Raw genomic sequence first — 72,089 nt, 5'->3', positions numbered from 1 at the left:
TTAGATGACATCTTCATTAGGACATTTTGGGAGAATGCTTTTGGCTGTATTTGGCCAGCGGAGGAGACCAACAATTATACATCTACAAAACCATCTGAGGCAGGAACCCCTCAGTGCACCGGCAAGGAGAGGCTGGACAGTATTGATCCATCTGTGTATGATGTCTACAACTTCAGATACACATACAAAACTCACACCGCAGTTTTTGCATTGGCTCATGCTTTGCATCAGATGAGCTCCTGTGTGCCAGGTCAAGGACCATTCAAAAACGGATCTTGTGCCGATATTTACAATCATCAACCTTGGCAGGTACAACCTAGAACACATGTACAGTAGCATGGGTTGTTCCCTCTGGTGAGATATGTTAGAATATTAAGGTGCAGTGAGTGTTCGCAGCACTTCAATAAATAAATATAACACATATGTCTAATAAAAGAAAAAAAAACAGTGTTCTGTGGTACTTCCCAGCACTCTCACTTCCAAAACTGTTTTTATCTAGATTGAAGTTTTGGAAGTGGGAGTGCTGGGAATTACCATAGTCCCTAAATAGGGGAACTATGGGAACGGGCTACTAGAAGGTGTGTGGACCCAGAAGCATTAACGGTGCCTCCCTGCATTTTTTTTCATGTCTTGTATTTCTGTTTTTGCACTTCCTTACCTTGTCTGTGTGATCACTCCCCAAGTCTCTCCCTTCCATTCCCTTCCCCTTCACCTCAGATTTTACGTATATATTCATTTATCCTGTTTCGCCTGTATTGCGTTGTTACTGCCACAATTTTGTCAAATCAAACTGATATTTCATTTATTAGACATACGTGTCATATTTCTTTATTGGAGTGCTGGGAACACTCACTGTACCTTACATTGATCTTGGGGGAGAATGGGGGTCTCTCCACTGTTCCCTTTGCACCCACCACACGCATCATAACTTTAGATTCAAAAAAGTCTGTGCTGCCTATACCGCAAACTTTCTATGTTGGAATATTGTGAAATTGTGCACCCACCATTGAATCCTATAGAATACCTATGATTTTATGGGATATACTGGGATATGTTGTGTTATCTGGTAGAAAATAAGACATTTAAACCTTGTTTAAAATTAGTTGTTAAATGTCTTGTGAAATTATTCTTTTCAATTGGTTTTTCATGGTTGGGAAAATAAATGATCCTCCTTTTTAAAACATACATGATGCTGAGTACAGTCACTGTTATTACTAGATGTATTCAGAATCATTATAGAATGTTGTAAGTACAGTATATTTAGAAAATATGACGAGGGGTCACCTTTTCCCTGAGGACATAAACGCCCTGCAACAGAAAAATCTGTAAAAAAAAAAAACACGTATGCATTGTCATGCCAGATACACTGACTGTACCTGCTTTAATCAAAAAGATCTTTCTGTCTTATGTTGCTCTTTCAAACTAAAAGATATTTCTGGTCATTAAGGCCCATATTTACTATGTGAAGTCTTCTGGCAGGATACACCATTTACCTATAGACATTAATGGCTATAACATTTCTTCTTGCACTGGAAGGGATCTTATGGCCAGAGACGCCTTGGTACTGTAAGGATGGGAACCGGGGGCGGGAGGAATTTTTCTTGGACATGTTCAATAATATACATTTATTCACATTTCAAAATCGTACAAATCTATTTATGTGATTATTTTTGTAAATAATAATTATTACCGTCTGATTGTTTTATAATATATCAATTTTTTTTTATATTATTACTATAATACTATAACATTTTTCAACATGATCTATGAAGAAAGGTACAGGAACTGCGTTCCTCCGCGTTCCCTTTAAAATAACAGCCCTTTGTCCTACCTAGTTTTGTATTCTATTGCAGAATGGTTACTTTAAATAGTGTGATTTTCCAAATGTGAACTGCAGTTTTAATTCCTTGCAGAAATCCAGTTAAATCCAGTTAAATCAATATTTTTGCCCCAGCAATGTGACTAAATAATCTGTCATTCTTAGTTCCAAGTGCCAACCAGTTATAAATTCAATGTTAATAGCTATATACAGTATATATATATATAACAAAAAGAGGAAAGCACAAGCCCCATAGCGCAGATCAATATTAAACAGGCTTTAATAGATTGAATAAAATTGACCACTCACAAAGGTAACTAGAACATAAGCCACAAGAATAAAGACAGGGAGCCACGAGCAGCGTCGGCGACGGAAGATCCGACAGGGGACAGGACTCCACGTCTAGGCGATGACGCACTTCCGTTTCCAGTCAGGGTGTGATAAATATATACACACATGAAAAATTGTTTGTGTACATACTGTAGCTCAGTTTGCAAAACAGAAGTACAATCTCTCAGAAAATTGATTCCTGCTTTGATGATGTTTTGCCTTTCAGCTGCTCCATTACGTCAAAAAAGTAAACTTCAACAACACTGCTGGGGAGACGATAATTTTTGATGAGAATGGAGATGTTCCCTTGTCTGTGGACATCTTGAACTGGCAGCTCTTCCCTAATGGAAGCAGTCAATACGTCCACATTGGCAGCTATGATGCCCGCTCTCCGAAAGACCAAGAACTGCAGATTGACCAAAGCAGAATCTTATGGAATGGAGGACAGAGTCACGTAAGTATTATTATTCAGTGCTCAGTATAAGGTCTTAAATGTGTTTGAAGAAACTTATAGCTGATTCTTGATTTAAGTACAGGTCTGTATTTATACTGCAAATTTATAAATAAAATCATTGTCATTTATAATAAGTTGTACTATATATGTGCACTTACACAAGCTTAAAAAATTACCTGCACGAAACGTACTGTTATCTCCGTCACTTCTCCACGTGTGTCCAAAGTAGTGTTGAGCAGCAGGGAACCTGTTTCTGACATCAATTAAAAGGAGTTATCAATAAGGGTTATGACTAAAAACTAAAGCTGAGATTCATGCGATCTGGTAGAGTTATCAGAACTAGATCCTGCGTTAAATGCCATTCATGTTAATGGCAGTTTATGTGGGACGGAGCTCAGGGAATTCCAGCTATAGAAATATATAAGGATATATAATCCGAGGCCCAGAAGCATGAAGCTCCGTTATTCTATTTAACGTAATGTTAATAAAAATTAACATTGCTTTAAACCTAACTCCTATGCACTAAAGAGAGTAACGTTACGATAACCTAGAGTTACCCACTGACATTACTTATCGATACATTTATATGGACGTTAGGGTAACTTATATGCAATAAGATGCTAGTCACCTCTTAGTCTAAACTCACAGCTCTGATAAACCGTGTTAAAGTTATCGCAGGGAAATAACTTTATGATAAATTGGTCTCACCTAAACATGCCATTAATCACACCAAGACCATGATTATCCTAATGTTATTTCAGTCAATAGGCTATAATGACAAAGGGGTGTAAAAACTGGCACCCTAATATACTAGTTTGGTACGGTACTTGGCCCTTTCCATTGAAAAAGTTGTGTGTCAAATCGAGATATATGATGAATTATGTATGTATAATGACATTACAACCATACTGTAATTTTTGGGATAATTACAAAGAGATGGAAATACTCACTGTAAAAAAAAATTATACACACAGTTAAAGCAGTGTGGCTGAAAAATAAAGTGACCGAACAATATGTTAAATGACAAGGAACAGAATTTCTCTTCCTCTTTTTACGTTTAGGAAATGCACATGTGTTCTGTGTCTGGAACGCATGTGCGTTAATTGGAACGGATGTTCGATTTTTCCCAGTGCGCCTGGGCATCGTATTGGTTATCACGTTTCTGTGCTAATAACAAATAGGATTTATCGGTACAATACTGCTTTGGGTGACAGACGTGATTTTTGCATATAATTAGTTTGGGAGATACCCATTAAACTAAGGAAAAATAATGTCTGTTACCTGGTTTGGCAAAAACGCATTATTTTAACAGGGCTTCATGCATCAGGGCCAGGGACAATGCATGAGAACTGAGACTGAGATCTAAGACTGGAACAGTCTCTAATGTCTAGGTTTAGGACTGAATAGGTCTGCAAAAGTCATTCACTCAAAAACTAAAAAGAATATAAACGTTGCTATTGGTGTTTGGTCTGTTTTTGTTTTCCTATATACCCCATTGGTTATTGGATACAATGGGCTATAGAAATCCTGTATTGTACTGGTAACTCCTGAAGTGGAGTAAAAGGTTGGAGATGGACATTTGGTGAATAGGGTTTTTTTTTAGATTTGAGTAAATAAAAGAGACAGCAGGGATATGATTTTGGAACTGCACTATACACAATACACTATACAATAATGGCTACAGTATGTACTGTACTCTGAACTACAATACCACAACCACAAAATTCTAAACTAATTCACTGCAATCACTACTTGTTCACCATACTCACATTTCATTGTCCTAGAAAACAGACCTTGTGCTTATGTGCACGCTATTTTATTATAGACGAAATAGACACACCCAATTGACCATGCCTTACATGAAGTGTGTGTGTGTAGCCATGCGAGCAAAGCACGACATCCCATGGTTGATCTACTACATTGTATTGTGCACTCAAAGTGATATAATTATTCTCAACTCACTTTTCTTTCAGGCTCCTTTATCAATCTGCAGTGCCCCATGCCCAAAAGGCCACAGAAGAGCCACACGTCAAGAACAAAAGATCTGCTGTTTTGATTGCATACCATGCTCCGAAGGGGAGATCCTCAACCCTGCAGGTGTGTAATACTTACAATTACAGTACACATACTGTACTTCCAACATGTGTTACTAATTTAGTTACTGAAAAAGATTAGCAAATCATTATTATCCTAAAATCTATGGTTAGTCTATCTTATACCTGAAGGTTGGATATAAATTGTCAGCATCCACTGATCATTCAAATCACTATACATATCACCTTCGGAATATGATGCAGGGGTCCATAGTTCTGCTCCTAATTATAAATTCTCAAAAAATCAATATACTGTAGACATAATATAAATTATTGTTTGCTCTGTATGAAGAGATTGGAAAACAATGATTTCGGAAAACACATTGAAGTCCTACCTTGTGGGAATATGGACAACTCTTTCTTGACACCGATAGTATCAGCCTCATCTTCAAGACTGGAACAGTGTATGTGTTGTCCATTCTCTATATGTACTGTACAAACTCGGCAATCATTTTTATCTAATAATTATTTTCATTTTTTTTCAGATAACAGTGAATGCCTCAAGTGTCCAGAAGATAAATGGCCTGATACCTTAAAAGAGGTGTGTGTGCCAAAACTCATCCAGTTCCTCTCCTATGAAGAGTTTTTAGGAGCCTCTTTGGCTGGTATTTCAATAATTTTGTGTTTGCTCACAGTTTCTGTGCTCTGCTTGTTCATAATAAAGCGCAAGACTCCCATAGTAAAGGCCAATAACAGGGAGCTAAGCTACCTCCTCCTCATCTCCCTCATTCTCTGCTTCCTCTGCTCCTTGATATTCATTGGCCGCCCGACCATGACAACCTGCATACTTCGCCAGGTGGTGTTTGGAGTCATATTCTCTGTTTGCCTTTCCGTGATACTGGCCAAAACTATCACTGTCATCATGGTGTTCAGTGCTACCAATCCGGACAGCAGGATAAGAAAGCTGGTGGGATTCAGGATTCCCAGATATATTGTTCCTTTCTGCACAATGGTCCAGATAATCTTGTGCACTGTCTGGCTAATCATTTCTCCCCCCTTTGCAGAACTCAATATGACAACAGAAATTGGAACCATAGTTATTGAATGCAATGAGGGATCCAAAGTGTTATTTTCATGCGTCTTGGGCTATATGGGTCTCTTGGCCTTGATTAGCCTCTTAGTGGCATTTCTGGCCAGGAAGCTCCCTGACACCTTTAATGAAGCCAAGTTTATCACTTTCAGCATGCTGGTTTTTGCCAGTGTTTGGGTGACATTTATCCCAGCTTATCTCAGCACCAAAGGCAAACACATGGTGGCTGTGGAGGTGTTTGCCATCTTATCTTCAAGCTCTGGGCTCCTTGTTTGTATATTTTTCCCAAAATGCTACATTATTATAATACAGCCTCAGATGAACAGTAAAAAGTATATAACAGGGAGAAGCAGCAATAAGAGAGGATTGTGAGTAGGACCTTGTACATATCACTCGCTGATCATCGCAACCTGTATATCTGGCTTAGATCAGAAAAACATGAATAGGAATACTATACCTCAGGTTGTAACACTCCAGTATGACCATTCATGAGTGTGCAAATATACAGTACATGAGAATAAAAGAATTTTAAAGGGAGTCAACATTCTTTAAGTTATGGTGGGTGAAAAAATGCAACAAAAAACATCCACAGTTAGCATATAGCTAATAAAGAATATCACTTGTGAGCACATTCACTTGTCTTAGACAGGTCTGCACCCCTGCCTTTCAACCATTATCACCTAGCATACAGTGCTCCCACTGCAGCAAGGGATTCTAGGAAATGACATTAAAATGAGCGCACAATGTGTCAACTTTTGTCTGGAAAATCCATTCACATGGAGCCCATTTAAGCAAAGATGCACCCTCTGTGGATTCCGCAATCCGCTGATTTATTTTAAGAATCAAATCCAGCGTCAGTGGATTGTATCAAATGGCAGTTATGGATTAATCAATGTGGACTGAAACTGTAACAATCCAGCGGCGGATTTTGCACACTGGAACGGATTGTGAATGACAAATTTGTAAAATTCTGTGAAACGGATTTGGACTGATAAAACAATCTCTCTTACACAGTACTTCTGTATTGTGTGTCCTAGCTAAATCTATATCTTGATATAAAATCCAAAACGAACAGACGATACTGTTCTGTGGCTCATAACTCAGAATGATAAGACTCTTTGACACCAAGACTAAAGGACTTAATGCGGACATGGGTTTTCTCACACCCTATCAAAATTGCTTGTAATTATCCTGCTTGCCTCATTCTTATTCACACTTTCTCTCTCCCCCCCTGTATCCCTACCCCTCCCCACCTTTCTTTGACACCGTTCCCTGGCTTCAAACACATTTAACACCCTACCTTATCTACAATAAATATCTGCTGTTTTTTATTTCCTCTCTCTACGCTGTTTTAGCCATTGAATCCTTTGTATATCAGTATTGCTTGACCTGAAGAAGAGAGGATAACTCTCGAAAGCTTGTCCTATGACATAAATTGTTAGTCCAATAAAAAAGGTATCACCTAATACTGAAGAACTCATTTATTCTGCACTATCGCAACTGGACTAACACGGCTATTTTCTGCTTTATATATATATATATATATATATATATATATATATATATATATATATATATATATATATATATATATATATATATATATATGCAAATACAACTGTCTGCTCATCTGCATGTCTTAGGCAGGTCTGCAACCCCGCCTTTCCCCATTATCACCCAGCATACAGCACTTCCACTGCAGCAAGGGATTCTGGGAAATGACATGCAAATAAGCACACAGTGTCACTTTTTGCCTCAAAAACCATTTTTAACATGGTTCCCTATAGGCTAAATGTTAAAAATGGTTTTTGAGGCAAAAAGTGACACTGTGTGCTTATTTGCATGTCATTTCCCAGAATCCCTTGCTGCAGTGGAAGTGCTGTATGCTGGGTGATAATGGGGAAAGGCGGGGTTGCAGACCTGCCTAAGACATGCAGATGAGCAGACAGTTGTATTTGCATATTTGCTTCCCTGTGGAGGGTTTTTGTCACTTTTTTTACTCACCATAACTTAACTATATATATATATATATATATATATATATATATATATATATATATATATATATAGCCACAGAACAGTATCATCTGTTCGTTTTGGATTTTATATCAAGATATAGGTTTAGCTAGGACACACAATAATTTTTTATATATATATATATATATATATATATATATATATATATATATACATACAGCTGAACCCCCATTATAACGCGGTTCTCGGGTTCCACCCGATACGACTGTTATAACCAGGATCGCAATTTTAAAAAAAATGCCCGCCGTGATCAGGGATTACGCATCCGCCAGAGGGAGAGAGCTGGGATAACTTTCCCAGCGCTCCATGAAACCGGCGTCGCAGCAGCAGTAGCAGCTGATCTGTGCAGAGAAGCTGTGAGTCTGCGAGAGGAGGGTGGATGGAGAAGCGGGATGTCAGCTGTGTGTGTCCCCGCAAGGAACCAGCTCCCTTCTCTCCTCCCCCCACAGCAGAGGTACAGGGAGTGAGGGAGAAGTGTGTGTATGTGTATGTGTGTGTGTATGTGTGTGTGAGAAAGTGTGTGGTGACATGCAGGAAGAGGGGATGTGATTGGCAAGTGGGATGGGATGTGCAGGGGTGATGTGCAGGCAGGGGATGGGATGTGTAGCAAGGTGGGATATGATGGGCAGGGGGGTGGGATGTACAGGGGGGTGATGTGCAGACTGGGGGAGTGATGTGCAGGAAGGGTTGATGTGATGGGCAGGGGGATGTGATGTGCAGGATGGGGGGGTGATGTGCAGGCAGGGGGATGTGATGTGCAGGAAGGGGTGATGTGCAGGCAGCGGGTGTGTGATGTGCAGGAAGGGGTGATGTGCAGACTGGGGGAGTGATGTGCAGGAAGGGTTGATGTGATGGGCAGGGGGATGTGATGTGCAGGATGGGGGGGTGATGTGCAGGCAGAGGGATGTGATGTGCAGGATGGGGGGGTGATGTGCAGGCAGAGGGATGTGATGTGCAGGAAGGGGTGATGTGCAGGCAGCGGGTGTGTGATGTGCAGGAAGGGGTGATGTGCAGGCAGGGGGATGTGATTTGATGGGCAGGGGGGATGATGTGCAGGCTGGGGGGGGTGATGTGCAGGCAGGGGGATGTGATGAGATGGGCAGGGTGGATGGGATGTAATATGCAGGCTGGGGGGTGATGTGCAGGAAGGGGGGATGGGATGTGATATGCAGGCTGGGGGGTGATGTGCAGGAAGGGACTGTTATGTGCAGGAAGGGGGGATGGGATGTTATGTGCAGGGGAGTATTGTGTGTGTGTGTCCGTCCATCTGTTAGCAATAAAGCTAAGGTGTGCTGAGGCTTACCAGCGTTTAGTAAATCTGGGCCCTGGCACGTTACAGTAAAATACCAGATGGGAGTAAGAGGAAAGGATTGCTATATAGCAGTTCTAATCTCAATTCACTGCAACATACTGTATGATTGCCTTCTGATTTCTTTGGGGAAAGGAAGGGTATCTTAATCCTTTCTAATCTACACACGCTACTGTGAACATTTTGAGGCAACATTTTACAAAGTGTGCAGTCTGTCTTTACCATTGAGATTACCAAATTTAATTAAATGATGTATTTCACATTTTTGCATTATGTTTACAATCTGAAATAAAATAAAAATACTATTTATTTATCTTACTGTGTTGTGTAGTTAATCAATTTAGTGCTGGTATGAGCTTTTTGGGCATGTAGCACTGTGGCTGTTTATCTTTAGTTATATTACATGTAGTGACAGATTTCCAATTAGGCCCGCTAGGCCCAAACCTAGGGCGGTAAAATATGGAGGAGGCAAAAATTTCCGTCCCCATATATATTTGAAGCGTTCTCGGGAATGCACTTATATATCTAACAGGAATGTACTTATATATCTAACAGAAATGCATTTACAAGTGTTGGCCGCCTCCTTTCTGCAGCCCACATCTCCTTTGGAATCCCAGCGCCAAATGACGCTGCAGATGCCCCAAAGTGACGACACACGGCGTCTCGTTGCCATGACAATGTGACATTGAAACACCAAATGACGTCATTACGTTGCGTTACTATGGAGTAGAGTGCGGCAGCAAGGAGGCGGCTGACACAGCTAAGGCTGCGTCCACAGAGGGGCAGACCGCGCTGACGTGTCCGCACGCTGAAAGATCAGACTGCCTAAAGGCAGTGATCACGTCTATACAGCGTGCGCATGGAAGCGGGAGAGGGCACGTGATGGGGCGGTCACGTGAGCGGTTCGCCCCCAATGAGGGCAAACCTGCTCCGTGACGTCAGTGGCCCACCCATAGACATGCCCCCGGACAGCGTGCGTACTAAAGCCCAGGAAAGCACCGGCTTTCCCTCACCCTCCGCGCGCCTCCACACAGCTGCTGTGTCTATGGACACAGCCTTAGTGCCTAGGGGTGGCAGATTTTCCAATCCGCTGCTGATTACATGCGGTCACAATCTCAGTTGTGCTCCTTTTTGATACAAATATATACTGTATGCTGTGGTGGGTTTGGGTTTTGATCTTACAGGGGCTGTGTGTGTTAGTGCTGGGATACAACAGCAAAATGTTGTCTTGCTTCATTGTTGCTGTTTTTTATGGCCAATTTGTCCTGTTACATGATGTGGAAGATCTGAAAGTGACTCAGTATGCTAAATAAGTTGACATTACCTAGATCTTTTAATGCAGCCATTTGCAGAATTAAGACATTTTCTTCTTAGCTAAATAATTTATAATCAATTGGAATATCCAAGTTATATTGAGATATCCCTGAACAGTAGTAAACCAAAGCAAATTTTAGCTGAAAACTGGGGTTATTCAGCTGCTGAATTTTATCAGCGACACCATACAGTACTCTTCAACTGTTCTTAAGTAGCAAGTAATGTACAGTATATCCAGTGCACTACAAACCTGTATATACACAATTCAGTATCTCTTTTAGGACATAAATGTTTCAATCCCCACATGGACTTTTAGTGAGATATCTTGGCAAGGGTCATGTAAGTAGAGATGGTCGAATCTGGCGGAATTATTTCTCAGGATTTTCCTGGGCTTCTTGCGCCGTATCTGATCCGGGAAATTAAATCTGGAGGCAGATTGCTTCCTTTTAAATCCACGCTGAATACACGTAATCTGCTTTTGGATTAAGGCCGTGCAGCGACTATGTAATCAATGCCTGGAATCCAATGTAATCTGTTACATTGATTACATGCAGTTTCAAAAAACAAAAGTATATAAATTGCCCCACTCACTTCCTGCCTGCACACACTTTTTGGGTGTGGGAAGGGAAAGGGTCTACTGGGGCTTGGGAGCGAAATAGAGAGAGCGATTTAAAAATAATTTAGGAAGGAAAACAAATTTAGACAGAGTTTTCTTCTTCTTCTTATTATTTTTTTGGCTTTCATTTATTTTTATTTTTATGAGGGATGTCAGCTGGGGCAGGAGGGTCTGTGCCTCAGGCTCAGTTTGCAGGAGATTGGTGGGACTGCAAACCCATAGAAATTAGCAGAACTCACGAGATGATAGAAAAAATAAAAAAGATTTATTGATCACATAATAAAAAAGAACTTATGGAAGTGCCAACTCGGTGCAAAACCTGTTGGAGGAGACTTTTGTCCCTGTGTTGTATTCTTGTGCTGTGTTTTTTATTATGTAGTTGTAGCCCTTGTTATGCCTCCCCCCCCCCAACTGAGGGGTCTACTTCTTTTGCTACTCCATGTATGCGGTGGTGCGTATCTGTGTGGCAACAAGAGAGCTGAGTGCTCCGAGGTGTTTTGAGGAGGACAGGACAGGGTGTACCGGTACCTTATTTGTCGTTGCAGCACATCCAGTCAGCATGGATTCTCTGGATGGAGGAGAGTCCATGCTGACACCTTTCTTGGTTCTCAGACAGTGAATCACACTGGTGATGGTACAATGGTGCTTATTGCAGGTTTAGATCTTACAGCATTGCATATCTTTCCTATTAGGCATGGTGATGGTAATGGTGCTCCTCCTGAGGCCTCCTAGTGAGACCCAGGGTAACTGGTACTCACTCCACAGGGGGAGGAAAGAGACACACCCACTTTTGTGAGAGTGCCAGAATTTATACCCTTGGGTGTGACTGTAAATCCGCCTCATAACAAGACAGATCTGGATACTGACAGGCCATCACATCAACTTTGTGACTCAATCAATATCCACCCCTCAGGCTGACACTCTCTGGCTGTTGCTAGGCCCGCCCTTAGATATATCAATGTCTCTAAGGCTGCAAAAGCACACAAGGCCTTTCTGTAGAACGATGCAAAAAATATATTGACCACCTTAAGAATGTTTTGCCTGTTCTCATTGCCCATCAAGGTCTTGCTATAGGCATATGGGGGTGGGGGGGGGGGTTGCACTTGTGGGGGATGGAAACAAAAGAAAACAGCGCACAACGCCAAATAGTGAAGCAAATTCAACAATATATTATAGAATTATAAAGGGGGTAATATATCTGCGTACATGAAAAAAGTTGGTAAAAGGCATGTAGTGTGTATCACACTGTTTACCACTCGGCAGCTGTTAGCTGTAGATTCAGGTGCTTGCTTCCCTCTGCTGCTGCAGCTCAGTTGATTCTGGGGCAGGACGTCAGTCTTTTCACTCCCAAGGGGATTTCCCTTCATGCAGCCAGGTTCAGCAGCTGGTACTGGGGCTCGGTGAAATCGCTCCTGCTTCCTGGCCGATATGAAGCTGCTCCTGTACCTCGGCAGGTGTATCCTCTGCACAGAGGTTAAAACGCAGCTTGCTGGGGTGCCCTCAGCGTGCCACGGTGCCGCTCGGTCGCGGGACGCTGTGTAATGACGTCACTGTCTACACAGCAGTGGTGGATTCAATAGGGAAGTTTGAACAGTCTTACAAAGTCTCTCACAAGTGTCCAAAACAGCACACTGGATGAAATAAAAACAGGACAGGCCAATACATAGACAAAGGCCAATGTAAGCAGATATAAGGCAATAGAATGTTACATCCAACTAGTTTCGTAGAATTAACTACTTCTTCGGGGCCCTGAGGAAGGTCTCTCTGTGGGACCGAAACGTTGGCTTACGTGTATTTCATGTTGTGAATATAGATTTTTGGATTAACCCCGTGCGGTGTGCTGTCTCTTTACTGGTCTTTGGATTGGTTCGTATCATACTTATTCTCTATGGGACTAGCATCTGCTATTATAACCTTTTCTACTGCAGTGTGCTGACTGACCTTCATGTATATATATATATATATATATAAACACAGAAAAAACAGGCGCACTCATAGCGTAAAAAGGTATAACAATATTTATGGAGTAAAGGATTTAAAATGCACACTCACAAACATAGCTTAATAAAAAGCAAATTTGAGTATAACTCAGCCAGCCCGACACAGGAACCAGATGACTTCAGTGTCCGGTGTAGATTCACTGCAGCAGCCTCTATGGACGCCTCCGCAGCCCGGAGAGCACGAGGGACGCCACCTTCCTCTCAATCCGGCGTCACACAGTGAGTTCTCAGCTCCAGATATCGCGAGAACTCAGTGACGTCAGTGGATACAGCCGGAACAAGTTCACATAAGTGTATCTAGTGGACAGCTGAGATAAATGTTTCCAAAGAAACAGCAAATGCTATGGCAAGCTTGTGAGTGAATAATTATTAAAATGAAACAGTACACCTCCACCAAACACTCTCTATGCGTTTCGTCTCAAAAGAGACTTCATCAGGAGTGACAGCACAGGTGCGGAACATAATTTTATAGTTAGATGAACCAATCAGAACATAGAAGACTACTAATTGCTAATCAGGTGCACAAGGTCAATGCCAGGATCAAATTAACCCCCATATGTTCGAGAACACATACGGGCCAAATAGACCAACAGTACTAGAGAAAGTGACCAAATAGACAGATACAAGTGATAACATACAATTTAACAAATAAATTAAAATGCATATAAATACTACAGCAAGATATAATATAGCATAATGTAATATATTATAGCATCATTGGCTTAGTATTGTACTAATGTAATAAACAGATGCTAGTAGAGAAATATCAAAACTCCACATAATTGGGGTCAATAAATCTCCACTAGAAAGTACATATAAAGAGATAATGACTAAAAGATTCAGAGAGATCAGAGTACAAATGGAAAAAGGAGGGAAGGGGGGGAGGGAAAAAAAGGGGAACGGGGGAGGGGGGGGAAAGGGTGGAAGGGAAAAACGAAAAAAAAGGGGGGGGGATAAAAATGGGGTAAAAACAATATTGGAAGGAATGGAACAATAGCACGGGGAAGGATTTTGGATCAATGGTGGTCACGCAAGCAAAGCTGGCACAGCCATATATACAATTTGTTTGTTTTAATATTTGTAGCATATCTAAACCACTGTCATAAAGGGACAATCAAACACATCATCTAGACAGTGCGGTAATGCACGTGCCACCACGGAGGGAACGAGATACAAAAGCCATAAAAGGGTGGCTTTTATTGCACTTCTGCTACACCGTGTTTGGCGAATCTCCCCCACGACAAGACCGAATCGGCGTTGCTGTAATACAGTTAGAAAAGGTGGAGAGTAAACCCCAAGTGTCCTGCGCTCTAACTGGAGCAAATTCTTGTTTGTGTTGAAGGTATGCAGCCTCTATATATAGAAATGTAGGCAATGATGTTGCAGATTAAAGGAATAAATGGATAAAGTCCAGAAGGGGGGGGGGGTGGGGGGAGGTATGGTTGCTATGAAGCCACGGTGGGGGGGCCGATTAGCAGAATATAGATAGAGGCAGGAGAAGAAGCCCTGATAGGAGCCTCTCTCATGAACTCACGGCAGTCTATATCTGCTGCCCTTACCCGACCTGGTCACCTCTCCGCTCGTCTCTCATCGCTGTCCCCGCTTCACGAATATCCCACAGGGTGGATGTCGTCTGGCAGCCTCTCAGGGACAGGAGCCCACCGTCTGTGTACGTCCTCTTCGCCTCTCACCGCTCCACGCTCCGTACGCAGACGGTGGGCTGCGGTTGGCAGATCATAATGCTCTGTGGCATCTGTCCATCTCTAGTTTCTCATTGGGGGTATCAGGGAGCAGACTCTACAGCCATCTGGACACAAAGTCCTCGCAGTCTCCCACAGATTCCGGGACTCCCCTGATCTTAAAATTGTTTCTTCGGTCCCGGTTTTCTGCGTCTTCTTGTCTTTCCCTCAGATCGTTAATTTGCAGCTAAAGATCTTGTGACGGTTCAGGGGATTCCTTCCCCTCCATGTCTCCCTCCTGCCTCTCATGCTCCTTCATTGCCTCCCCACTCTGTTCTACCTTCCTCCTCCCGCATTCGTCCCTCTGCGGAAGTCCCTGACGCTCTCTCAGCATCTGCGCACGTTCCCCGCAGGGCACGCGCCTCCTCAGTCTCCCGTTTCCCTGTACAATACTCCACGCTCACGATCTCCCTCTGCTCCCGCTCCGGTCCCCTTACCTCCTGTAGACTCCCCTCCGGTTCTCCCTCCACCCTCGGCGAGTGCTCCTGCGGCGCTCCGCGCGTCTCTTGACACAGCCTGTGCGCGCACACTCTAACCTTACAGAGGGCGCGCACACACGCTCCTCTTGTAGGCCTTCCCAGACCTCTACTTGTACTGGATTACCCTGCTCTCTACTGCCCTTGAACCCTGCTTATGGACACGACTTTGCTGACTTCTCTTATCCCTGGACTCTGGCTTACGGACTTTATGATCCTGCTCTCTATACCCCTGTACTCTGGCACACGGACATCACTATCTTTACTCTGAATCCCAAAGCGTTGCAAGTATAGCTAACCATCTTTCTACAGGCCCGGCTACACCATACCACACTCCGGGCACGCCCTCACTGCTGTGGGTGCGTGGTAAAACCCTTCCCACCTCAGTACTGGGGACTGGCCAGGTCTGCGGGCATACAGGGGTTACAGATCTGCAGTTTTCTTTTAATTTTTCTTTGTAACTTTTGTGGTAAGAATCTAGCTGCGTTTCTATGTGTCCGGTCCTCTCCCCCAGATTGCCAACTTCTTTTTTTAGTTCCTTGATCTCTGCCTGTAAGAGTGTTTTCAGGTCTTTATAGAGACAGTTGAAATCACTTCTCCATACCGGTAACATCTCAGGGTTGTCACTCTCTTCCTCCTCACCTTCATGCTCAGTATCTGAGCCCTGGTTTGAAACCGACGCCATTGTGAGATCCTCTCCTGGAGCCGCCAAAGTAGTCAGGCAGCCCCTTCTTCCTCTGGGTTTTTGCAATTCTTTTCGACATCCCCGTGTCTTACTGCTCCTGTTAGGGTTATCTCCAAGTGTTTTTGCTAGTTTTTAAAGGTTTTTATTAATATTGTCTTTAAGCGGGGCACAGAGCTCTCAGGTTATCCAACCATACTCTCTGCCGGCGTGCATGCGCCTCTGTCTATTTGGATTTTTATCATACAGTACATTGGGACATTAATGGACTTTTGTTCTCCCACAGACTCAGTGATTGCCATCAGAGTGGTTGTGTTATTTCGCACTTTATCCATTGTTGCCTAGGTCCTTTAATATATTGTAGTATTAGACCATTTTTAAAAAATCCTATTTACATGTATGTTTTTCTTATCCTATATTCTCATTTATAGCACATGGGTTATTTTTAGTAAAGCGTTTGGACATCCCCAGTTTATATTCCTTACCTGGTTTTTGGAGGTGAGCTTCCTTTTTGAGATATATGTATATATATATAGCCCATGACACACATATATTCTGTACATACATATACAACAGTATAAAATGCACATCATGTCTACAGTATTTAACTCTCACCTATACACAGCAACAACAACCCAAATACTTCAAGGACCACCTTTAGGTTTGTGAGGTACCTCAATGGGTTTGACACAGTTTAGATAGCATTATTCTCAAAAAGGGATTATTTATAATTTTCTTCCCCAATTTAACCCTGAATATTCCGGTTATCTCTAATTGTACAAGCTAAGGACTCTATAGTGAGTGCAAACAGTTGGGAGAGGGGACATCCTTGTCTGGTTCCATTTGTTCTTTTAATTGTTTCCAAATTCCCTCCTGGTAATTCTAGGGTTGCCTTTGGGAGATTATATGGGATCTGCACAACAGAAACCGAATGCCATCAGTGTCCTGTTTAGGAATGCCATTTACACTAATCTGATTAAATGCTTTTTCATTCAAACTCGGCAAGATAGGTTTAGGCTTTGTGGACTTAATATTCTCAATTATATTCACAATCTTCCCGGTGTTGTCGTGGTTTGTCTTTAATTAATAAATGTTACTTGATCCCTGTGAATACATTTTGTTAAATTGGGTTTAACCTATTGGCTAAAATGTTGCTATAGATTTTTATTTCTGAGATTAAGAGATAGATTGGTTTATAGCTCCTGTAGTTCAATTGGTCTGTCCCTTCTTTATGAATAATTGTGATTGGCTTTAGCCATTTGCTCAGGAATTTGCTTATCATCTAGGAAATAGTAAAACAATGATAATAGATATGGGGATAGAATATAAATATAATTTTTATAATAAATATATTAGGTCCTGGTGGTTTATTTCCTGTAAATCCTTTATGACGGCAACTAATTATAGTTTTATGATTTAAGCATTTTAACTCATTAGATCCCTTCATGTTAACTTCAGAAGATCACAGTATAAGCCCGAATGAACTGATCTATTTTAAGGACTGTAAATCTGAATGAGGGGGTCTTTCACCATTCATATAACAAAAAACAAAGAAGCCCAAAACTACATCCAATGACAAAAATATACATTGAAATACCTACTGTATATATCTCTTGAAAAAAGGGTAATTTAGTTAAACACTTTGACCAAAGCATTTTAAGCCAGCAAGCTACTTCACGGCATGACCAAATATTGCAAGTCCTAACACTAACTGATTAAAAATCTTATTTAAGGAGACCCTGGCAGTGCAGGACGCCATTCCAGGACCACCAGCAGGTCCCGATGGAACGGTGGTGGTGAGAAAGTGCACATTGTCATACACAATATGCGTGGAAGGATGCAGGGTTCACGGCGCTCGCAGCATGACCCCTCCTTACCTCTGAATGCCTCCGCTGCTGTGAGACGTCCCCCTCACCTTTCCTACCCGGCTCCCGCAATGGTGGGGCACCCCCGTCGGCTCCGATGGGCCACCGACTTGCGGGAAGCCTGTACTCTGGCGGTTGTCATTGGTCCCGGGCACGCGCTCTCCGACATTATAGAGTGCGCACAGTGCGAGGCTAATTTATTCACTGCACTGGCAGTGAAACCACGCCCCCAGCTCATGCACAGGCTACAACTTAACTCTAAAGCTACCGACCTGCGTGCCTATCAAAGACACCTATCCTGGATGTCTCCACGCGCTCCTCCTGCCCTGCCCCCGCTTCCTATTCGCCAGCCGCACTATATAATGCCTGTCTTGCCATTTCCACATTGCTCGACATAGTCTCCACTTGTGGATGTCTACTCTGGTTTCCTCTTCTCTCTGCTACTCAGGTTACGACACGGCTTGGCGGACTGTTCTTTCTGGCTCCGACCCCGGCTCCTTCCTGACAATGCTGTTTCTCACGCCCCTCGATCTCAGCTTGCATCTCGACCATCCGGAACTCTCCACTGCCTGACCTTGGCAAACGACAACTACTACGTCTCTTCTATACCCGGTACCGGCAAGTATAACTCAATCTGTATCCACCTGGCCTGGCAACACCAAAATACCACACTCCGGACACGCTCCTTCTGCTGCGGGTGCGTGCACACATATGTCCCACCTCAGAACAAGGGACGGGTCTGGTCTGCGGGCAGCACCGGCGTAACAATGTTTACATGCTTTTAAACATTGAACACATTGTGAGTGTGATTCTTATACAGCTCAACTCCCTTATAACGCTGTGCTTGGGGTCCAAAGGATCACATTATGTTATAAGCGGATCGTGTTAGAAATAATGTACAATTGTATGCATTGTACAATAAAGTATTTAAGATACCAATAATCGTGTTGTAAAGCATTCATAAATACGAAAATTGGGAGCCACTCTTGCATCGCGTTATAAGCGGATTTACATTGTAACGGATCACGTTATAATGGGGTTGAGCTGTATTTTTATATATATAAAGTCTTTATCAAGTTGATCTGCGCAATGGTTCCTCTCTTTCTTATATAGTGAGGAACCAACTACTTGACCCTCACTCTTGAGAACAGATTGCCTGAGCATTGGATATGCCCTTTTTAAACCTACTACATTGTGAGTAGGCAACAAATAGGAGCCAAGTCTCCTTATTGATTTCATGAATTTAAATACATCTGCACTTAGAATTGTTATATTTTTATTTTGTTTGAACTTCTATGCTTCTGGATTTTGCAGAAAAACATAATTCTGCATACTGTATGCCTGCATAAATTGACACACCAGCCACTGCAAACTCAAAACCCAAACTCACCGCACCATATACACTACCGACACACTTTATTGAAGTGTGGTCGGTACCGCAAGCCGGGAAATCTCCCGGCTTGCTAGTGGCCGCCCCTCGGCGTGCCGCGCGTCATAGACGCGCGGTCACGCGTCATCGGGAGCGTGCGCCCCCTGCACGCGTGTCCAGGGGCTCCCCGAGGGAGCCCTGGTGTCCCGCGATCGCGGGACAGCGGCAGGGGGTTCCGGGGGACCCGGCGGACCCGGCAGCGGTAGGGAGAGCGCCCCGATCGGAGGGCGCTCTTCCGCTGCTTCGGCGCGCGCCCGTCACACTCGGGCGCGCGCCAGGCTACTGCTGCGGCACAGAACGGGCAAATGCTCGAATAAACTGTGCCGCAGCAGTACAGCTGTGTCAGCCTTTATTCTAAGCAGCCAAAGCCGAGCCACTCTGATAACCGCGGCCAGGCGCTCTGTTTTCCAACCGTTAGAAAAATACTTTAATTTCAATCTGTTTTCGATATCTATGCGATCGGTGTTTTAGAATTGTCTGCAATACCGTCTAGAAACTGAAATGGGCGATCTCGAGCTTTTGTCTTCAAAGTCTAATAGAGATTCAACCTACAGCTGTACATTTCTGTATACTGTTCATACTGTATACAGTAGTACAGTATGTATACAGTAGTATGAGGCTCCTTATCCATACACATAAAAAATATGAGGTACTGTACAGTACTGTACTGTATACAGGATACTAAAGGTGTCTACTTGGTGTACCTGTACTTACCATACTACAGTACTGTACTGTACATTACTACCTTCCTGATGCATGCCTATTATGCTCTATCACAATGGGCAACACAGTTGCAATATGATCTATATATTTATTACATCTTTAGATGGGGAGTACATTGTTCCAAAAACTCAGTATGCCACCCGCCAATTCATCCTTTTTTGAGGGGTTCACCACTTTTCGGATATGATCCTTCAGCTGATGCCATACCATTTCAATAGGATTGAAGTCTGGCGATCTGTCATTGGAGGGGGGAAAGAAGGAGAATTAATAAAAGAGGTACACAGTAAACAATGTAAAACAATGAGAAACGGTTACTGTACTGACTCCGCTGGCGTTTTAACCCAGTTGATACCACTGGCAAGCTTATGCGCAATTGACGCGGTGTGTTTGAGATCATTGTCCTGGAAGAACCGGTGACTGTCTGAGAATTCACGTGTGATGTATTCCAAAATCTCGGGCACTATTTTCTCTTGAAAAAATACTTTATTCATGATTCCTATACCAAGAAAGAAAAGTGCTCCAAATACTGCACACTAGTACAGTACAGTGCATAAGGCTACAGCATGTGACTTTGTGCATTATTTTACCGCCAAAGATGATGATGCATCCTGGTCCATGCCTAGAGATGGCACCCCACACATGCAGGTTCACTGGGTGTTTTGGACGCTGCGTGATTGTTCGTCTGTTCAAAAGTTATAAATAAATATTTTTACTTACTGTACTCCAAATAAATAAAAAATGTTGATTCTTTTAAATTGTTTCATTGTGTCACCTTTTATAAAAAAAAATACAGTTTTTCTAAAACATTTCTACGGCTAAAAGAATTTACATGAATGGCTCGGGGTGGGGGTGGGGGACTGCTACTGCTACTGTCGAAGTGTGTGCAGGATTAGTTAGTAAACACAAGAATTTTCATCAATGGCTCGGGGGCATGTGTGGTGTCTCTTGTTCACATACACGCATGCGCATAAATGTGATGACAGGCATACTATATGCGTTTCAACAAGGTTCCATGAGACATACTGTACTGTATACTGTAGGCATGCGCATTAAATCAAAACAGTATTAAAACAATACATATACAATACATATACTGTAGAATAAATACATGCTGTATAGCATAAAAGAGAATATTTTTTTATTTTTGAGGTTTCTTATACAGTATGTAAAAAAGTATTGTATATGAAAACAGCAGCATATTGTTTAAGGTTTTCTATAAAGCTATCCTAATCAATAAAAATGGCACTGTCACTAAATTGTTGCCTCCAGTACTTGGATTTTTAAATCAGATTCATCAATGCGCAAGCAACATGACAAAAAGCGATATTATCAATCGAAATCCCTCCATTTGCCGTTCTCCGCTTGATGTCAAAGTTTCTTTTTCTGAGGAAAAATAAAATTATTACTGGTACTGTACTGTACTGTACTGTATGTTATATTTTTCCGTTATTGCTGCTGATAGATTGTTCTATTGTTCAAAATTTATCCCATAATGTTTTAACTCCCAAAATTTTTTCAAAAAGTAGATTTTTAAAAAAATTGTTTCATTGTTTCATTGTGCAACCTTTTATAAAAATATCAGTATTTTCTAAAACATACAGTAAGTCCTGTATAACATTTCACATACTGTAATGGTTGGTTAAAATTACAGTCCTCTAAAGAAGTTCCCACAGTCAGTCCCCACAGTCCCCTCAGTCAGATCCCACAATAATTTTCTCGGGGGGCATCTCTTGTTCACATACACGCATGCGCCTAAATGTGATGACATGCATATGCGTTTCAACAAGGTTCCAATGAGACATACAGTACGTGCATGCACCTAGCTGTCCACCAATTGTTCAGTATCTACTGCTCAGCTAATGATATTGCTGGAATACATTTTCTCAAATTGTGACTAAAACAATAGAACTAAATAACCATAAGCAAAGCGATTTATTACAGAAAAACGGACTGATCTGCAGTAACTAATCGCTTGAATGTGCATAATGCATTGATATTTTAAAAAAAGAATAAAATACGGCAGCTGTACTGTACCATCACCATAGATTTTGCCAATCGGTTGGCGCCAAGTCACTGCTACCAGTCCCGTATTCTTGATTATACACGTAGTTGACAGGTGACAGCTGGCCTGCTACACCTGTAGATGACAGCTGATGAAGCTGGAAATCTTTTTGGTACATGCAAGCTTATGTGTATCTGTTCGTGAAATCTTGCTCAGGCTGCACGTTTCCAGGCGGGAACAGACAGCAAGGGTTGCCGGTCACCAGGTTTTCACTGACGGACGGACCATTATTGTATGCTGGTGCTGACGCTGACGCCGTTCCATTGCTGGCCTGGGCCTGGGACTGACAAATCTTAGTTGGTTTTACCATGACCTTTCGACTTTTGAAGTCTCCATGATCAAAGATACTGGAAAAATCTTGCACCACACACCAATACCCTCCTCTAACTCCGTGGGCAGGAGCAATACGAAAAAAAAACACAGATCGATACATAACTTTTTCCTTATTGCATGCTTCCACAAACGAGCATCTGGTTAAAATTTGTAAAAGTAATAATTTTAGATACAATATTGATAAATTTGACCAACTGTGGCCATATTGTCATCTGCTGCATTAATTGCGGACCATATTAAATAAGCGTACGTTATGTCAGGCTTTTTGCACACGGACTGCGGCGGTGGTGTACTCATTGCAGGACAGGAGATATCCAGTACAGTTATGTAAAAAAGACACTGTGCATTGAGTTTTTATTATGAAACACCTAAATTAATACGATATTGGAACTTTTTCAGTACCAAGGTAAATTCACAAAGAACCACTGTGGTTTTTTTTAAACACCTGAAAGTCGACATATTACTGTCTGTACACATTACGATTCATTACAAGTCATGAATATCTGCCACCTGGCGGATACGCGAAGAATTGCCCACAATTAAATCCGAACCATTATAATTAAACAAATCAACCGCGGATCTGCCGCGGGTGCTGGGCAGCGCGACTGTGGCATGAATGCGGCATGAATGCGGGGAAGCGCGTAAAATTTAGAAAATGTAACCGCTAAGCCCCTGAAAAGTTTTCAAATAAAAGCTGCCGCAGCAGTATGTTATTGTCAAAAAGGAGTGTTACTGAGCTTGTGACCTCATGTACTTTAACAAAGGACAAAAAATCTCAATTCTAGATCCAACATGACAAATTATAAGATTAAATATGTATGCATTTTTTTTTTCAATCTTTTTTTCCTTTATTGAAGACACATATATAAAATTACAGACAGGGGTTACAATCATTAGGGTGTAATACAGAATGAGGGTAATTGAACTTGATTGTGGGATGAGTATAAAGTCTCCATAAATAATTTTCTCTGATCTTGATAAAGAAAGCAGAGCTGGGGAAGACTCAGGGCGGGGAGATAGGTGGGAATGACAGGAGTGGGGGGGAGAATAAAGGGGTGGGGGGGGGGTGGGGGGGGTGCACTTCTCTCTCGCTTCCCCTTTAGGGGGGGGAGGTGAGTTAACCTTTCCACTATTCCTAACTTTCTGTTGGCAAATTACTCATCTATTGGGCCTAATCTGGGGGTAGCGTTCCAGAGTTGATCCAGGGTTCCCAAGTATTATAGAATTGTGGCATTTTTTGTTTTAGCATGGCTGTTAATTTTTCCATATTCATTACTATATTTATTCTGTTTGCTACTGTCCTCCTCGAGGGTGCTTTCAGTTGCTTCCATGCTGCCGCCACTGAGCATCTTGCCGCCGTAAGTATGGCAGAAGTCAGCCTGGCCGCGGGGGCCGGGAGGTCCTCTATTGGGCTGCCCAGCACGTATGTCAGAGGGTCCAGGGGAACCTCTAGGCCCAGGGTTTCGTCCAGTAATCTCTGAACTCTGGACCAGAATCGCTGGATCTCGGGACATGTCCACCAAATGTGGGCCATGTCACCCTTTTATCCACATCCTCTCCAGCACAAGTCAGTTGCGCCAGGGAAGATCTGGCTCAATCTACTCGGGGTCAGGTACCATTGAAATAGTATTTTGTATATGTTTTCTTTTGTAATTGAGCAAATTTAAGTTTTGGGGTCTGCCTCCCAGATGTCCTCCCAATCCTCAAGCTCTAATGGTATGCCGAGGTCTATGCACCATTTTTGCATATAGGCATGTGTGGGTGAGGGAAGGGAATTTTCTATTACCCTGAAGATTGCCGTGATTAGCCCTTTCTGATATTCTCCCACTTGGCAGAGGGACTCAAATTTGGTCAGGGGAGGGAATTTTGAGGATGGAGATAGAGCTCTAAGGAAATGCCTTATCTGAAGAATGCGAAAGTGGAGAGGTGGGGGGCTGTTAGTTTATTTTTGAGCTCTTGGAAGGACAGAGCTTCATCATTCTCTAGCAGATCCGCAACCGTGCTAATATGTAGGTCTTGAAATAGACCGATCTGGGCCTGGGAGCACCCCGGAGGGAATTCAGGGTTCCCAAGTATGGGGGTGAGTTGGGAGGGGGATGAAGTTAGGCCGTATTTCCCTCTATTTTTGGACCAGATAAACCACGTGCATTTCATTGCTCTTTGTTCAAATCTCTGGGGAGGTTTTTCTTTGTGTTCTGGGGACCATAGTAGTACTGGGAGGGTGACAGGAGATATGTAACTGGCCTCTATTTCCAGCCAGCAGGCTGAACTCGGGGGATTGTTCCAAACCACTGCCTGTCTGAGTTGGGCTGCGTGGTAGTATCTGACCACATCAGGTACTCCCAGTCCTCCTCGTGTCTTTGCTGCCATGAGCACGGATCTCGGGACTCTGGGTTTCCGTTGCTTCCATATAAAGTGCATGATTTGTGTTTGTATATTTCTTAATTCGGCTAGTGGTATTGGGATTGGGAGGGTTTGGAAGTAGTATAATAGGCGGGGAAGAATATTCATTTTTGCGGAGACGGTTCTGCCAAACCAGGAGATCTGGTATGTATTCCAAGTCTCTAGGTCTCTCTTAATTTGGTTAAAAAGGGGGGGTGGGGGTAGTTAGTTTTGTATAGCGAGGAATACATTCTAGAGATTTTTATCCCTAGATATTTTATGTGGGACGAGTTCCATCTATATTTGTAGTTTGATTGGAGAAGTCTCCATGTGGTCTCGGGGAGGGATATGTTCAGTGCCTCAGATTTGTCCATATTTATCTTATAGTCTGAGGCCTGACTAAATTGATCTAACAATTTGTGTAAGTTGGGGAGGGGAATATGTGGGTCAGCTAAGGTCAGAATAACGTCATCCGCGAAAAGGGATATTTTATCATTTTTGTCGGCTATGTTTATGCCTGTGATATTTGGGTCCGCTCTAATTTGGGCTGACAGTAGTTCTATTGAGATTGCGAAAAACAATGGGGATAGGGGGCAACCCTGTCTGGTTCCATTTCTGATATGGATCGGACTGGATTGTCTTCCTGGTAGTTTCAGATATGCGGTGGAGTTCTGGTAAAGTGCTCGGACCCCTTCTAGGAATGTCCTGAGAAACCGAATTTGATCATTGTTTGATCAAGGAAGGTCCATTTGATCCGGTCAAAGGCCTTCACGGCATCTAGGCTCAGGATCATTGCCTGGAGTTTATTGATATGCACGTGGTCGATTATATTAATAATTTTGCGGGTGTTGTCAGAGGCCTGTCTTCCTGACACGAAGCGCACTTGGTCTATATGAATTAGTCTGGGGAGAATAGGATTTAGCCTGTTTGCAAGGATCTTGCTAAAGAGTTTCAGGTCTGTATTAAGTAGGGAGATTGGTCTGTAGTTACCGCATTGCAGCGGGTCCCTTCCTTCCTTAGGGATGATAGCTAAGTTGGCAGCCGAAATTGTCCCCGGGATCGGTGCTCCTTCTAGAAAGGAGTTAAACATATCAAGTAAAAAGGGGGAGAGGGACAATCTAAATTTTTTATAATATGCGTCCGAAAAGCCATCAGGGCCAGGGGTTTTGGCTATCTTCAGGGTGCTTATGGCTTGCGCCAGTTCCTCCTGGGTGATTTTGCCATTCAAGGCTTTGAGTTCCCCGTCAGTGAGAGATGGTAGGTTGCATCTCGCCAAAAATCGCATGGTGGAATCTACCTCAGATGGGTCTTGGTTGGGGGGGTGGAGGTTGTAAAGCTCCGTATAGTAATTTGCGAATTCTTGGGCAATTTCTTTTCCTACATAAGTGGTGTGGCCTCCTTTAGTGCGGATTTTTGTGATCTGAGCCTTTGTTTTGATGCCCCGAAGCTTTGATGCTAGGAGTTTGTCGGCCTTATTACCCTTATCATAGAATCTCTGATTGGTCCATTTAAGCGTTCTCTCCACTTCTTCCAATTGTGATTGCTTTAGCTCAGTTCTTGTTTTGTCAAGTGTTCTGAGTAGGTTTTTGGAGGGGGGTTTTTTGTGTTGTTGTTCGAGGGAAATTATTTTATCAGTAAGCGCCTTTTGTGTTTTTAGTTTAGTTTTTTTTTTGTAGGATGCCAATGATATTAGGTCGCCTCTGATTATTGCTTTGAGGGCTTCCCACAGTGTTGACGCTGTAGAAACTGACCCTTTGTTTAGTTCAAAGAATGTGGTCAGTTTGTGCCGAATAGTTTCTACCAATTGTGGGTCGTTTAGTAAGGAATTGTTTAGTTTCCAATTATAGGAGGAGTGCTTCACGAACGGGAGAGATAGGGTCAAATCTATCGGGGAATGGTCAGACCACGTAATCGGCCCTATGTTGGAATGGGAGGACGCCTGGAGGACATTTGTGGATCCCAAAAAATAATCGATCTGCGAGTAAGATTGACGTGGGGCCGAGAAGAACGTATAGTCCCTCTGGCCTACGTGCTGGGCCCTCCAAATATCCGTGAGGGAAAAATTCTGTAGAATCTCTCTAAACCTTTTTGCCTTTTGATGGGTTTGGATTGTGTGTTGGGCGGAGGGGAGGGAGGATTTGTCCTGCTTTGGTGACAACACCAAATTGAAATTTCCAACCACCAGCAGAGAGGCTAGTACAGCTTGTTCCAGGGATTCCAAGAGGTCCTGAACAAATTGTACTTGGTTTTCATTGGGTGCATAAATATTTATTATGGAAATGGCATTTCCAGCTAGGGATCCTTGTATGAGCAAGTACCGACCATCCGGGTCTCGGATTATGTTAGTGGGGGCAAATGACACACTATTTTTTATTAGGATGGCTACTCCCCTCTTTTTGACGGGGGAGGAGGCGTAAAAAGCTTGGGGGAAGGTCTGTTTGAACGTATTGGGGGGGTCATTAGAGTTGAAATGGGTCTCTTGTATACAGATAATGTCGCTCTTGGTTTTTTTAATTCCTGCAGCGCTAATTTACGTTTCTTGGTTGAGTTGAGACCCTTGACATTGAGGGATGTAATTTTAATTGCTGACATTATGGGGGGAGTTTTCTTCCAGGGTTATGAGGCCTGGATCCCGTATTTTTCCCATGACGGGGGGGGGGGGGTTGGTAGGCTTGGTATCTATTTTGTGGTCTGTTTTGGTGTGGGTGGCTCGAGAGAAGTGGGGTGGGGGGGAGTGGATGGGACGGGGTGGGGGGGGGGATACACATAAGGAAAGAGTGAGGTGGGCTTTCAGGGAGCCCAATTGTTTTTCCCCTTGGCCCCTTGGAGGGGGGAGGGAAAGGGGATGGAGGATGTAGGGGGGGGAGGGGGGAAGGGGGGAGGGGGAGAGAGGGGGGGCACCTTGTATTTAGAGGTTTATTCAGTGTTTAGACAGTTCTGTCAGTTTTCGGGGGGCCAGTGTTCTTGCATACGACCTGCCCTCCGTGGTTGGGAGGGGAAGGGGACGTCAGGTGGTTGTCTATAGGAAGGCCCATCTTTCTGCTGAGTTCCTGGCATGCTGCTGCTGGAGCTGGATCTCTCAGGGCTGGAGGTCTGGAGCAGGTCGCGGCAAACGGGGTCTGGCGAGGACGACCTCTGCTGGGCAAGGAGAGCAGCGCAGAGTTGATGTTTTTGTCGGCAGCTTTCTGGGATTCGGTGATTGTTGCGATGGTTCCCCTTGCGCCGGGGGAGCATTGAGGTAAGAGGGCAGGTTGCTCCGCTGGGAAGGAGGGTGGTGGGAGGGAGAGAGGGGGGGTAGGCGTGGGAGAGCAGAGAGCGGGGACAGAGGCAGGGGCAGGGGGAGGGGGGGGTGGGAGTTAGGGGTGGTGGAGTAGGGGGGGAAGAGATAAAGGAGGAGGGTGGGGGGGGGGGTGGGAGGTGGTGGGGTGAGGGGTCTGGGAGGGAGGGGAGGGGGGGGGCTCGTGGGCCGGTGCGTTGGGGCCTGCAGGGGCTCTTAGGCATCAAAACCGTTCGCGGCCGCCATCTTTAATGGATGTTTGTGTGGGTGGTGGAAATTTACTGTTGTCTTTGGGGTATGACCCGTGCAGGGTGCCGGTGAGGGCGCCCTAGGTCTCCTTCGGTTCCGGAGGAATAGCGGGGTCATCTGGGTTCAGCAAAGTCGTTGGCTAGCCAGCCTCTCCGATGCACGGGGGGTATCCTGGGGGTCCGTCTCGGTCATCGCATCCGTGGGGGGGTGGTTGTTCTTCTGTGGCGGGGGGATCCCCAGTGCTTTCAGGAATACTTTCGCGTCTTCAGGGGCAGACACTGAAGTGGCGGCCATTACGAAGCACCACTAACTTAAAGGGGAATCCCCAACGGTATTTGACCCCTTGGTCTCTTAGGTGAGAGGTAAGTGGTCTCAGCGTGTTTCTTTTGCTCACCGTTAGGCGAGAAAGGTCATTAAAGAGCTGAATGTCCACTCCATCCATCGTCACGGTGCGCAGATCTCTGGCAGCCACCATGATCCGCTCTTTTGCTGAGTAGGCGTGCATTCTGAGCACTACGTCTCTATGCCGGTTGGGGTCTGATGGTTTGGGGCCCAGGGCTCGGTGTGCTCGGTCAGCGTGCAGGTCGTGTTCAGATAGGCCAGGTACCAGTTGAAGAAAGAGTCTGCGGAGGTAGGGCTGCAGTTCTTCATGGGTGATGGTTTCAGGGATGGTTTCAGGGATGTTTCTGAGGCGGATGTTCTGCCTCCGCTCCCTGTTCTCAAGGTCCTCGAGGGCATTTTGCTGGTCTCGGATTGCATCCCCACACCTTGTGGGTCTCGGCCTGCTCGTTGGTTATTCCCTCCATTTTCATCTCGAGGTCCTCAGTTCTTTCTGTCAGCGCTCCCACCTCGGCTCGTATGATCTGGAGGGCCTTCTCTGTATCCTCCTGTACCCCCCTCCTCATTTTAGCTATGAGAGAGTCGAAAAATTCTTTATTCAGAACGGGGGGTCTGTTTCAGGCGGGCTATGTCGGCCGCTGCGCGCCTCGTGCTCCGGTTCCTCCTTGGCGTCATCTTGTCCTTCAGGGCTGATATCTGCCTGGCGCTGTGTCGGAGCGAAAAATTTGGTGACTGGGTTTGGGTTCCACTTTTGAGCCTTCCCCGTCATCTCCCTGATGTTAGCTGTTGGGGTGCGTTCCAAATTCGGGGGGTTTGGGGTGGGGGAAAGTGCCTAATCTTATAGCATTTGTGCGAGGGTGTCGGGAGCTCTCTTCCTAGCTAACCATCAGCGGTGACGTCACCGGAAGTCTCCTGGTGAAAGCATTTTAAGCCTGCAAATCACTCCAAAGTATTCTCTCTTTTGCAAGTCCTAACACTACTGCACCCGCAAAAGGCTCTCAAACTTTTAAATTCAGGGAGAGCTGCCTTTATAGACTGGCCATTCATAGGCGCATAACAAGAGATGCCATTTAACAGGTGGGATGAGAAAGTTTTAAACCAGGGAGGAAGGGTCACAAATCTCCAAATTGTTTACCAATAGAAATTTTACCAACACACACAGCCCCTGTGAGCTCAGAACACAAACCCACCACACCATATATATTTGTGTCAAAAGGATTGCTATGGAGATTGTGACCTCAAGTAAAATAACAAAAAACAAAAAGCCTCAGTGATACATCTAACATGACAAATTATATGGTCAACTATTTAGTTAAATTCTTCGGTTAAAGCATTTTAAGTTTGCAAGCCATGCCAAGATATCCCCTATTTTGCCATTCTTAACACTAGTGTAACCGTAAAAAAAACTCATCCCAGCACTGAATTGATGGACCACACAACACAGTACGGTAAATTTATATCTTTTTTATTTCAGATTATATACATAAGACAAAAATGTGAAATAAATATCTTTGTCATTTAATTAATCATAGAAATCTCAATGGTAAAGACAGACTACACCCATTGTAAAAATTTGCCTCCAAATGTTTACAGTACCGTGTGTAGATCTACAGTATATGGATATACAAAATGAAATCAGAAATAGTTAAGACGACTTTCTGAATTCTATGGGGAATGCAAGGTTATCATATGTGCAGTGAATTGAGATTGCAACTGCTATATAGCAAACTTTTCCTTACTCCCATCTGGTGTTTTACTGTAGAGTTCCACGGCCCAAATTTACCAAACGCTGGTAAGCCTCAGCACACCTTATATATCATTGTGAGACTAAATTTTAATAAAGACGCTGACTCATTTTAAAATGCTTTTATTCTCATGTACTGGATGTTCCTGGATCTGTGCACATTCATCAATGGTCATTCTGGACTGTTAGAACCCTGAGCTATAGTTTCCATAGCCATGTCTTTCAGATCTAAGCCATATAGTCAGGTTGAGATGATTAGTGAGTGAGATGAACTAAGTCCTACTCACAATCCTCTCTTATTGCTGCTTCTCCCTGTTATATACCTTTTACTGTTCATCTGAGGCTGTATTATAATGATGTAGCATTTTGGAAAAAATATGCAAACAAGGAGCCCAGAGCTTGAAGATAAGATGGCAAACACCTCTACAGCCACCATGTGTTTGCCTTTGGTGCTGAGATAAGCTGGGATAAATGTCACCCAAACACTGGCAAAAACTAGCATGCTGAAAGTGATAAACTTGGCTTCATTAAAGGTGTCAGGGAGCTTCCTGGCCAGAAATGCCACTAAGAGGCTAATAAAGGCCAAGAGACCCATATAGCACAAGATGCATGAAAATAACACTTTGGATCCCTCATTGCATTCAATAACTATGGTTCCAATTTCTGCTGCCATATTAAGCTCTGCAAAGGGAGGAGAACTGGCCAGCCAGACAGTGCACAAGATTATCTGGATCATTGTACAGAAAGGAACAATATATCTGGGAATCCTGAATCCCACCAGCTTTCTTATCCTGCTGTCCGGATTGGTAGCACTGAACACCATGATGACAGTGATAGTTTTGGCCAGTATCACGGAAAGGCAAACCGAGAATATGACCCCAAACACCACCTGGCGAAGCATGCAGGTCGTCATGGTCGGGCGGCCAATGAATACCAAGGAGCAGAGGAAGCAGAGAATGAGGGAGATGAGGAGGAGGTAGCTTAGCTCTCTGTTATTGGCCTTTACTATTGGAGTCTTGCGCTTTATTATGAACAAGCAGAGTACAGAAACTGTGAGCAAACACAAAATGAGTGAAATACCAGCCAAAGAGGCTCCTAAAAACTCTTCATAGGAGAGGAACTGGATGAGTTTTGGCACACACACCTCTTTTAAGGTATCAGGCCATTTATCTTCTGGGCACTTGAGGCATTCACTGTTATCTAGAAAAAAATAATGAAAATAATTATTAGATAAAAATGGATACTGAGTTTTTACATAGAGCATATAGCATAGACAACACAATAATTTCTCCTGTCTTGATGACAAAGTTAATAGTGTGACAAAATGGGGTAGCCAGCCATCTATATCTATAAGTCCCAAATAATGTTTGTGTGTGTATGTCTTCCCCCTGTGTGATTGGCCCTGTATTCCCCCTGTGTCATTGGCCATGGATGCACCCCCCGCCCCCCTCACCCCACCACTCACATTGCGAGAACAACTTGGCGAACCCACACTCCTCACCTCTCCCCCCACACCCATATACCTCTGCCGCAGGCCTCACCTCTCCCCCACCACCAACCCCCCTCCCCCCGGTCACACCACTAGCCGCTCCACGGCACCGGCCTCACCTCTCCCCCACCACCAACCCCCCTCCCCCCGGTCACACCACTAGCCGCTCCTCGGCGCTGGCCTCAAGTCTCACGTCATCCAGAGTGCCTGGCGTGCACGCATGCTGCGGCTGCTCCCGCTCATTGGGCACTTCAGCCTCCTCCCTACACCGGCTCGTGCCCATTCCGGGTTGCCGTGCGCTCGGCGGCCTGCGCTGCATGCTCCGCCCCCACACCCGGGACCGATCGGTCAGGAGAGAGGCACCTTCTTGACCGGTGGGAGCTCGGACACTGGATGGAAGTGACTGGTGTCCGCCGGTGGGGGGAAGGGGTGGGTCAGTTGTTGTTGCCCGAGGACATTTGTGTGTGTATGTGTATGTGTGAGACACTATGTGTGTGTGTGTGTGAAAATGTGTGTGTGTGTGTGTGTGTGACACTGTGTGTGTGTGTGTGTTTGTGTGTGTGACACTGTGTGTGTGTGACAGTGTGTGTGTGTGTGTGTGTGTGTGTGTGTGTGTGTGTGTGTGTGTGTGTGTGTGTGTGTGTGTGTGTGTGACACTGTGTGGGTATGTGTGTGTGTGTGTGTGTGTGTGTTTGTTTGTGTGTGTGTGACACTGTGTGTGTGTGTGACAGGGTGTGTTTGACTGTGTGTGTGTGTGTGTGACAGGGTATGTTTGACTGTGTGTGTGTGTGTGTGTGTGTGTGTGTGTGTGTGTGTGTGTGTGTGTGTGTGTGTGTGTGTGTGTGTGTGTGTGTGTGTGTGTGTGTGTGACACTGTGTGGGTATGTGTGTGTGTGTGTGTGTGTGTGTTTGTTTGTGTGTGTGTGACACTGTGTGTGTGTGTGACAGGGTGTGTTTGACTGTGTGTGTGTGTGTGTGACAGGGTATGTTTGACTGTGTGTGTGTGTGTGTGTGTGTGTGTGTGTGTGTGTGTGTGTGTGTGTGTGTGTGTGTGTGTGTGTGTGTGTGTGTGTGTGTGTGTGACAGTGTGTGACACTGTATGTGTATGTGTGTTTGTATGTGTGTCTCACTGGGTTTGTGTATGTGGCACTGTGTGTCTCACAGTGTGTGTGGCACTGTGTGTGTCTCACGGTGTGTGTGGCACTGTGTGCTGCGTGGGGGAGGGGTTGACCAGAGCAGCACAGCGGGGGGGACCGGACCACAGCTGCGCATGGTTGGGGGGAGGCAGAGAGAGAAGAGGGGAACGGGGGGGAGGAAGACAGGTGTGGGGGTGAAGAGAGGAAGGAGCGGAAGGTTTTGGTCCCGGGCAGCGCCAGGTCTCTCAGCTAGTCATTAATAAAGGTCATGTCCAGCCGTTTACCCCTGAGACCGTACGCCAAGGGCTGAAGTGTCAGCTCTTGGGACTAATTGTGCGCCTTGATGTGTTTCCCTATATTTTTGTTCTCATTTTACAGTCCCCTGCAGGAATGTATGCTAGGGATGCTAGGTATAGTTAGGATCCCTGTTAGGAAATAGCTGCAAGACAGGGACATTGGGAGCAGGAGATTAAGGGTGGATATTGGGGTGCAAATAGGGTTAAAAAACTGTGTATGTATTACTGACCGGAGTAGCTGGTAGAACTGTTATGTTACACACAAATAGTGTACAATTTGCGGGTACTCACTGGAGAAAATATACAAAATATACGCTTAGATGACTTAGTTGCCATTGTGCATAGAGGTCTCTTAAACTGACTCATTTGGGAAATCCTGTTTGACAGGAAAAGATCACTTCTTATGTGGCCAATACAACTGATAAGTAACATAACAACTCAGGGGTTATTATCAGAATAGATACTTGTAACAAAACGAGATACATCTGCTACACAGAGAATTCTGGCAAGCCGCCATATTTCAGATCAATGTACAAAGGAGAGAACTGACACTATTTGATACTAAATAGTATATTTGCTACCAAACTAAGTTATATGATGAGAGATTCTCAGTAATCTCAATAAAGAAACTGTAGCATCCTCAATCATCAATGAGCTGGGTGTAGAGATCTACATAAATGAATGAGACCTGAGACATTGTATGCCATCCTACTTTCCCTGTATATATTATCAACACTGTTTGTTTTTTATGTTATATATTCACCTTTGTTTTAAAACCATGTCTTTTAAAGTTTGAAGTTTGAATTAAATCATTTCTACAAGGTGTAGTGCACAACTAAGGGATTTCTCTTTTCTACAAGTACAGCAGCGTTCTTCTCCCTTAAAGTTAATAGGTTTCAAGAAAGAGTTGTCCAAATTCACACAAGGATTTCAATAAGGATTCCTAATCCATTGTTTTCCAATCTCTTCATGCACATCAAACTATTATTTATAGTCTGTCTACAGTATATTGATTTTTGGAGAATTTGTAATTAGGAGCAGACACCTGCACCCTATTCCTATGTTGCAAAGTAAAGTGATACGTAAAGATGGGCCAATCTGTTTGGGGAATTTGGATCCCCGGTGGATCGGCCGGTTCCTGTGGTCCGCAGATTTCAACAATTCAATCGAAAAAAGGGCGATTCGCGTTTTGCGGATTTATTATCATTATTACTAATACACCCCGTGGATTACACAATCCAGCCTTCAGGTATAGGAAGGATTAACCATAGATTTCAGGGTAATGAATTGCTAATATTTTTCAGTAACTAAATTAGTAACACATGTTGGAAATACAGTATTTGTACAGAAAGTGTAAGTATTACACACCTGCAGGGTTTTGGATCTCCCATTTGGAGCATGGTAAACAATCAAAACAGCAGATCTTTTGCCCTTGGCGTGTTGCTCTCCGTTGGCCTTTTGGACATGGGGCACTGCAGACTGATAAAGGAGCCTGAAAGAAAGTGAGCTGAGAAGAATTATGTTATGTTCATTGTACAATACAATTTTGTGTGTCTATTGAGTCTATATATCATGATCAATAGCATCAAAACAAGCATAAGGTCTGTTCTCTGTGGCCATGATATAAGCATGGAAATATAAGTGGTTGCAGTGAATCAGTTAGGAAGTGTTGGGTTGTGGTATTATAGTTCAGAGTACATAGCCATTATGGTATAGTGCACGATGTCTATTCTAGTTCCAAAATCTTATCCCTGCTGCCTCTTTTATTTACCCAGATATAAAAAAGACAACTAAACTTCAATCTCAAATGTTTTACTCAATTTCTGGGGCTACCTGTACAAACTGGGATTTCTATAGCCCTAATATCCCATTACCAATGGGGTTGACCGGTTGAGTTATATCAGCAGATAAAATCATGTGCAAAATTCATATGCCTTTATTTTTGGGGGGAGGGGGGAGTTTTGCATAGCTATTTAATCCTGAAACTATACATGATTAGTGGATGTTCCAGTCTTGGATATCAGACTGATCTCATGCACAGTCTCTGATTGTATATCCTTATATATACAGTAAAGGATGGCTAAAGTTGGAAATTACTGAGCTCCGATAAGGGAGCTCCATCCTACATCAACTGCCATTGATTTTAACGAAAGATCTAGCTTGGATACACCTTACCAGAGCTTAGTGAATCTTGCCTTACTGTATATGTTTTTCGTTTGTACTTTTATAGAATACTCTGTTAAATTGTATTAGAAACAGTGTGAAAGGTTGCGTCCCAGCTTTTTATTTAAAGAAGCAGCAGCATCGGACCCTGGGAAGAATGAAAGAGGCTTTTGCTGTTCCCTGAACCTTCTTTTTATTAGGTACAGTGGTGGCCGCCTTTAACCTCCTTGTGTAGTGCGTCCTGGCCTTTTCCTAAATACATGTGCATACCGAGTAACTAGTTTCTCTAACATATCCCTTTGCTCTGTTGAAAGTTCTTCCCCAGATGTTACCTCATCCTCCTTAGCTTCCAACTGCAATCTCTGATATGCCTCACCTGCCATATCAGGTTCACACTCTCTCATGACCATCAAAGACCATTTTTCTCTCTCTTTCCAACCGTTTAACAAATTAACATGGTATATAGACTAGCCCCTTCTTCCTGGTATGCTTACTTGGTAGTTAACAGCCACCTTTCTTTCCACAATGGTATATGGACCTTGCATCTAGCTACCAGTTTATTCTCTCTATCGGGCAACAAGAGGAGCACTTTATCCCCAGGAATTAATACCCTATCTCTGGACTTTTTTTCATACCACACTTTCTGGTGTTGTTAAGCCTCCCTCAAATTTTCATTAGCCAGATCCTGCATCCGGATAATCTTTTCCTTCATCTGGGTAATATATCCTACTACATTATCCCTCAAAGGATCCCGCTGCACCCAGGAATCTTTTTTTTTTTTTTTTTTATAACTTGTATTTTATTATACATAAATGCATGATATACATAGAAAAAAAATACATCAGATGCATATTTAGCATATCATAAACAATAACAGAGTCATATTAAACTCACGTAGTTTTTCGAGCCCTACTTAACCACGTGAGTGAGAATCTTCATTCGTACTGTAAGGTATTGGGGTAAATAATAATTATTATAAATAATATAAATAATAATATAAATAATAAAAAAAAAAAAAAAAAAAGGGGGTGGAGGGGGTGAGGCGAAGGAGAGAGGGAAGGGGGGGTTCTGAGGATAAAGATACATCTGCTCCCAGGAGGCAACGCGGCGCCGTGACGGTTGTGGATCAGCTAACGCGGTCCTTCGGCGGTATAAGTGGATGGGTATAGGGAGAGTGATGTTCTCGTTGCAGGATTGGCTTTTATGTTCCCGAGGGAGAACGCATTTATAACTATTAAAGCCAAATTGTGTTACGCTCAACCCCAGGGATGTCTGTTTGGGCAAGCCAGGGAGCCCAAACTTTTAGATAATTGTCGCCAGTGTCATTAACTAAGCTCGTTAGTTTTTCCATCTGGCAGATAAACCAAATACGATTCCGAATTTTTGGGATAATTGGGATTTCGGGGCGTTTCCATAATGCTGCGATCTCGCACCGTGTAGCTAGAGCAAAGTGTGCAATTAGTTTATTGTGTGATTTTGATAGGCCTTTTATGGGTCTGTTCATAAGAAACAGCCAAGGGTCTGGGGGAATAGTGAGATCAAATATTCTCTGGATCCAATTTCTGATCTTTTCCCATATCGGGGATATCTTCGGGCAGGACCACAGCATATGTAACAAGTCAGCCGTTCCTCCACATTGTTTAGGGCACAATGGGGAGGACCCTGGTATAAATTTAGAAAGTTTGAGTGGGGTGAGGTACCACCTCATGAGAACCTTATATGCGTTCTCCTTCAGTGTGGTGCATATCGAGCTTTTCGCGGCTCCCAGGAATATAGTAGTCCAATCTTCGTTGTCTAGAGTTTCCCCTAAATCCCTTTCCCATTGGGTGCAGAATGAAGGTGGTTGTAACTTTGAGGCTGCAGGCTCGACCACCTCTCCGTAGATTGTAGAAATAAGTCCCTTAGTGTCGGTTTCTGCCCGACAGAGCTTTTCAAAATTCGTCAATGGGGGGAATGGGGCAAATTTATTATAGAATGATCTGAGCTGGAGGTATTTATAGAATTCAGCGTGGGGGATGTCTTTTTCTAATCTGAGATGGTCAAAAGATTTAATTTTTAGATCATAACCCTCCAGATCTTTGAGTCTTTCATAGCCTTTTTGTTTCCAAATTGAGTGTGTGTAACCAATAAGACCAGGCGCAAAGCTAGGATTGTTCCAAATGGGTGACATCAGAGAACTTCTTGAGGTGAGTGAGTTTTTTAATCTTGAAGCTTCCCAAACAGATATGGAGTTAGTCATTGAGGTAAGTGGTAAAATAGTGTTTTTCCTTGAAGTTTTAGTTAGCCAAATTAAGTTGTTAAGCTCTATAGGGGAGCAGGCCGCGTGTTCGAGCTCTACCCATCTTTTTAATTTGGGGTTAGAATGCCATTGTATGATCTGACTTAATTGAGCCGCATTAAAATATGACAACAGGCAGGGTACCGCTAGGCCACCAGCTGAGGTAGGTCTTTTCATAGTTAATTTATTTACTCTCGGTTTTTTACCTCCCCAGATAAAATTGGATATTTCAGACTGAAGTGAGAATATGTCCTTCAGTTTGAGTGGCACAGGTAATGTCTGGAAGAGGTATAGGATACAAGGAAGTAGATTCATCTTAACGCTGTGAGTCTTTCCGATCCAAGAGATTTTCTTGGAAGACCATTTGATGAGGTCTTGTTTTAGAGTCCGAATCAATTTGGGATAATTTGCTTTGTAGATGTTTTTTGCATCTTTGGTGATTTGGATCCCTAAGTATTTAATTGAATTCTTTTGCCAATTAAAATTGAAATTTAGCTCCAATAGTTTCTCCATATGTCCAGGGAGGTTGATATTCAGAGCTTCAGATTTGGATTGATTAATCTTGAAACCTGAAACCTTAGTGAATTTATCTAGTAGGTCAAACAGGTTAGGTAATGAAGTAAGGGGTTTGGAGATAATTAATAGGATATCGTCAGCATACAGGGCCGCTTTATGTGATTGGGAGTAAACGTTTAACCCTGAGATATCCGGACTATCTCGAATTCGTGCCGCGAGGGGTTCAATACATAGGGCGAACAGGAGGGGAGATAAGGGGCAACCTTGTCTTGTGCCACTCTGTATTTGAAAAGGGACTGAGGGGAAGCCCTGATGTATGACCCTGGCGGTTGGGCCTGAGTACAGCGACATAATCACTGTACTCACCCGATTCCCGAAGCCAAATGCCGCGAGCGTCTCTTTTAAGTATGGCCAGTCTATCCTATCAAAAGCTTTTTCTGCATCCAGACTTAATAGCATGCTTTGCGTGTTATTTTTGTTAGCCAATTCCAACAGATCAATAAATCGTCGGGTGTTATCCGCAGCCTGCCGTCCCTTAACAAAACCGACCTGATCTGGGTGTATTAGTCTGGGTAGGATAAGACTTAATCTATTGGCCAGTAATTTAGCATATAATTTAATATCAGTATTGATTAGAGATATTGGCCTATAGCTTTTACAATTTAGCGGATCCTTGCCAGGTTTATGTACACTGGCGACACACTTTATTCGAGCTCGGCTAGTCCCACGAATTCGGGTATACCCGGGTGTATTGAGGTTTGTGACTGTTTTCTGCCCGAGTGCATTGAGGTATTTTCCATTCAGGGATTGAAGCATTTTATTCCCCCTCACTGCAATACTGCACAGTATATATATATATACTGCATTACAATTCATGAATTTATGCCATCTGGTAGACACGCGAAGCATTGCAGCCTATTAAATCCTAATCATTATCATTTAACAGATCAGCCGCCCGTCAGCCAGGCATGAACCCAGGCTGGGAAGGCAAACGCAACGAGGCTTGTCAGAGGTGAGGAGCGGCGCATTCCAGGTATCTGCCAGGTACATACTGGGTATTTGCTCGAATAAAGTGTGTCGGTGCAGTATAAGTGATATAGACGCTCGTAACATGTCCCTGGGAATAGGGGCTCCTGCTAAGATAGCATTATACAATTGGAGCAGCCTCGGGGCAAATAACTCGGAAAATTTCTTATAGTAGAGCCCCGAAAAGCCATCAGGGCCTGGTGCCTTTGATGGTTTAAGTTCCTTTATGGCCTGCGACACTTCTTCCAATGTGAAGTCAGCGCCCAGAGCTTCTCTGTCTTGCTCTGTCAACCTCTCTAGTTTTGAGCTGGCTAAGAAATTTCTCAATGCTCTGCTCGTGTTGTTATTATGTGCCACTTTCTTTCCATCGTAAAGGGAACCATAAAATGAACCGAATTCTTCTACTATTTTTTTGGGGTTGGCTGTAACTGTGCCCGATTTTAAGCGTATACTGTAGCTTGGATATTAAACTTAGATTGCCTATCTTTCAAAGCCCGAGCCAGCATCGTATCCGGCCTGTTTGCTTTTTCGTAAAATTTCCTCTTAGACCAACATAGAGAATTATCTGCCCGGGAAGTCAATAGCATATTTAATTCAATTTTGTGTCTTTTAGTTCCTGAGTCAGGATTGGGTCTGGGGTGTTCTTATGATTTGATTGCAGGGTATGCAATTTGGATTGAAGCGTCAGAATTTTGGAGTCTCTTAATTTTTTCCTTCTGGCCGTGGTGGAGATTAGTATGCCCCTTAAAGTTGCTTTGTGAGCCTCCCATAATACTATATGGGACTCTACAGTGCCTGTATTTAACTCGTAAAATTGAGCTATTTCTTTACCAATTGTGTTGCATATGTCAGGTATTTTGAGAATAGATTCGTTAAGTTTCCAGTTTGCGCCTGATCGACTGGTCTGAATATTGTTGCACCTAAGCTCGTTGGTGCATGGTCAGACCATGAAATATCATGTATCTTTGTATGTGTGACCTTAGGAACCAGGTGGCACGAAACGAAGAGGTGATCGATCCTGCTGTATGATGTGTGCGGGTGGGAATAGAAAGTATAATCTCTAGATGTAGGGTGGAGTTCCCTCCAAATATCAACGAGGTGATTGCCTTTTAAGGCACTGCGTAGGGCACCTTGGGCTTTTTTGTTATCTGAGTCGCTTCCTCTTGATCTATCTAAGGTAGATTGTAGAGTAATGTTAAAATCTCCAGCAACTATGATGTGCCCCTTGGCTACTGATTGTAACAAGCGGGAGAATCTATCAAAGAAAGATGCCTCTTGAACGCAGGGTGCATATACAGATGCTAGTGTGATGGGCTGCTCATGAATTGTTCCAATTATAATTGATTGTCTGGGCCACGAAAGGTACGGTATTGTGAAATAAGATGGCTACCCCTCTTTTTTTGACTGCTGCTGAGGCCGTATAAAATTGGGAGAAACCTTTGTCTAGATACCTAGGGGAGTTGTTTCTACTGAAGTGTGTCTCCTGCAGGAACAACACCTCTGCGTTTTTTCTCCTATAATCTGTGAAGGCCAGTTTTCTTTTGGTCGGACTGTTAAAGCCCTTCACATTATGTGAGATAAATGTTAGCGCCATATCCTATGGTGTAGGAGGTGATATGTAGAATGATCTGTATACTTACATTTGGTGCTGTTCTTATGGTTTCCTGCGGATGTTTCTATACCTGTCACATCGCCACGGGGAACCCGCCGGGAGCAATGCGTCCTGGGTGGGGGGAGGTGAGGGAGAGGGCAGGGGTAGGTAGACAAGACAAGGAAAATAACGAGAGGTGTAGAACGAGGGTGGGAAAAAATGGGAAGGGTGAGAAGAAAAATAAATAAATAAATAACAAGAAAAAAACAAAATGCAAGAGTACGGCTCGGGAGCCCCCGAGAGTAACTCCTGCGCCCAGAGGGTGGGTCGTGTGGCTTCTTCACGAAGATGAGCCAGTCTCCAAACGTGGAGGATGACCACCCTGGGTCTTGTAATCGGGCCCTTAAAACTGGGGACCGAAAGGGGGGCCACATGTTCGAAGGCGAGTGGCTCCCCCAGCACCATTCAATAATGTGTGAACTTTGTAATTGTGATTAAACATATGTCAGCGACATTAGTATTGTAAAATAACATAATAATAATACCGTAATAACTTTTAGCCATGTGCGTTGGCAAAACCTGAAAACTATGACAAACCTTATGTCAAAACATATAATGTATAAATTTCCATAGCATTTGCACAGTGTGGAATATATATTTATAATCTATATCCTGTATATATACTTTAATGAACATGAATATCAACTATAACATATCTAAAACGTGCCTAACATCTACTATGTTTATGATTTATAAATAGAACTTATACCTAACTTATATCCCCTTGATTAACTTATTTGTCTGATTCAACCTTTTTATCTGCTTCTCGTCTTTTCATTATTATATAATACCCTTTATGTGGTAAAGTATGGCACACGATATTACTGTATAATATAAAATCCTATTCATGAGATCACAAAAATGTATATAATAATATACCAATTAATGAGTCTAATGATATACACCACCGTATATAAGCATTGATATATATATATATATATAATTAATATGGGGTAATATGTTTAGAGTGATTTATAATGACTTAGGGCAATTTAATAATATTATATACTTTATACATAATATTATATTTATATATATACCTATAACATTATATACTTTAATAATATACCATATTGTATCGTATATGATACACTACAGTACTATCACGATTTCACCATAATACTACAATAAGACATTACAAAACATTATAGTACAATATAATGACATCATGATATTACTCCTGTAGGAAGAATTTATAATGATGATATAATTTTTAATTATTGGGCTGAAAGGTATAATCTGGGGAAGTATGAGGGGCTGTGCACTAATGTGAACAGAGTCAACTTTATTAAATTGATTGCGCGATGGTGAAGAGATAGGAGCCCTGACTACTGAGCTCCGCTCCCATCGGCACCATTAACGCAAATTTATGAAATAAAAACTAATCAAAATACAAATACAAACATATTGCCAGTGACATAAACATCTGAGGATGGCAGCAGGCAAAACTACACGGGCGAAGAGCCAGCCGGTTTCTACCTACTTCAAAAAAAAGGGGGTAACCCCCTCGGAGAAACCGGAGCTTCCCGCGCTGACAAACAGTATGGACCCCGACAGTGATCCCTCCATTGATGACGGCCGAGACGAAGAAATGGTCCGCCGTAAGGATTTAAAAGAATTCTGTGCCCAGATGCAGAAGTTCTTTAGAACTGAACTTTGGGCTTTAAAAAAGGAGGTTGATGCGTTAGGGGAACGAACGGACTCTCTAGAGAAACATGCAGACGAAACAGCCTCTGCAGTCACTCAAAATACAGATCAAATCTCTATAATGCAGGACAAAATCAAACTGCTAGAGGACAAAGTGGAAGACGCCGAAAACCGGGACAGGCGCTGCAACATAAGACTGAGGGGGGTACCTGAATCCATAATGGACCCGGAGGACTTTACCAATAGCTGGTTAGAATCTGTTTTCCCGGACAAACCAGAGTCCGAAATTCGCCTGGACCGCTGCCATATAGCCCTCCGAAGCAAACCCCAAAAAGGAGACCCCCCCAGAGACATAGTGGCCCGCTTCCACCACTTCCGCACAAAAGAAGCAGTCTGCAGAATTGCCAGAGAAGATAGCTCCCTAGAGTTTGAAGGAATCAAACTCCAAATATACCAGGATTTATCCCCGGCCACCCTGGCCAAACGAAAGACATTCACCCCCATAACAAATTTTTTGAGGGAAAACCACACAAAATATAGATGGCTGTTCCCATGCGCCCTCATGTCCATCAAAAATGGCGTGGCGCACACCCTACGAAGGATTGAAGATGGAGAGGGATTTCTGACTGGCCTCGGAATTACAAGTTCCTTCCAAAGCCCTCCCTGTCCATCCACAGAGAGCTCAGGGTCTACCGCGCCCGTCTGGAGTCAAGTGGGAGCTGCCCGAACAAACACCAAGGCGGCGTAGTCTTCGAAAATTATTCCCAATAAAATATATAATTCAAATCCCCAATAAATTCTACACCACAAGTCCTAACAAGATCCTCCACCTCTACCTAACAGGGACTGTATCCCGACTGTGGGCTGGATACCAGAATTCTCCGAGGGTTCCGGAGCCTTCTGACGCACATACAGACTTCCCCGAGACTTTTCAGCCAGCGGAGAGATAGAGGAGAGGGTCTTCAGTCGGAGCGAGCCTACACCCAACTTCGGAGCGGCAGCCATCTTGTAGAGGTCCTCACCGGTCTCGAGCGGGAAGCATAATGGCTTTCGCGCGCTTGAGACGTGATGTCACCGATGAGCGCCCGGCTATCGCGAGATCTCGGGCGCCTCCCTTGTGACGTCATGACGCAGGGCCTAAGTTGCAGAAGATGGCCGTCTCCGAGTTGCCGGGACAAAACAGAATTGGAGGAGAGATGAGACAACAACATCTCTCCCTCCAATTAATCAATTCAATCAATTTAATAAGGAATCTTTGATTAATGCTAGCAGACCCCAGGGTTGCCTTCCATAAAGTAGCTCAAACAGGGAAAATCCTGTTGAGGCTTGTGGTGCTTCCCTGTATGAGAACAATAAATAAGGCAACCACTGGTCCCATTTGTTAGGCTGCTCACCTACCACCTTTCTAATCATCCTTTTTAGTGTCCCGGTTAGCCTCTCTACTAAACCATCAGTTTGGGGATGATCTGGGGATTTACGTAGGGTCTGGATTCCCAACAACTGATACACCTCTTTCATTAAGTTTATCAAGACATTTGACCCCTGATCCGTGAGAATTTAACGAGGGATTCCTACCCTTGCAAATACTTGAATAAGAGCATTCGCTACATTCTTAGCAGTAACACTGGGCAAGGGAATTGCTTCTGGATACCTGGTGGCGTAATCACATAGTACCAGTATATACTGATTACCTTTAGAACTTTTTTGTAAAGGACCCACCACATCCATGGTGACCCTGTCAAATCTTCCCCACCCACCGGTATAGGGATCAATTTCCACCGAACAATGATGTTTACTGGGGCCACCTGTTGGCATATAGGAAAAGAGGCACAATATTCTCCCACATCCTTATGTACTTTAGGCCAAAAGAAATGCATTACTATTCTACATAAGGTCTTGTCTCTGCCAATATGACCCCCCATGGGAACCTCATGTGCCAGCCGAAGAATTTCTTTCCGAAATACTTTTGGCACCATGAACTGCTCCACCTGCAAAGAAGACTGAGGATCCTTGCAGACCCTGTTTAATACACCCTGCCGTAATACATATGATGGTATAGGCCCAAACTCCCTTCTCTCTTCAGTCTAGATACCACCTGCTGAAAAAAAGGGTTTAGTGAGCTGTCCTGCTGTTGCGCCTCTACAATATCCTTGCCCCAAACATTATTGACCTCGTCCAAGTTCTGCATTCTAATTCTCTAGGACCGAGTGCTTTGTCCTTTCTTCTTTGCCTACAGGATTTCCTGCCTCACCCTTCTTCACCAAAGACCTCTGGGTGAAAAGGAAAAAGACCCTCCAAAGAAGTTTTCAAGGACATGTCCTTCTCCTTTTCAGCCTGCTTCGTCTCTTTGGGCCCGTGTGGTAACTGCTGAAAAAAAAGTGTGTCAATAGTCCTAACAGACCTGGAAAGTCCCGCCCCAGAATCACCATGTAGGGCAGATTTTCTACTACCCCTGCCTGTACTACATGTGTAACTGTACCAACGGTGATAGGCAGCGGAATGATTGGACACCACTTATAATGTCCATGGACACATTGTATGCCCCGAGAGCCCACTGGTATCCCTTTGGAAAAGTGTCCTTTCTTTACCAAAGTACTTTCACTCCCAGTGTCTATGAGGGCCATCACTCTTTTCCCTCCGATGGTCACTTCCTTAATGAATCCACCAACATTGGTGATCATAGAACTTGGTCCATTCTTCCCTTGTTGGCAATTTCTGGCTATGTGTCCCGGTTTCTTACAGAGATGGCATATTCGTGTATCCTGTATATGTGAGCTTCGACCTGCCCCTTGTCTAAATGAAGATTCCCACAGTGGTGTATGTGATGGGGGAGGAGGTCTTATCACTGGTCTTCTCTCACATTCCTGATGAGCTGCCAAATAGTCCTCGGCCAGGTCTATAGCTTTATTCCCCGATTTGGGTCGATGTTCATGCACCCACAGTAACGCACCTTGTGGCAAAATCTCCAGGAACTGCTCAAGGACAAATAGCTCCAAAATTTTCTCTTTTGTCTTCTCGGTCGCCTTAATCCACAAGATCCATCAATTTGGTGTAAGTCTCGCGTGGTCCTTCTGAATGATTATAGCGGAGGTTGCGGAATCTTTGCCTGAACGTCTCCAGGTTGATGTTATGTCGCCTGTAAATGGCCTCCTTCACCATCTTGTAGTCTTCGGCATCCCGGCATCTGAGCCTTCCCAATCAGTGTGGGCACTAGCCTCATTACCCATTGTGATTTTGACCAATGATTGGCTCTGGCCACCCTCTCAAACATGACGAGGAAAGCTTCAATGTCATCCTCAGGGCTCAGTTTATTTAAGCGGATCTCTTTGAGGATGATTGGCTCAGGTGCCGGTTTTATGGTTCCTGCTTGAAGGAGCTTTACCAAGTCCATCATCTGCCTGGACTTTTGCCACTACATATCATCCATCCGTCCCTCCTGTTGCTCTGCTCGCTGCTCATACTCCTCACAGTGGTTCTCTAGTTCCCTCTGCCGTTCCTCTTTCATCTCCTGTCGCCGCTGCTCTTGTTCTGCCTGTTGGACCACCAGCCACTTCAGATCATCCATTCTTTCTTCTCCAGTCTTAACTGCTTCCACTGTATGGGTCTTGGGCTTGGTTCCAACGTCCCCAGTGGCCTCCAATCCCTCGACATCCTCCATATTAACCTCCATGCCCTGCATCAATCTCCTCTGCTCGATTAGCCCTTGTCTGGTCAGGACACCTGGATATCTTCGTCTGTTAATGCGAGCTGCTACCTTCCTTTGTGTCCTTTTCATTGGGGACCATAGAGTTTAGATGTTGAGTACAGCATTAATGATCCCACCACTTCCACCATATGTGATTGGTTGTATCCCAGCTTTTTATTTAAAGAAGCAGCAGCATCGGACACTGGGATGAATGAAAGAGGCTTTTGCTGTTTTTCTGCACTCCTTGACGCTGCTATGTGACATGAGGATGTCTGTGGAACTTCAGTGAAAGGATGCAAACTTTCAAATGCAGATATTGCTGGCTACTCTGTGGCTGGAAACATCACGCTGGGGGATCTCGTTGTTGTACACCTGAATGTGGAATACCTAATAAAAAGAAGGTTCAGAGAAAGGCAAAAGCCTCTTTCATTCTTCCCAGGGTCCGATGCTGCTGCTTCTTTAAATAAAAAGCTGGGACGCAGCCTATCACAAACAGGTTTCTCTGCTGTTCATTACTATTTTGGACACACTAAGAGGGTGAAGCAGGGACGGAGATAGCAGTAGGTTTTGTGCAAGTAATTTTTTTAGGCTTGTGTACAATACATGCACAACAGTTACAGCAGCGGCAGCTCTTATTCGAGCAAATGCCGCTGGCTGTATGAGGCTGGGAAGCAGGTAGCCGCGGCGCGTGGCGGCACACTGTGACGTCACGGTCACAAGCGCGCCCGGCTTCCCCGTCTTCCCCGGCTTCCCCAGGCTTCCCCGACACCCCTGGAGTTCAAATCTAGGTAAGCGGGGGTGCGGGTAAGCAGAGGGGCAGAGTAGAAGCCGGGTTCGGGGTGTCTTTGGGGGGGTAATTGCGCGCGATGTGGAGGGGGGGTGCGTGGGGGAAACGCGGCGGCGCGCGTTTCTGACTGGCGGCAGCTGGGGTAGATCCCGGCATGCCGCCGGCATTTACTTTAATAAAGTATGTCGCTACTGTATATAGTACAACTTATTATAAATAACAATGAGTTTATTTGTGAATTTACAGTATAAATAGAGACCTGTACTTGCATCAGGAAGCAGCTAAAAGTTCCTTCAAACAAAGTTAACACCTTATAATGAGAGCTGTATAATAATACTTACGTGAATCTGTCCTCCATTCCATAAGATTCTGCTTTGGTCAATCTGCAGTTCATGGCCTATCGGAGCGCTGGCATCATAGCTGCCAATGTGGACGTACTGAGTGCTCCGGTTAGGGAAGAGCTGCCAGTTCAAGATATCTAAATACATGGGAGCATCACCATTCTCATCAAAAAATATTGTCTCCCCAGCAGTGTTGTTGAACTTTACTTTTTTGACGTAATGAAGCAGCTGAAAGGAAAGACATCATTAAAGCAGGGATCACTTTTCTGAGAGATTGTACTTCTATTTTGAAAACTGAACTGCAGTTTTTAATCCTAATAGATGTATACAGTATTAGTATTTTATCTGGTGTGTTAGGACCTGTGAACTGGGTCTGCCTTGTCGTGGCTCACAGGCTTACAATGCTTTGGCCAAAGGGTTAAACTAAATGACCCTTTTTCAAGAGAATATATAAGTATTTTGCTGTGTATTTTTGTCATATTGGATGTAGCATTGGGCTTCTCTGTTGCTTGTTATATACATTTGCCATGCTCGAGCTCTCCTTTTTGACACTTATATACATATATATTTTGTGGGGGCTCAGAGGTTCCCAAAAAGAGTTTGCTGGGGTTCTGTGTGTTGTTTGTTATCCTAGTATTTCCCAAACAATCATAGCTAGTCTATAGGGTTCAATGACATTGTGGATGCACAATATCATAATATACAGTATCCCAACATATCAGGAGAAAACAAAAAAGCATGCAACTGTACTGTACATCTGTATTTATGTGCTAGGTTGTACCTGCCAAGGTTGATGATTGTAAATATCTGCACAAGATCCGTTTTTGAATGGTCCATGACCTGGTACACAAGAGCTCATCTGGTGCAAAGCATGAGCCAATGCAAAAACTGCGGTGTGAGTTTTGTATGTGAATCTAAAGTTGTAGACATCATATAAAGATGGATCAATACTGTCCAGTCTCTCCTTGCCGGTGCACTGAGGGGTTCCTGCATCAGATGGTTTTGTACTTGTAGATGTATAATTGTTGGTCTCCTCTGCTGGCCAAATACAGCCAAAAGCATTCTCCCAAAATGTCTTCATGAAGATGTCATCTAAAAACTTGGAAGGATGGATGTTGTAAAGAAATTCCTTGAAGCCTGGAATCTTCCCACTCTGAATAGCAATCCCCAGGCTACCATTTAAGGTTTTTAAAATGTCTTTTTTGAGAAAATCTGAAGAAATGGACAAGCTGCCACGGCCAACCCACACTTTGTCAGTAATATTATGAAAGGAAGCCTCTTCCATTAAAGGGATGAGGTTCTCCATGGTTGAATACACAACAATCGCTGTGGCTCTTGATTTTTTAACAACATCTACAATTCTGAAGACAGACTCCATGGAGCTGTAGGTAGGAAGAGTCTCTAGGAATGCAATGCAGCCCCCGTTCTTTTCAATCTCTTTGATTAGCAGCTGACTACCTGACCTTCCCAGGTCATTATCTGTGGTGATGACACCCACCCATGTCCAGTTGAAGTACATCATCAACTGAGCAAAGGCAAAAACTGCATTGTTGTCATTAAAGACTGTCCGGAGGAAGGATGGAAACTGTATTTTATCACTGAGAAAGGGGAGAACTGAGCCATAGCTGATCTGATAGACAAGATAATAGACAAAATAGTAATGGTTTCATTAACCTCTCAATGTGTTAAATATTTTTTACGCTAAAAAGAGGTTTATATATATATATATACTGAGTTAAGTTATGGTGAGTAAAAAAAGTGACAAAAACCCTCCACAGCAAAGCAAATATGCATATGCAAATACAACTGTATGCTCATCTGCATGTCTTAGGTACAGGACATAGTGCAATCAGCGTCGCTGAGGCGGGCTGAGGCGGCTGAGCCGTGCTGAACAGATGCACAAAGCCCCTACATCTGTTATCAGCGCGGCTATAGTTTCTCCCTCCGCATGCTTGCTGATGCGTGCGGAAGCTGAGAAACTTCCCCGAGACAGGCAAGTTTGAAATTTGCCGCTTGGGGAAGTGGAGGAGCGATCACGTGACCTATCCCATCCAATGGGGCTTCAGCTGGCCCGGCATTTTAACTACAGAGCCAGCACAGAGGTGTGTGTGTGTGATGTGCTCCCTTCTGCCCGATCCCTGTGGCTGTCAGCCTGCGGGAGATGGAAGGGGCTTGCGCCATCGGGGAGGGGGGGAGCGGGAGATGTGTCCCCCTTCTGCCCCAATCACCGTGGCTGCCTCCCTGCCCGCACGGGAGATGCAGGGGTGATGCGCTTCTCCTGTGGGGGGGAGGGGGGAGTGGGTGATATGTCCCCCTTCTGCCCCGATCACCGTAGATGCAACACTGCCCATGCGGGAGATGGAGGGGGGGAGGGGTGGTGTCCCGAAGCAGTGGTGGCAGCAAAGTGGTGTGTGTGTGTGTGATTATATATATATATACTAGCTGATATACCCGGCGTCTCCCGGGCATGGAAAGGCAGGGGGCATGGAGTGGAAGGGGGGGGGGAGGGGTGTGGAAGTGCAGGCGGGGGGGAAGGTGTGTGGAAAGGCGGGGGCAAGGGGCGTGGAAGGGCAGGGGGAGGGCAAAGGGCAGAGAGGGCAAAGGGAAGGGAGGGCAAAGGGCAGGGAGGGCAAAGGGCAGGGAGGGCAAAGGGCAGGTAGGGGAGGCAAAGGGCAGGAAGAGGGGGCAAAGGGCAGGGAAGAGGGGGCAAAGGGCAGGGAAGAGGCAGCAAAGGACAGGGCAGGGGGAAAGGGGGGCAAATAGCTGGGAGGGGTGGGGGGCAAAGGGCAGGGAGGTGGGGGGCCAAGGCAGGGAGGGGCGGGGGGGGGGGCAAAGGGCACGGAGGGCAAAGGGAAGGGAGGGCAAAGGGCAGGGAGGGCAAAGGGCAGAGAGGGCAAAAGGCAGGGAGTGGAGGCAAAGGGCAGGAAGAGGGGGCAAAGGGCAGGGAAGAGGGGGCAAAGGGCAGAGAAAAGGGGGCAAAAGACAGGGCAGGGGAAAGGGGGGGCAAAGGGAAGGGGGGCAAAGGGAATGGAGGGGTGTGGGGGCAAAGGGAAGGGAGGGGCTGGGGGGCAAAGAGCAGGGAGGGGCAGAGGGGCAAAGGGCAAGGAGGGGTGGGGTCAAATGGCAGGGAGGGGCGGGAGGGCAAAGGGCAGGGAAGGGTGTGGGGGGCAAAGGGCAGGGAGGGGCGGGGGGGCAAAGGGCAGGGAGGGGCGGGGGGGCAAAGGGCAGGGAGGGGTGTGGGGGGCAAAGGGCAGGGAGGGGCAGGGGGGCAAAGGGCAGGGAGGAGCGTGGGGGGAAAAGGGCAGGGAGTGGTGTGGGGGGGGCAAAGGGCAGGGAGGGGCGGGGGGGCAAAGGCAGGTAGGGGCGGGGGGGCAAAGGGCTGGGAGGGGCAGAGGGGCAAAGGGCAGGGAGGGGCAGGGGGCAAATTGCAGGGAGGGGCGGGGGGGCAAAGGGCAGTGAGGGGAGTGGGGGGCAAAGGGCAGGGAGGAGCAGGGGGGCAAAGGCAGAGAGGAGTGGGGGGGCAAAGGGCTGGGAGGGGTGTGGGGCAAAGGGCAGGGAGGGGCGGGGGGGCAAAGGGCAAGGAGGGGCGGGGGGGCCAAGGGCAGGAAGGGGCAGGGTGGCAAAGGGCAGGGGGAGGGAGGGCAGGGGGCAAAGTGCAGGGGGATGGAGGGCAGAGGGAAAAGGGGAGGGAGGGCAGGGGGCAGGAGGGCAGTGGGAGGGAGGGCAGGGGGCAGGAGGGCAGTGGGAGGGAGGGCAGGGGGCAAAAGGCAGGGGGAGGGAGGGCAGGGCAGGGGGCAAAGGGCAGGGAGAGGGAGGTGGAGAATAGGGAGGGGGCAAAGTGCAGGGGTTGGAGGGCAGGGGGCAAAGGGCAGGGGGAGGGAGGGCAGGGGGCAAAGGGCAGGGGGAGGGAGGACAGTTGTATTTACATTTGCATATTTGCTTTGCTGTGGAGGGTTTTTGTCACTTTTTTTACTCACCATAACTTAACTCAGTATGAGAAACCCCATCCTTTAGCTTCTTTGCATACCCAGTTAACAACCCCACACTGATGAGACCCATTTAGATCGAAACAGCTGTCTGTGGGTGGGTTTTCTGGCTATGCACCTTAACCCTGGCTGTGCTCAAAGCTGTGACCATGCAGCAAGCTTAAGCCTATAGGGAACCATGTTAAAAATGGTTTTTGAAGCAAAAGGTGGCACTGTGTGCTCATTTGCATGTCATTTCCCAGAATCCCTTGCTGCAGTGGAAGTGCTGTGTGCTGGGTGATAATGGGGAAAGGCGGGATTGCAGACCTGCCTAAGACATGCAGATGAGCATACATTGTATTTACATTTGCATATTTGCTTTGCTGTGGAGGGTTTTTGTCACTTTTTTTAATCACCATAACTTAACTCAGTCTGGGAAACCCCATCCTTTAGCATCTTTGCATACCCAGTTAACCAACCCCACACTGATGAGACCCATTAAGGTCGAAACAGCTATCTGTGAGTGGGTTTCCTGGCTATGCACCTTAACCCTGGCTGTGCTCAAAGCTGTGACCATGCAGCAAGCTTAAGCCTAAAGGGAACCATGTTAAAAATGGTTTTTGAAGCAAAAAGTGGCACTGTGTGCTCATTTGCATGTCATTTCCCTGAATCCCTTGCTGCAGTGGAAGTGCTGTGTGCTGGGTGATAATGGTGATAATGGTGATAATGGTTGCAGACCTGCCTAAGACATGCAGATGAGCATACAGTTGTATATATATATATATATATATCAAACAAAGAATAGACTGCGCTCCTCAGGTGTAAAATCAGACTAATTACCAAATGATTGTATTAAATGAATATAGCAAAGGTGAATGGCAAAAGTGAATGCAACAGTATTATGGATGATTGACTCACACTAATAAAAATACATGCAATATGTTATAATAAAATGCTGAGTGTCAATGTTTAAAAAGCTGCTGTAAACACAAATATATGCCAGTGAACAATACAAATATAATAAAATGGCATGTGTTGGTAGTTATGACTACTGCACTAATGAATCCCTCCTGAATGATACTAAATGAATGATGAATGGAAAAATACAGAAAAAATGACACTAAGTGTGTCAAAGATAAAAATAAAAATAAAAATAAAAAATGTGAAAAATGTAAAAATATATCAACCAAACCAAGGGTCCATGCTAGGATCTGGCTGCTCTCATCAAGGACCAACGAACTCCCAGAAATCTGTGAACAACAAGAAAAGAAAGCGCCTGATCCTAGTGCAGCATGAAAAAATACAATTTAATAAAAAAGAATATGAATAAAACCAACAAATGCGAACTCACAAACACAGAATAAATAAATGCATATAATGAGTATACTCATTCGCCAACCGCCCACGTTGTGCCTTGGATGGCGCGCCCTCTCTCTGTCTGGGTTTTCTCAGCTCTGCTGAACCGACATCCAGCAGGGGATACAGGAAAAAGCTCACCACAATGTGACCCGGAAGTCCTCCACAATGTTAGTGTATCCGGATATGAGGTCTGCAGTCCGTGACCCCGCGATGCAGGGGCTGATCAGAGAAGTCTCTCTGCACTCCCAAAGGCAGTCCGTAATGAGGTGGGTAGTGAGGATAGAGTCAAAATATATATCACAGTGTGACAGCAGCTAAAAAACGCTCTTCTCTACGCGTTTCTTCACATAAAGTGATTTCATCAGGAGATATCTGACCAGTCTACGTCAGAACATATTTATAGTGATGAGTCAATCAACCACTTGGTAGCTTAATTAGTATAAACACATGTGTGATGACAATTAAAGGAACAAACATTAATTGAAGACAATGAGTGTCCTGTTCATAGTGCACAACACCTTGCAATATCAATTAGTTATATAATTAAAAATTGGCAGATCAATAATGTTATCAAATGCCTAAAACAAGTGTAAACATGTAGTATATATAAACAATATTGCATGAATATACTATTATGATAAAATTCTTTCAGGACTGCATTCAATATATTTATGGGTGTGTGAGTACTAAGAAATAATCACCAATTTATACATACACCCAATAATGATTACTGAGAACTCAATTGGATATCCTTATTAGTGGGAATACTTGCAGCCCTGAATGTTCTCATCTATGTCAGATTGATGAATGCACAAATAAAACAATGATGTGTTCTTATTTAGAATCCTAATTGTCTGGATTCCCTAACCAACCTGTGTCAGTATATATGGGACCTCAGACATGGGCTAATAGGATCTATAGCATGATAATTAATGAATATTCATTTAGAAGAAATGAATAACCTGGAGGAAATAATTGGGGATGTGGATGTAAATCAATTATTGGATAGTTAAATGATTATATAAATGTATATATGAGTGAACTGAGGCGATAAACTTTGACCTCTGTATGTGTGTCTAATATATTGTTATATTGGAGAACTCAAGGATAAATTAGTTATATAGGATTGGCAAAGAACCAGGAGAACTGCAGACTGGAACCTTGTATCCCACAGTCACCTGTATATCAAAATGGGAAGCAAATGCATCATAGCACCTGTGTCTCCACTGGCCAAGGAAAATAAAGAAGTGAATGAATAATAAAGAGTTATGTGAATATTAAATAAAATAAGTATGTTATAGGTGATACTTAAACGTGATTGTGATCTTCATTGTGCTTGTTTGTGACTACTTAAATGGAATAAACATATACGAATACATGAATGTATTTCTAATGTGCGTGCTTAATGGTCAATGTCTAGTGTATATATTAAAAATCTAATTTATCTAACTATTTATGATAAGAATCATTAACCAATATGATTGTGAATGACTAATACTCAATGTGTCTATAATGTTTAAATCATGAAGAACTGAATGACCAAAAGGACACTCCCTGAGACAGATATGGAGGGAACATGACAAGCATGTTCAGACCCAGACCTCCACTTCAAGATCTTATAGGAATGAACCCTCAGATGACTGTACTTATATCAATGCAGTCATTTAACCCAGATGGACTAAGTGTATTTAAAACATAAATCCAATATGTTTCACGAAGGTTTAGGCTTTTGTGTCTGTCACCACTTAATAAAGTGGATTTTATATGTTCTATCCCCAGTATTCTAAGTGTTGCTGGGTCTTTGTTGTGTTTTAATGAGTAGTGACGTGACAGACTATGAGTTTGTAGCCCATGGATTATGTTTCTACGATGTTCTAAAAACCTAGTACTCAGGGCTCTTGCTGTACGGCCAATGTATTGTAGCCCACACGGGCACATGATGGCATAAACCACAAAACTGGTTAGACAATTGATATGACCCAGAATCGAATGAGTGGATCCATTGGAAGCAGAAATGATGGAATTGGATGTTTTTAGATGTTTGCATGTAATACACCTACTTCGTTTGCACTGAAAATTACCATTCTTTTGATTTTTACTTTCACAGATGACTGATGTACTTTTTAGTCTAGTAGGTGCTAGAATGGATTTTATATTCCTAGCTTTTTTAAAAACCACTGGTGGCCTATTAGGTAATTTGTTTCCAATTATTGGATCGTTCTGCAATATGTTCCAATGGGAATTTAATATAGATTTTATTTTGGAAAATGAGTTGTTATATTGGGTTATAAATGAAGGTATCTCAAATGTTCCTAATTTACTATCCACTATTTTACCCCTATCAAATTTGGATTTGCTCTTTTGTAATAAATCCAATCTATTTAATGTCCCTACCTGTTGAAATGTGTCAATGATTACACTCTTGTCATATCCTTTGTTGATAAATTTATTTATATATTATTTATATGAATATTAGGTCGTCAATGAAACGCCCATAGAACACGAGTCCCGCCCCCAGCCTGGCATTATCCCACACATGGATACTCTCCCACAGACCCATGTATAGGTTTGCGTAGCTGGGGGCAAATCTCGTGCCCATGGCCGTTCCACAGACTTGGAGATAATATTGGTCTTCGAACAGGAAATAATTGTGTTCTAGAATGAATCGTATCGCCCTTACAATGAATTCCCTTTGTACCCTTTGGGACATTAAATAGATTGGATTTATTACAAAAGAGCAAATCCAAATTTGATAGGGGTAAAATAGTGGATAGTAAATTAGGAACATTTGAGATACCTTCATTTATAACCCAATATAACAACTCATTTTCCAAAATAAAATCTATATTAAATTCCCATTGGAACATATTGCAGAACGATCCAATAATTGGAAACAAATTACCTAATAGGCCACCAGTGGTTTTTAAAAAAGCTAGGAATATAAAATCCATTCTAGCACCTACTAGACTAAAAAGTACATCAGTCATCTGTGAAAGTAAAAATCAAAAGAATGGTAATTTTCAGTGCAAACGAAGTAGGTGTATTACATGCAAACATCTAAAAACATCCAATTCCATCATTTCTGCTTCCAATGGATCCACTCATTCGATTCTGGGTCATATCAATTGTCTAACCAGTTTTGTGGTTTATGCCATCATGTGCCCGTGTGGGCTACAATACATTGGCCGTACAGCAAGAGCCCTGAGTACTAGGTTTTTAGAACATCGTAGAAACATAATCCATGGGCTACAAACTCATAGTCTGTCACGTCACTACTCATTAAAACACAACAAAGACCCAGCAACACTTAGAATACTGGGGATAGAACATATAAAATCCACTTTATTAAGTGGTGACAGACACAAAAGCCTAAACCTTCGTGAAACATATTGGATTTATGTTTTAAATACACTTAGTCCATCTGGGTTAAATGACTGCATTGATATAAGTACAGTCATCTGAGGGTTCATTCCTATAAGATCTTGAAGTGGAGGTCTGGGTCTGAACATGCTTGTCATGTTCCCTCCATATCTGTCTCAGGGAGTGTCCTTTTGGTCATTCAGTTCTTCATGATTTAAACATTATAGACACATTGAGTATTAGTCATTCACAATCATATTGGTTAATGATTCTTATCATAAATAGTTAGATAAATTAGATTTTTAATATATACACTAGACATTGACCATTAAGCACGCACATTAGAAATACATTCATGTATTCGTATATGTTTATTCCATTTAAGTAGTCACAAACAAGCACAATGAAGATCACAATCACGTTTAAGTATCACCTATAACACACTTATTTTATTTAATATTCACATAACTCTTTATTATTCATTCACTTCTTTATTTTCCTTGGCCAGTGGAGACACAGGTGCTATGATGCATTTGCTTCCCATTTTGATATACAGGTGACTGTGGGATACAAGGTTCCAGTCTGCAGTTCTCCTGGTTCTTTGCCAATCCTATATAACTAATTTATCCTTGAGTTCTCCAATATAACAATATATTAGACACACATACAGAGGTCAAAGTTTATCGCCTCAGTTCACTCATATATACATTTATATAATCATTTAACTATCCAATAATTGATTTACATCCACATCCCCAATTATTTCCTCCAGGTTATTCATTTCTTCTAAATGAATATTCATTAATTATCATGCTATAGATCCTATTAGCCCATGTCTGAGGTCCCATATATACTGACACAGGTTGGTTAGGGAATCCAGACAATTAGGATTCTAAATAAGAACACATCATTGTTTTATTTGTGCATTCATCAATCTGACATAGATGAGAACATTCAGGGCTGCAAGTATTCCCACTAATAAGGATATCCAATTGAGTTCTCAGTAATCATTATTGGGTGTATGTATAAATTGGTGATTATTTCTTAGTACTCACACACCCATAAATATATTGAATGCAGTCCTGAATGAATTTTATCATAATAGTATACAGTATTCATGCAATATTGTTTATATATACTACATGTTTACACTTGTTTTAGGCATTTGATAACATTATTGATCTGCCAATTTTTAATTATATAACTAATTGATATTGCAAGGTGTTGTGCACTATGAACAGGACACTCATTGTCTTCAATTAATGTTTGTTCCTTTAATTGTCATCACACATGTGTTTATACTAATTAAGCTACCAAGTGGTTGATTGACTCATCACTATAAATATGTTCTGACGTAGACTGGTCAGATATCTCCTGATGAAATCACTTTATGTGAAGAAACGCGTAGAGAAGAGCGTTTTTTAGCTGCTGTCACACTTTGATATATATTTTGACTCTATCCTCACTGCCCACCTCATTACGGACTGCCTTTGGGAGTGAAGAGAGACTTCTCTGATCAGCCCCTGCATCGCGGGGTCACGGACTGCAGACCTCATATCCGGATACACTAACATTGTGGAGGACTTCCGGGTCACATTGTGGTGAGCTTTTTCCTGTATCCCCTGCTGGATGTCGGTTCAGCAGAGCTGAGAAAACCCAGACAGAGAGAGGGCGCGCCATCCAAGGCACAACGTGGGCGGTTGGCGAATGAGTATACTCATTATATGCATTTATTTATTCTGTGTTTGTGAGTTCGCATTTGTTGGTTTTATTCATATTCTTTTTTATTAAATTGTATTTTTTCATGCTGCACTAGGATCGGGCGCTTTCTTTTCTTGTTGTTCATATATATATATATATATATATATATATATATATATATATATATATATATATATATATATATATATATATATATATAATGGGGTAACAGGAAGAATGAATCAACACTGTTATATAATTTAGAACCCCATAATAAGAGATGGGGGAACTGGTCTGAATCCGTTCCGCATATTTTCTTTTAGACCAAATCACTAAACAAAAGTTACAGGCCCCGTCATGGGTTGCTGCTATCCCTCTGCTTTGTTTAAATCTCATGATTATGGGGGCCGTGAACCTGGAGAATTTAAACAGTTGTGCTGGGATACTGGCACACGATAACAGGCCTGTAACTTGGGAATCAGGGGGTCCCTGGTCCTGAAATCAATGCGATTCAGCTCCGGAGACCCGTTGCTACAATAATATGTTATTAAAATAAAATCAAACTCCAGCAATCCCCTGTTAGAAGCGCGCTGGTAGAGTGACTGATTCAGTCTCTCTCATAGTGTTTCTCTTACAGACAGGTGGAGACTGATAGGATTCACGTTGGGCGAGTCCCATTAAAATGCAGGGACCCAGCTGTGTTAATCCGATGGGTCATTAGTCTGGCTGCTGGAATCTTGCGGCTACAGAGAGGATGCCGTGTGGGACTCGCAAGGCAAGAGAGCCAGAACCAAGAGTTTCATCTGTTCACAAAGATTACTCCAGTATCATAGTACCTGCCAGCATTCAGACATGCAGAGTGTTAGAAGTGAGGAATTATTTCTTGCATACCTGAGGATACCTATAGAGGCCCAAGATTTGGGCTATAGGCATTGAGGTCTTTGACGGCATGTCTCCAACTATGGCAGATGGCATAAATTTCCCATGGCAAATAAAGTTTGGCACAAAGTCCTTCTTTCCTGATAAAATCCACATTGTCCCCATTAATGACCTCACTTCATTGTAACAGGCGTCATAGATTTTGAAACCCAGTGTGACATTGGGCAGTAAATCCGGCATGTTGTTAATCTCCATGGTGGCGTAAACCATCGATAGGAGGAAGCGGTAATACCGGATATGAAATCTGAAAATGGAAAAAGGTTTATAGAATTTGAACTCCAAAATAAATTATTGTTGTTTCCTTATCTTGGCCTTCATTCTGTACATGCTCCCCTTCTCCATCACTGTTCCTGCTTCTCTTTCCAATTTTGCAGCTTTTTCTGTCCTTCAACTCCTCCAAATACTGAAACAAGTTCATCCCATAACCTTGTAACCTATTCATCTTATTCTTCTTTTCCCATGGAGAAAACACTTCCAAAATGTTGTACAGGCATACCCCGCATTAACGTACGCAATGGGACCAGAGCATGTATGTAAAGCGAAAATGTACTTAAAGTGAAGCACTACCTTTTCCCCACTTATCGATGCATGTACTGTACTGCAATCATCATATACATGCATAACTGATGTAAATAACGCATTTGTAACAGGCTCTATAGTCTCCACGCTTGCGCACAGCTTCAGTACAGGTATGGAGCTGGTATTGCTGTTCAGGACGTGCCGACAGGCGCATGCTTGAGCTGACATTTGCCTATTTGGCGATATGTACTTACTAGCGAGTGTACTTAAAGTGAGTGTCCTTAAACCGGGGTATGCCTGTACATTGAAGCTTTAGTCTCTGCAAATAGATGTTCTTTACAGGGTATATCCTGGGGTTCTTGAGCTTCTTTCTTGATGTGTCCATTACAGCTGTATTTTAGGTGAATACATGGAGGGGTATTACAGGTTTTCCTCTGGCTCTGCCAGCACCATCTTGTATGATAAATGTACTATTTACATTGATTGTGACAAGATTTCAACTAGTACTTTGCACACCCCTGTCCACAGTGGAATGTCATATTCTCCTACTGTAAATAATAATTTATTCTTTTTGAAGACACATATGGAGTTATCCATTAAACTGTTATGCTGCGATTGGGGCAACTATCAATAATATAACAGTTTAATGAATACATTTCTTAGACCTGGTTAACTTAGAGGGGTCTTGACCTAAAGGAACGTTTACTCTTGCTCAATTTGTGTGTTTTTATTAAATTCTACAGTTCCTTGCCAATAAGAAAATTTAATTATCTAAGCTGCCGATTGATCTGTTCTCCCGTGATCGATCAGTAAAGATATTTCTTCCTAGGGCATGAAATATTGCCGCCTATTTCAAAAGAGGAAGTGGTGTAGCTTCCTAAATAGTTGTTGTAGCAACCCAAGGAAGCATAATACATTACAAATGTTTTTTAAAAGGGTATAAAGAGTGACTGATATTGCAAATGCATTCATTGATTACATTGTGGGGTGTGCTACTAACTTATTAGCAAAACGCAACCAAAACCACAAACCTGAATCTCATCCTGGGAGCACCACCCCCTCCCAACACTGACAACAATTTTCAATTTGGCCCAGTATCCGAAGAGGTGATTACACAAGCGCTCCTCAAATTAAAACTAAGCAGCCAATGTGGACCTGACCAACTACAATCTAAGTACCTAAGACTTGGTGCCCCAGCCATTGCCAAACCAATTGCTTCCATAGTCAGCTCTATCCTGTCTGCCGGCCATATCCCTAAGACCTGCAAAACTGCCATAGTTGTCTCAATCTTCAAAAGTGGGGACAAAAACACTGTCTCAAACTACAGGCCAATCTCTCTTCTCCTAATACTATACAAAGTCATGGAACAATGTGTCCACTTCCAATTAAGTGATTACTATACCAAGACAAATTTCCCTAGCCAATTCCAATCTGGCTTTAGCTCCAAGCACTCCACCATAACTACCCTGCTTACAGTTTGCAATGAAATCCAGTGTGGAATGGAATGGGGACAACTCACTTCTGCACTATTTCTAGATTTTACAAAGGCTTTTGATACTGTTGATCATGCTATCCTGCTTAATAAACTCCAGAGCTCTGGAATAGGCAAGCATGCTTTAAACTGGTTCCAGTCCTACCTATCGGGTAGATCCCAACATGTGTCCATCTCTGGCTCTAACTCCAACCCCCTGGAAATCACCTGTGGTGTCCCGCAAGGCTCTGCAAATGCATTCATTGATTACATTGTGGGGTGTGCTACTAACTTATTAGCGAAACGCAACCAAAACCACAAACCTGAATCTCATCCTGGGAGCACTACCCCCTCCCAACACTGACAACAATTTTCAATTTGGCCCAGTATCCGAAGAGGTGATTACACAAGCGCTCCTCAAATTAAAACTAAGCAGCCAATGTGGACCTGACTTACTACAATCTAAGTTCCTAAGACTTGGTGCACCAGCCATTGCTAAACCAATTGCTTCCATAGTCAGCTCTATCCTGTCTGCAGGCCATATCTCTATCCTGTCTGCAGGCCATATTCCTAAGGCCTCGTTCAGGGTGCCAGAGGCAGGAGTTGGAGGGCAGGCGTTTGCGAGGGCGGGCGGCAGTCAGCTGGGCGATGTGTGTTCATCCTCCCCAGCAGACTTTTTCAGGAGTTCAGGAGGTGGGGAGGGGGCGGGGCTACAGACCTGAGATTAGGGATCCAAGTTGCAGTCTTGAAATCATTCTCAAGAATGATTTCATTGGCTGCCGAGGTCCCAGTGACGCTGCTGCAGCTTCAAAATATGAATTGGTTGTGTCCATCTCAGGCTCTAACTCCAACCCCCTGGAAATCACCTGTGGTGTCCCGCAAGGCTTTGTTCTGGGGCTCCTACTCTTCTCAGTGTTCATCAATGATCGTCCCACAGCTTGTTAAGAAGCTTCAATACACATGTACAGTTATGCAGATGACACAATCCTATATGCACACAGCCACAGCCTCTTCGACATTCAACACATACTTCAGTCTGACCTTTTGAGACTAGTAAATTGGATTTCCCAAAACAAACTGTTTTTAAACACTGACAAGACTGTAACAATGGTATTTGAGAACAAGACTACATTTTTAAATCTTCCAGTGAATGAGCTCCACATCAGAACCAACGCTAACACCACCCTAACTCCTGTTCCTAGTTTAAAATACCTGGTCATATGGTTTGACTCCCACTTAACATTCGGGATGCACATTGATACCCTGACATCCAAAACCTATGCTAAACTAGGTGTACTTTACAGGAACAAATCCTCCCTAAGTCTGCTGATCAGAAAGCGTATCGCACAGCAGATGCTAATGCCAATTATCGACTGTGGAGACATAGTATATGGCTCGGTACACCAAACCCACCTTAGCAAACTTGACACGCTCTACAATTCAATATACCGTTTTGTTCTCCGATGCAACTACAACAAACATCTCTGACAAATGCTCAAAGAACTAGATTGGTCATCACTTGAGTCTAGGCGCAAAGTTCACCTTTCCTGTCTTGCCTTCAAATACTTTTCTGGGCAAGCTACCCATCTATCTGAACAAGCTCCTCACCCCTACAACATGCAGCACGTATCATCTGAGATCAGACTCCAAAAGACTGTTCATGGTCCCAAGGCTCAACCAAGTCTCCGTCCGCTCCTCCTCTTACCGTGCACCCCAAAACTGGAACAACCTACCGGAGACTCTCACATCCACCACCAGTTTAAGTTCTTTCAAATCTAAGGCTGTCTCACATTTTTATCTGTTCTGTAACAGTTACTGCACCGACACACTTTATTCGAGCAAATACCCGGTATGTACCTGGCAGATACCTGGAATGCGCCGCTCCTCACCTCTGACAAGCCCCGTTGCATTTGCCTTCCCAGCCTGGGTTCATGCCTGGCTGATGGGCGGCTGATTTGTTAAATGATAATGATTAGGATTTAATAGGCTGCAATGCTTCGTGTGTCTACCAGATGGCATAAATTCATGAATTGTAATGCAGTATATATATATATACTGTGCAGTATTGCAGCCAGCAGGAATAAAATGCTTCAATCCCTGCCTGGAAAATACCTCAATGCACTCGGGCAGAAAACAGTCACAAACCTCAATACACCCGGGTATACCCGAATTCGTGGGACTAGCCGAGCTCGAATAAAGTGTGTCGCCAGTGTACATGCTCCTATAATATATATGTTCTTTAACTGTGCATGCAATGTCTTGTATTTAATGTATAACCTGTTCACTTATGTAATTGTATTTGTAACTATGTATTATTTGTCTTAACTCCATGCCCAGGACATACTTGAAAACGAGAGGTAACTCTCAATGTATTCTTCCTGGTAAAATATTTTATATATAAATAAATACAATGTAAATAACCAAAAAAGTTTTCTCTAATGCTACATAACTGATTAGTGTAAAAAATACACAATGGATTTTGAATGAAATCCTGATTTAACCATGAAAGTTTCTTCCTCAGTAAATTTGACATTCTGTGCAGAGTTGACCTTCCCAATTGTGCACATGTGAATGTGCTCACAAGTGATATTCTTTATTTTATATATATATATATATATATATTTATATATATATATATATATACACACACACACACACACACACACACACACACACACACACACACACACACACACACACACACACACACACACACACACACGCACATTCCTGCAGGTAATCTATCAGCTTGGGTCCTCTTCTCACAAAGCTCAATTTGAAAAGCGTATGTGTGTCTAAAACAAGCGAATAGAAAAAATGTTTAACTCTATTTCATTTGTGCTTCTTGAGGTCCTTGTGATGTGTTGGGTCATCAGGCACGGAAAAGCAACCATTAACAATAAACACTGACTCTCTCCCTCTAAGACTTTGGACCACAAGAAGCACAAATGGAAATAAAGGAATACTTTTTTGTTTATTTGTTTCAGACACACACGTGTTTACTTAATTGAGCATTGTGAGCATAGAAGCCACACGAAACACATGAGAAATGACAGACTTACTACAGTAGTTTATATTTACCACCGCTTTATCTGTAGACTTCTATCCAGTCACAACATTTTAATTTCATTAGTGTTACTAATATTATTACGTTGCATACTTGTTTCTCCAATATGACCCTTAAAACTGCCATAGACCCTGTGACCACATTAGTATAACTTTTTTCTGTAACATTCAATCCCAACCACTGTTGTCACATCTTACATTGTACCATTTCGGTACTGAACAAGCTAACACTAAAGCTGTTACTCTCCTGCTCGGTAATAAGGGTGTTACCCAGACTATAATATGTGATTCACTGCTTTCCTAGGGAGGTTTGAAAAGTGTCTAGAATAAAGATACGCTAATCAGTGTCAGGTTTAATTTCCAGGGGGTGAATATTTTCTCTCCCTCCTGTTTTCCAGCTCCATCATTCCTTCTCTAACAGATTTGCGCTCTTTCCCCTCTCTCCCTCCCCATTTCTTTCCTTAGCATCCTAAAGATTAAAGCAATATTACCTGCTAAAAATGTCAGTGTAATTTATTCCACCAGCTCTGTATATCGCTCCGTACTGTAGTTATATCTGTCTATTTCCTGCTTTTTTTTATTTGGACACTATTTGTAATACTATTTTGTTTTTAATTAATTACATTTTCAAGTTTCCGACCATACAAAATATTATAAGTTCACAAGCAAAGATATACAGTACAACGCCTGGAATATGAGGTTTCAGAGAGAAACGGAGGTCCAAATGCTCAAAAAGGTGATAAGCTTTAGCATTCATTTGATTGAGAGCTGATGTGTCCTGAAACTTATCACCCTTTATATGTCTCGGCGAGAATATATATATAGTACCTCACAAAACACTTAAACAACACATGGAGATGTACCTACTGTATGAGCACATCCGAGAAATCTGGGAAATGAATACATTTGAATATGCAAAGTATATTTTGATGATCAAAATCAGAAAATTTCTGTATCTCAAATGTATCTTTTGGGAACGCATACCCTGTGGTTTATTGGCTGTTTTTTACAGCATTGGAGATAGTGCTCCGTTTTTTTCCTTCTCCCTGTCTGTGAAGATTTCCACAACGGAGGCACATTCAACCTGGAGGTGCTGGACATCTACAAGGACTTTCTTTTCATCGTGGAATCTGCTTTCCCAAGTGAGTCCGTTCCAGCTTTGCCTCAATCACATTTCCAGGGATCATCAACCGGTAACTATCCTTACCTCATTGCCTTGTGGGATAGCTGTTTACCTGATCCAATAGGACATATATATCAACAGGTTGTCTTCCATTTCATTATAACAATTTTCAAACTACATAATTGTCTTGAGAGCATCACACATTTTTTTCTTCTATTGTATCTCAAATGTGTTCAAATGCACTGTATTGTATATATGAATGTTTTGGTTGTCTAATAAAAGTCTTTTTTGTTTGAAATGTCAAATTTCACCCTAATTTATTTGTGCTATACAGCTCTATTGAACTGTTTTTGTAGTTTTTCATACGTTTTGGAAAGTTAGAGAAAAACAGTACATCTCCCTCCATCTGTTTCTTATTTTCACTCCATCCATCCCTTATCTATCCCACAGCTCCAGCTATGCACAGCAGAACCATGGATTTTACAGGTGGGATAAGGTACATTCCTGTAATACTTATCACTGGCCCCATTTTTTGTACTTTAAGCTGTCACGAATAATTGGGCGATTTTAAATGGGCACGAATATGGTGAGTGAATAATACTAAATTGGAAGGGCCATTGTATTAAGAACCTAAAATCGTTATTAACTTAAATGTTCAAGCCCGGGTAGCAGACCAAAAAACAACATTTTATAAAAAATTAAACAATCTAATTGCCTTCCTGAAACACACGTAACTCTGATTAATGCTCAGATATAGCTGCATTTGTTCCTTTAGAAATTACGCATTAAAATCAATTTCTAAAAGGGACAGTGTTTGTTTGTCTGTGAATTGTTTCCTCTACTCGTATCCCACATTCTGCTTATCAGAGAATATATAACGTTAAAAGAGAGGATGGGAGGGGGTTTGCCTGTCCAAACTCATGTTGAACACGCAGTGATATCACCTGAAAGGAAGTCACCAGCGGAAATCAAAACCTTCTAAGTTTCAGCAATTATAGTTCATTATACAGTTAAATGTTTGTGTTAATAAACAAAGTACAGTATTAATAATAACTTTGTTTCATATGATGCTTTTCTACAAATGGGACTCAAAGCGCTTCACAATTACAATATAGTGCACACTAGGCAGCGGATAGGAATTTTACAGACACTCTTCCTTTGCTGATGAGCTACTGTAACAATCTAAGTTATTGAGGCACAGAGATAACAGGACTTGCCGAAGGTTACAAGAAGCTGACAGTGGGATTTGATTTGAACCAGGTTCCCCCAATTAAAACTCAGTCACTCTGTCTCCCAGTACTACAGTAAATAAGGAGTCAAATCAGAACGACTCACTTGCTGCATTGAAGAGGCTGTGGCTGTTCTCTGAATGTTATTTTGGGGTATTGCACATTCAGGTGGACAGCAAAGAGTCCCCCCAGCGTGATGTCTCCAGCTGCAGAGTAGCCAGCAATGTCTGCATTAGAAAGTTTGCATCCTTTCACTAATGTTCCACAGACACCGTCACAGCACCACAGCAGCAGCAGCAAGAAGACACGCAGAAGGCAAAATGGGAAGTAGCATGCAGGCAGCTGCATCATGTTCTGGAATAAGAAGTTTATCATCAATCAATGTTTTTTATCAGCACGCTGACTACCCAAATGTTTCATAGGTTGAATCTTGGAGTCAGATTGTTTCTTCTGAATCCCTATCACTGATCTGCTGTCCAGTTTAATGCAAGAAAGATAAGAGCCATTGGTCCAATCTTCTTACCTCCTGGACACCTTCCATTCATCAAATATGTTATGTTTTTGATCCTACCATATAAGAAAAACATTGTACTAATTCAAGAAATGAATATAATCAATTTTTATAATTGTCCTTGCCCAAAGCCAACCTTAAATCACGAATAATGCTTCTTCCTTGAAATACATAGTTGATCCACTTTTAATTGTACTTTCAGCATTCAGTTAATTTTCTTGTTAGTGATAAATAAGTACATATTTGGATATTAAACATAGAAAATATTTTATGTACTATTACCTTAATGTATTTTGAACATTGTATCATGTGTATAAATATCTTGTTTGTACAGGTACCATATTATTTTAAACATAATGTAATCAGATATACACATTTCTCCACCAGACTTTGTTTTAATTTCTATACTGTCAAATAATTATCCCTTGGACAAATCAACACTGTAAATAGCTACTTACCCTGCAAAGAGGAGCAGAATCCTTCACGATCTTACTCCATATAATTAGACAGGATTATTACTAGAAATACCTTAAATTGGCTAAAACTTGAATAATATACAGATTACACCTTAATCTAAACAACTCAGTTTAGTTAACTTCTTAGTAATGTGCATCCCTACTGCTAATATACTTAGTAAGCTTCTGTAACCTTTCCTATAGTATAATACATACTGTACACAATACCTGCACAACTCACAGCACTAGTGAAGGGGATGGTTTCCAGTGCCTTTATATAAGCCCAGCTTTCCTAGAACAGAGAAGAAAGTTGAGGGTGTACAGTATGTATATATATATATATATATATATATATATATATATATATATATATTTTTTTTTTTTTTTTTAATAGTGTAGACTGGTAGCTCTAGAGATTATTATAATTAAATACCTTCCAAGAGCAACCCATGATTAAGAGCATCCTTTTAGGGACAAGACTAAAATTATGGTTTTGCTAATCGCAAACATTTTGACTGCCTAGTAAGCAAATTCTTCTTCTTGAAAGAGAACTATTTAGTGTAATAAGATTGATGTATTAAAACTTTTTTGTTTTGCTTTTTCATCGTTTCCAAACCCTGACAGGGATTTATATACTTACTTTTGGCAACAAGGAGTATCATACTAATACTTAGGTAATGAGTGCATACTAATGGGGTTCTTTTTACTCAATTCTCTTTTGAGTTCTCTCTGTGATATAGAGAAGCAGATATTGTTATACTGTATGTTGTTAGAATGGAAGAAATTCCTGTAGGATAAATAGGTGACTTGTTTTCTTTATTGTGATTGACATTGCAAGGATTAAGCTTTTCTTTACTGTGGAAGCATAGAAACATTACCCAGGGAGAGGGTTAATTTATCACCTTATTTAACCATACCGCTGTGTTTTGGAAAAGTGCAGTTTAGTAATAAATCCACATCGGGTGCTGAGCATTTGTGTAATCTAGCAACACCGCCAAACCATGCATTGCGTTAAGATAACAATAGCATTTAATAAACAGTGAAATTAATAACATTTTAAACATGCGGCTGTTGCTATTGCCCCAAATGTGATAACACAACATATCCCAGAATACTTACCAGTGGCACTGAGCTGTGTCTGAGGGCTGTGAAATTCATAGACTCCAATAACGGTCTCACCTATCCAAACTGATTTTTTCATGATTTTATTGCAGTTTTTGTAATTTGCAAATACTAAAAGAAGTCTAGTTTTGCCTTTTTCTTATATCTGCACTGTCTTTATTGAGGATGTATTCTGTTCGTATGTGCAGAACATTGGCTTCATTGTTCCGTTGGTTGCGCTCTGTTGTGACTTAGTACACAAGTCGTGCCACTGAATCCACTGGAACATCTGGGATATTCTCAGCGTTAATAGCATACAGTATGTTGTGTAGAGATGGGCAAACTGGTCCATATCCCTTTTCCATTTTTTTTAGACTGAATCCAATCCACACCCCAAAATCTGTCTGTGGATTGGGTACAAAAAATCTGAGTGGGAGGAGGAGGAGTTCCAACGTAGTAGCATATCTAGTTGTACAGATTCAGCCACCAAGATTCGACTATTTCTCGGGTTGATATCCTAAAATAGCCTAGCCTAGGCATGAGATTTCAGCAAAGCGTTTATCCGCGAGTTTATTGGTAATTTGAAAGAGTACAGAAATTGAAATTTAGTGTTGCCTGCAATTCTGCCCAGAAACTCAAGTGGGTGATCGCAAGTTATTGTGTTTTATTGTGTCAGTGACCAAAGTCATTTTCACAATGGAGCAGTGAAATTCACACTCGTTTGATTTGTTATAAAGACACCTGGACATTGCCTACACACTGAACTGTATATGCAAAGACATTCACTTTTGCCATCTGGTGGATACGCGCTGAACTGGAACCACACAAATGAGAATCCAGGTAATCTGGGTAATCATATACAGCTAAACAAATGTGCAATTGCCAGACTTCATGGGACAATGATTCAGGGAATCACGCGTGGAGCATGTCAGACGGCACTGAGATTGGTCCGAGAAAATATTGAGGAGGTTATATCAAACCTCTCAAAATAAATTAGGTAGAAATATCTGTTTTACAGTATTAGATATGAAAAAAGAGAAATGGTCTAGTGCTACTGCTAATGTGGTATATTTATTTATTTATAAAATGTTTTACCAGGACGTAATACATTGAGAGTTACCTCTCGTTTTCAAGTATGTCCTGGACATAGTTAATATGACAAATAATACATGGTTAAAAATACAGTTACAAAATGAACAGGGTATACATTACAGAATATACAAGACATTACTTGCACAGTTAGTGAAGATGTATATTATAGGCGTATGTAACAGTTACAGACCAGATTAAAATGTGAGACAGCCTTAGTTTTGAAAGAACTTAAACTGGTGGTGGATGTGAGAGTCTCCGGTAGGTTGTTCCAGTTTTGGGGTGCACGGTAAGAGAAGGAGGAGCGGCCGGATACTTTGTTGAGCCTTGGGGCCAGGAACAGTCTTTTGGAGTCAGATCTAAGGTGATAGGTGCTGCATGTGGTAGGGGTAAGGAGCATGTTCAGATAGATGGGTAGTTTGCCCATAAAGAATTTAAAGCCAAGACAGGAAAGGAGAACTTTGTGCCTAGACTCGAGTGATAACCAATCTAGTTCTTTGAGCATTTCACAGTGATGTGTGTTGTAGTTGCATTGGAGAACGAAACGAAAAATTGAATTGTAGAGGGTGTCAAGTTTGCTAAGGTGGGTTTGGGGTGCAGAGCCATATACTATATCTCCATCTACTATATATTTTTGAAAGCATTGTATGTATGTCTGTATGTTTCCCTGGTGTGTTCCCTGTCCCTAGCGGCAATCTCATTGGTCCCTTGCCCCGCCCGCCCCCGCCCGCCCCCACACACCTCTCATTGGCCTCACACACTCACACTACCCCCTTGGCCCGCCCCCTCACACACTAACACCACCCCCTCACACACTGACACCACCCCCTTGGCCCGCCCCCCACACTTCTCATTGGCCTGACACACTCACACCACTGTTTCAAGGCCCCCTTGGCCCGCCCCCGCACACCTCACCACTGCCCCTCACCACTGCCTCACTCTCCCAGCCCTCACTGAGCTTTGGGAACGCACCTAACTCTCACTGCTCTGGGAGACGACGCTTCACAGCTCTCATCTCTGAACGCACTTAAACCCTCACCGGCTGCTACCACCAAAAGGAATCAGGTACAGACTCTCTATATATATTGTGTAAGTACCTGAAAACCGCAGGACACAACACAACTCACCTTCAGCCTCAAGCGACACACTGCTTCACCGGAAAAATAAAGCCTTCTTGTCGGCACCAAATTAATTCATATACCTTGCAACACAACACTCCAAAAACACTCCGGTGCCACACAAACCCACATGCCCCCCACCCCCCACCCCCCCACAAACCCCACACCCCCCACAAACCCACCCCCCCCCCACAAACACCCCCGCCCCACAAATACCCCCCCCGACTCACCTTCAGCCTCATTCGACACACTGCTTAACCGTTAAAATAAAGCCTTCCTGTCGTAAACCCCGTTATAACGCGGTCGCGGAAAATACAAAATGGCCACCGCATCAGCGCATCTTCACCCCTTCACCCCGCGGGACAGGAGATGGAAGGGGGCATGCCCCTCTGGTCACCGCTCCCCCCTGTCACCACATCACAGCCCGCGGGACAGATGGGAGGGGGGATGCCCCTCCGGTCCCGGCTTCCCCCTGTCACCGCATGACAGCCCACGGGACAGGAGATGGGAGGGGGGATGTATTCTTGTATTGAAGGCGGTTTTCCATTCATCGCCTTTTCGAATACGTATGAGGTTGTAGGCTCCTCGGAGGTCTAACTTGGAAAAAATCTTGGCCCCTTGAAGCCTATCAAACAGTTCCGAAATCAGAGGCAGGGGATACCGATTTTTGACAGTAATGAGATTGAGACCCCGGTAGTCAATGCATGGTTTTAGGGATCCATCCTTTTTCTTCACAAAAAAGAAACCGGTACCGGCAGGAGACGAAGAGTTGCGAATGAATCCCTTCTCAAGATTCTCTTTGATGAAAGTTGCCATGGCTTCAGTCTCTGGGAGAGACAAGGGGTAGGACTTAGACTTTGGCAGGGCGGCACCAGGGACCAGATCAATGGGACAATCATAGGGTCTATGAGGAGGTAGGACTTCTGACTGAGACTTACTGAAAACATCAATGAAATCAGCATATACTTCGGGAAGAGTGGAGTTGCTATCAGAAGGCGTCTCCATTCCAACGATAACTGTGGCAGGAGCTATGACTGGCGAGGATGAGGCATCTGACTCTGGCTCCCATTGAATCGGTTTGCAGTCCCTCCAATCTATGCGTGGGTTGTGATACTGTAATTACGGTAACCCTAGGATAACTGAAACATCAGGAGAGTGTATTACGTCAAAGGAGATAATCTCGGTGTGAGAACCGGCAGATAAAGTGAGAGGGAGGGTCTCTAACGTGATAAAAGCAGGTTGGAAAGGACGCCCATCAATAGCTTCGAGTCCAATTGGTGCTTTCTTGGAGATAAGAGAAATCTTGTTACGAGTGGCAAAATCTTGGTCCACAAAATTACCACCGGAGCCTGAATCGAGAAAAGCAGCAGTAGTTACACGAAAATTCGGGCCTTCAAGCGAAACTGGAAGCATAATCCTCTTAGGGAGTTCCTCTTTAGAGGGGGAGCGAGAAGAAATTGATCCGAGGGTAAGTCCCTCTTGCGTGGCTAGTCTCGTTTGTTCCCTGAGCCTCAAAAGACAAAAACATACCACATGATCTGGTGATCCACAATAATAGCATAGGCCCTCATTCTGGCGGCGAACCCTCTCGGCCGTCCTGTCGGGAGTACGGATCCGCTGACTGCCGATCTGCATGGGTTCTATAGCATCAGGAAGAGGGCGAAAAGTCGGAGGAGGCCTAGGATAAAGAGAGTCAGTAGGCACGAACCTGGGACGTTGGCGTTCGTGACGTCGCTCCTGGAGGCGCAGATCCACGCGTATGCACAG

The 72,089-nt window shown here is 43.2% G+C and overlaps 2 protein-coding genes across 2 annotated transcripts in view; one reads left to right on the top strand and one right to left on the bottom strand.

Moving 5' to 3' along the window:
• Positions 1-6,098, top strand: part of LOC142498505 (extracellular calcium-sensing receptor-like) — an 11,319-nt gene extending 5,221 nt beyond the window's left edge. Inside the window, exons 2-5 of the mRNA XM_075606739.1 lie at positions 1-309; positions 2,376-2,603; positions 4,577-4,700; positions 5,182-6,098. The exon at positions 1-309 is cut by the window's left edge and continues 534 nt beyond it. Coding sequence (XP_075462854.1) covers positions 1-309; positions 2,376-2,603; positions 4,577-4,700; positions 5,182-6,098 — 1,578 coding nt within the window. The remainder of the gene's footprint in view (positions 310-2,375; positions 2,604-4,576; positions 4,701-5,181) is intronic.
• Positions 6,099-30,453: 24,355 nt separating this feature from the next.
• LOC142498896 (extracellular calcium-sensing receptor-like) lies at positions 30,454-58,850 on the bottom strand. The gene is made up of 5 exons (XM_075607520.1): positions 58,593-58,850; positions 48,098-48,946; positions 47,317-47,544; positions 34,591-34,714; positions 30,454-31,502 (listed from the first exon to the last, which is right to left on the bottom strand). The coding sequence occupies exons 1-5, from the start codon at positions 58,848-58,850 to the stop codon at positions 30,586-30,588; spliced, it is 2,376 nt and encodes a 791-aa protein (XP_075463635.1). The 3' UTR covers positions 30,454-30,585.
• Between the last annotated feature and the right edge of the window lie 13,239 nt (positions 58,851-72,089).

Source organism: Ascaphus truei, chromosome 7 (assembly GCF_040206685.1).
Source record: "Ascaphus truei isolate aAscTru1 chromosome 7, aAscTru1.hap1, whole genome shotgun sequence".
Lineage (NCBI taxonomy): Eukaryota > Metazoa > Chordata > Amphibia > Anura > Ascaphidae > Ascaphus > Ascaphus truei.
Note: the sequence above shows the minus strand (reverse complement) of the source record. Positions and strands in the feature narration are given on the sequence as shown.

Coding starts and splice junctions, on each gene's coding strand:
- LOC142498896 (XM_075607520.1), bottom strand. CDS start 58,850: ATGGTTTACGCCACCATGGAGATTAACAACATGCCGGATTTACTGCCC. Junction 48,947..58,592: donor GCCTCTATAGGTATCCTCAG/GTATGCAAGAAA, acceptor CTTGTCTATCAG/ATCAGCTATGGCTCAGTTCT. Junction 34,715..47,316: donor GGAATGGAGGACAGATTCAC/GTAAGTATTATT, acceptor ACTTTCTTTCAG/GCTCCTTTATCAGTCTGCAG.